General features: G+C 41.4%; 4 protein-coding genes across 9 annotated transcripts; 2 read left to right on the top strand and 2 right to left on the bottom strand.

The window, feature by feature from the left end:
• Positions 1-2,728: 2,728 nt before the first annotated feature.
• cygb2 (cytoglobin 2) lies at positions 2,729-13,974 on the bottom strand (the record flags this gene model as incomplete). The annotated part of the gene is made up of 4 exons (XM_080759006.1): positions 2,729-3,914; positions 5,026-5,257; positions 13,168-13,555; positions 13,854-13,974. 4 exons carry the CDS (start codon positions 13,972-13,974, stop codon positions 3,750-3,752), a joined length of 906 nt encoding a protein of 301 aa, XP_080615132.1. The 3' UTR covers positions 2,729-3,749.
• Positions 13,975-18,730: 4,756 nt separating this feature from the next.
• On the top strand, positions 18,731-24,336 carry LOC308312744 (uncharacterized protein). The gene is made up of 7 exons (XM_080759452.1): positions 18,731-18,868; positions 20,619-20,738; positions 20,862-21,003; positions 21,307-21,436; positions 21,574-21,673; positions 21,839-22,051; positions 22,650-24,336. The coding sequence occupies exons 1-7, from the start codon at positions 18,826-18,828 to the stop codon at positions 22,775-22,777; spliced, it is 876 nt and encodes a 291-aa protein (XP_080615578.1). The 5' UTR covers positions 18,731-18,825; the 3' UTR covers positions 22,778-24,336.
• Positions 24,337-24,803: 467 nt separating this feature from the next.
• On the top strand, positions 24,804-41,562 carry LOC308309697 (phosphoribosyl pyrophosphate synthase-associated protein 1-like). 6 transcript variants are annotated; one of them, XM_080755611.1, is made up of 12 exons: positions 24,804-25,099; positions 25,422-25,577; positions 29,098-29,150; positions 29,308-29,374; positions 30,330-30,422; positions 31,286-31,458; positions 32,912-33,027; positions 34,333-34,388; positions 35,423-35,571; positions 38,753-38,823; positions 39,163-39,309; positions 41,050-41,562. In XM_080755611.1, the coding sequence occupies exons 2-12, from the start codon at positions 25,495-25,497 to the stop codon at positions 41,206-41,208; spliced, it is 1,167 nt and encodes a 388-aa protein (XP_080611737.1). In that variant the 5' UTR covers positions 24,804-25,099; positions 25,422-25,494; the 3' UTR covers positions 41,209-41,562. The 6 variants fall into 6 exon arrangements, with proteins under 6 accessions (XP_080611737.1, XP_080611736.1, XP_080611738.1 ...); XM_080755610.1 differs by having other exon boundaries at positions 25,471-25,577; XM_080755612.1 differs by having other exon boundaries at positions 24,804-24,945; positions 25,471-25,577.
• A 2,503-nt stretch (positions 41,563-44,065) lies between these two features.
• On the bottom strand, positions 44,066-45,744 carry LOC308312599 (GTP-binding protein Rhes-like). Its single transcript, XM_080759263.1, has one exon. It carries the CDS (start codon positions 45,500-45,502, stop codon positions 44,876-44,878), a length of 627 nt encoding a protein of 208 aa, XP_080615389.1. The 5' UTR covers positions 45,503-45,744; the 3' UTR covers positions 44,066-44,875.
• Positions 45,745-72,089: the final 26,345 nt, after the last annotated feature.

Consider the following 72,089-nt stretch of genomic DNA (forward strand, 5'->3'; position numbering starts at 1 on the left):
TAATCAGTCTATTAGAAATACAGTATCAAATTACAGATACATTTATTGATATAATCATGTTTTGTTTTCACCAGATCTGCAAATGTACAAGTCTGTGGTAGGCTGTTAAATATGCTCAAAACACAAACCCACTTCTCCCTCCAATAAACTACTTGTATGCAATATTCAATTACATAATCATATACAGTACAGTATTCAATACATACACATAATCGTTATAGATTTGTAATATATAAAAATATAAGGTATTGACTTTCAAACGTAACAAAAAAACATTTCAAAACTAAAGCACGTTGTTCCACTTCCACATACCGGTACACTATGATGCCCTTATTTGTTGAATGTGATCATAAGCACACAAGGAGAGTCTCTAAAAGGTTCAGTTTAAAATTAATACAATTATATTGGGTAAATGCTCAGTGTGGCACACTTGTCATGCAAGAGCATGGCCTTCTCCCAAGCAAAATTAATGGAAGGGTGTGTGTGTGTGTGTGTGTGTGTGTGTGTGTGTGTGTGTGTGTGTGTGTGTGTGTGTGTGTGTGTGTGTGTGTGTGTGTGTGTGTGTGTGTGTGTGTGTGTGTGTGTGTGTGTGTGTGTGTGTGTGTGTGTGTGTGTGCATGCGTGCATGCGTCTGTGCGTGCGTGAGATAGACTAATTGACAGAAATTGCGACTTTGATTAGGTGTCTGCACATAGTTATGCATGTGTGCGTTTGTGTGTGTGTGTGCATTTATATTGTGTATTTTTGTGTCCGCAGGTCCTGTTGGAGGAAACATCTTTCAATGGAGTATTGTGCTGGCAGGCAGACGGTGACCTCACAACTGAGCAGATGCAGGACTTTGCGACTTAGGGGACAAAAAGGCCTATGATGTTTGTCAAAGCATTTGTTTGCCAAATGAGTGACTGATGAGTCGAGTCGACCAACAATAATATTGTTTGAGGTACTTCCTTTCCCTGCCTCCACAGCCACCTACAGTATTTGGAGTTTGTTTCAAGGTTTGACTTGTTCAGTATAGCCTTATTGTTGGGCTCATCACTAGTATAGGGACATGGTATTAGGACTCCATCTTATTTAGTCTCAAATTGAACTGAAACCTGGAGTGTACACCAATGAACTCATATAATGCATATTAACACAACTTTTTTAGACCAGATATACCTGCGGTTGTCCTTACTGAAAAATAATGATTGTTTACCACTAATTCTTTACATAATATTTTGCAAAACCTATTCCTTCAACTCCTTGAAATACTGTAGTGCAACATTTTTTTTTTTTTTTAAAGGTGACATATTTTACAGACACCAGTCTGTTTACCGCCATAATTGTTTTGGCTTTCAATGAAGCATTCTTATAAGAGACATTCTGGATGCTATGGGCTTATGGCTTATTTATAATGTATTTGATACAATGGGTCATCTGCTATTTTCTGTGACCGGTGAAGTATAAATATAGTATACTGTATGAATAACTAGAATAGATGAAGAGGAGATTTATACTGCCTCATTAGTGCCAGATGCCGTCGCTGAGGGGGACCAGAAGGGAGGTCCTGGACATCATCAGAGCAGACGCACAGAGCACATTGACTTAATGTCCATCCTAAACAGATTTGCGGTCTATCTTTGGGAGTTGAATGGAGAGTTACTTGGATCTGAGGACCTTACACAACAGCACACTCTGTCCCAAGTGACTATCAATAGCGGAATTTGTGGGAAGTCTGTAAGATAATTTTATAGCCAGCATGTGCAGGGGGCAATTTTAAGAGGGATGAATGGCAATGGCAATTTGCATCTCCCTTGTAAACAATTAGAATAATATAATAATAAATAGGGCAGTAATAAAGGAGTAAAGGAAAATAATATATATTCAGCTGTCTACAAAGACATTTTCCCTTCTTACATCCTAACATATTAACTACCCTAACTGTCTCAGAGCTGAGAGCTCACATGCTAGATTGTGTATTTCATATTACTTGGGGCAAATTCCTTGTCTTAAGATTCCAAAGTCTGAAGGACATACTGAAAGTTCAAAAGCTGCCATGTTTTTCCAGAGGCCTCTAGAGTGAGTTTCATAAACCCTTAATAGAGTGTTTAATGCATCATGTCTCTCTGATGGGGCTTTGGAATTGTAAACCAACTGGCAGTCCTGTAAATATTAACATAGGGGAGGTCTTAAGGCGTGTGTATGTGTGTATTGTATTCCAGGTATGTGCTCTCTCCAATTGCTGCATCCTATCACATTTGCACAATACATGTCATGATTGTTTATGGAGGGTTAGCAGTTGGCAAGAAATGTAAGCATCTCCTTTTGTGAGTTCGAGACCAGTGGAACTTTGGCCAAAGTGTGGTTTTGTAAGTGTTTCAACTGACCCTCTTCAACACATCAATGAGTCAAATTGTAAACAAAGGTAGACGAGTATGCACACTTGCTCAATGTACATCTATACAAACAACACCTCAGTAAGGATAAACAGGACTGCAAGAGCACAATGCATCAATCGAGAGAGAAGGGGTGAATAGAAGCTACAGAACACAAATATAATCTATTAACAGTCAACAGTCCCATATGGTCCTGTTATAGCTGAGGCTGTTGAATATTACTTCTTAATCTACAACATCAACCAGAAGACACCTCACCTCCTGGGACCATAAATAATTATGTATGAAGTGTGTACATATGAAAATGATCTCAAATCTGCAGAAAGATCTGTATGTATGAGAAGGAAACGATGTGCAAAGGTGGGTACCGCTCCACATAATCTATATATTCTGGTGGAAGGTGTCATGATGTGAGATTATGCAGTTGTTGGACTTAGTTGTTAGAACACAGACTTGTCAGTGCTGACAAGTCCAGTAAAGCTTCAGAGCAACTTTAACGTTTGTGTATTTTAAACTGGTGCCTTCTGCTCACGATCAGATAAGAATGCTTTATTGCCCATTCCGTATGTTTAGGCTACAGGAAATATATCTTCGGTTTAATGCACTTTCCCTCCTTCCGGAATGAATGGGATAATACATTTCTCAAAATAACAAAACAACATTTGGGCATCGCTGCCTGTCTCCCTAGGGCAGGCCCTAGATCAGGGGTGGGCAACTTTGATGATGGAGAGGGCCACTATATTTCCACACTCACTCCCGAGGGTCACATAGCATATTACTCGTAGCAAAGATCAGCTATTTTTGAATGGGAATCCTGAAAAGTTAAAATTTTATTTAATTTCAAATGCATGTAGTTATAGTTATGTTAACTTTATGAACTAAATACATTGGACATAAGAATATAATTTTATATAGTCATTAAGCTAAATATATAGACTGAAGTAATTAAAGCGGGGCATGTTTGGAATTTTAACAGTATTCTGATATTTAAGTGATGGTCTGTCTGTCGTATGAACAGCTGCAATACCGCTGGTTGACCTAAAGTGGCACTGTTCAGCAGCTATGCAAACTTTCATGCATATGGCCCCGGCCGGGTTACATTTATTTTCCTCTATAAAAATCTCAATTTTTTGGCATTTAGTTTAGTCTAAACTAAGCACGTGCCTTCTTTCACTGTTGTTTCTTTTCTTTTTTTCTTTTTTATACAGAAATGACCTAAGACACTCATTATTGTTAACACTTCTCAATTTCATAAAGTCCTCGTACAAATCTTTTTGACGTCTCTATTCTTTCGCACACATCATTCAGGAAAACCCCTTTTACTCGATCTATTCCCAATTCAGAAAGTCCACTAAAGCCACACCTTTCCTTCTCTCACACAGCTGAACTGTGGACCTGGGCCCAGCCTGCCTCAGTGTAAGCCCCTGTCACATGACAGTAGATTGCACCCATCAGCTTGCTCCAGATGATTTGGACGTCTGTTGTGAAGCATTCTGGGAAATCCTCCGCAAACACTTCCAGCATCACCCCGCTCAGGATCTGGGAGAGGGAGAAGGGAATCGTTAAGATGGGGACGGTGGTAAGTACAATTAACACGATGGGTAGCTAGTTGAAAGACCACAAAAATATAAATATACTGTATAATGTCATTGTCAACCAGTACTGCACACGTTATACTCATGTCAACACATACAGAAAGAAGCTTAAAGTGATATAGGCTGAGTAGCAGAGAGAAATAAATTCAAACATGGGAGCAAGTAAGGTAAAGTTTGCTGTTCAGTGTTATTGTATGGCTGCATCATTTTCATGTTATAGCTACAACCCACTGCGGCTACGGTACATCAAGCACTGGAGAAGTCACCTCGCCTCGGCCTCTGAGAATAATTTGTTTTATATAATTGAAATCACATAAAATATGAAAATTAAAAAGCTGGTTAACTCATATATCACATTATCAACTTGATTTCAATACAACACAAAGACAGCAATATAGCCGGGTAAAAATTCCCAATGCCCAACAGTATGGGACATTTTTACATCAAAGTCTTTTATTAACCTTGGCATTTATAATTTGTCAGGATTCCTTGTTCCTTCTTGGCTCATTCTGAAGGGGTCAACGTTTTTTTACGTTGAATGTCTGGCTATGAGTTATTTGTGTTTTGTTCACAGCACACACCTGACAAAAGACCATATCAAATATTGATTAGTTGATTGATTCATGAACTAATTAAATTACATACGTTTGCAAGGTAAATGCACAATTATGACAACACGAAAGTTTCCCCACTATGCAAGTAAATAGAAATACAGAATGTTGGACTCATATTTTGTACTTAAATAGAAGTATATGCGTTTCCCACCAAGAAGTATGCATCACGTTGTGAGCTTGTAGATCGGCTATTTTCAAATGGCCGAAATGTATATAGGGCTGAAGTGCTTAATGTATATTTTGTAATAATAATCGAAATCTATAACTTCTAAAGTTTTCAAATAATGTAGTGAAGTAAAAAGTACAATATTTGGATCGGAGATGTAGTGGAGTAGAAGTAAAAGTGTTGTAAATTGGAAATACTCAAGTACAAATCCCTCAAAATTGCACTAAGTACGCTACTTGAGTACATGATGTACTTAATTACTTTACACCACTGACCTTGAAGTATATGGGCTCCACCTTGTGCTTGAGAGCATGGACATTTCCCACCAAGGCCAACACAGAGGACACTTTCTCTTGGTCGTGGATGTTCTCCACCACGGTGTTGATGGCGCTCATCACCCTGCGGGCATGGTATCTCAGCTGGCTGTTCCGTTCCATCTTCTCTGGGTCCTCCATCTCCTGGAACTGGCTGAAGTACTGCTTGGCCGATGGAAAGTTCACAAAAAACCTGGGCGGTAAAGGAAGGGAATACAACATTTACAATTCATTGGATGATACAGCTTTACCAGTCAGTATGCGTCTCTTAGCGAACCTCTGGGCGACTGGACTGACTCTCTGAGGCGACTGGGCCGGGCCTTTGGTGGGGCTACCGCTCGGGTGGGCTTTTCAAACATTCCATGGCGACTGTGATTTGTGGCGACCGTACCTGTTAACGTCTCTTACAGCATGGAGGGAAGATGAGGAACGAAGGAGATGATATACTGTATATATTTTAAGATATATTTGGGGATTTTTATGCCTTTATTATGAATATAGGACAGTAGGATGCAGGAAATGGGGAGAGAGAGAGAGTGAGAGAGAGAGAGAGAGAGATGGGGAGTGACATGCAGCAAGGCCGTCGTCAGGCTACATTGTATAGTTGCTACAATGCTCGCCAGCGGTCTGTTAAGACATATGATGTTCATCTACTGAGAATAGCTAGATTAAAAAAATGTTGTATGCAAATGTGAATATAGTTAGGCTACTTATTTTATGGGCCATCTAATAAATCAATAAAAAAGTTCATTACAATATGTGACCTGCAGCATATTTACAAAACACAACCAACGGAATGGCATTAGATGCACAACTATGCCCTGAGCAGTGAGCACTACTCTCTTATTCTCTGAATCTGAGTTTTCCACTGAAGTGTTTACATTCTTTGTGAAAAAACATGGGTTTACGTAGGAGGTGAAACTTTGAGACTACCAAAAACAAAATCTATGCTGAGAAGACAGACTAATTACTTAAGTCTTAAATATAAATCTTAACCCTGCACATCCTGCAGTACTATTAGGGGTTCCATTTGACTGGATAACAACTTGTACATACTGTGTTGTGTCTTCCAGTATTAATGGGGATATTGCTTCCTCGCATGTTGACAAGGATGTGATGATTCATGATTCTCTGCCAATTGGTATGGATACAGGAACGCTTGCCTCAAAACACAGTCACCCCGGGCATACAGATGGCGGAACCACTCAGCCTGGTATTCGTAAAGTAAACTGCTTAAATGGTTAAAACCTAAGCTTATTCCTAACCTTAACCACAGTAAAACGGTGCCACAACCTAACCCTATTCCTAAACTTAACCCCAGGAAAACTATGCCTAACCCTAAACTTATTATATTCTCAGTAAAACAAATACAAGGATAAAAGAACCGCCCCAACGAGCGTTCAGCGTCAGGTCAGTGGAAATAAATGAGGGCGAGTGTGTTTTAAATCGAGCATTCTGGTTACTATTGGTATCCGACTATCTGTTTCCACAGCGAGCAGCCAACGAAAGTGGCACTTTGTGCCCTCCTGTGAGCTTGTGGATCTGCTATTAAAAGAAAATAATACTCAAAACTTTTCTTCTCAATATAACCCATGGTAACCCATCTCAATATTTTGAGATGGGTTACCATGGGTTATATTACCACGGTCAAATAATGTTTTGGGAGTCCTTGACATTATTAGTATCAACAAGTTTGAACAACATTAGCATTTAGAAGACATTTTGGAGCGGTGCCTAATCACTCCATTACGTAGCAATGTGTTATATGTATGTATATGTATAGTATGTCTGTCCCTGGGTCTGGATGTTCCGGGGACCCCCCGGGGACCCCCACACTGTAACGCTGTCATTTCTCGACGGTTTCAGACGCGGGGCGGCTCGCTGGAATTGGGGATCTGGATGTTGCGGGGACCCCCACACGGTACAGTTGCACCTCTCACTTCACACAGGTGTGATTTTAGAATGGGCCTCAGGTCTTAATAGGTTAATGAAGACAATGACGGATAGTCGAATACCCGTGTTTCCGGACCCTGAGTGAACTCAAAGCTGTTTTTGAGCCCCTCCAACTTCTGGCTTTCACTCGTGACGTCATGTGGCAGCCAAGTCCATGGACCTTTAATGTTTGTTTTGAGTAGCGTGTCTGTCAAGGCCACAACAATGTTTCAACATGCTCAACAAGGCTCACAGAGCTCACCAATGAAGAAATGGATGCCATGCATGGCAAGCATTTTTTCTATAAATTCTAGGTATGTACAGGTAGCCTACTGTATGTCCTTCACATACTGGCCATACTGTATGTCGAGAACAGGTCATCCAATCAACATCAAACTTAGAAGGTGTATTGCTGAGGTAGCGCACTGGTGTTGAGTGAGAAAGATGATAGGATGAGCAGTTCTCGAAAAAGAAAGCTGAGGCCCGAAACGGGCACAGCACTAGTCTTCTCAATGATGATACAATATCTATTTACAAAAGACATATTTAGGCATGATCCCAAACATACAGAGTGTGTGTGTGTCCACGTGCACCAACATTCACCTAATTTTCATGACCCAAATTCACTCGTTAGTCCTCTTGCCCTAGTGCACCCAGCTGACTGGCTATGCCAGTCTAGTTCCTCCCCTGTGTGAGTTTGCCCTGGGCAGGCCTACACTGTGTACGTCCCCAGATCCTGTGACATGCAGGCAGCCTAACAGAAGCCCTATTTCGCCTGCAGTGCTCTTTGCTCAGCATCCCCAGCTGTCGTTATTCAGTCATTTCTTTTGTGACAGGAATTATAAACCAGATAATAGTTGTCCCATGCAGATAAGACACTTAATCGTAAAACCACAGAAGCTCACGGCGTAGCTCTGCTTGTGCTATAGTTATAGTTCCCAAGGATCGTTTGTAAAATAATTGATTATATAACTGGAGCAAAAGCAATATTAACAGGCTATTTAATAGGCTGTAGGTCCACTTGACACACACTGCTAAGTGCATCTTTGTTTTGCAATGTTTGGCACGGCGACTCTAGCCTGGAAACCAGACGAATCTGGCACTGCTCAGTTTGAAATTGAATTACATTTCGCTCACCCCAGAGTTGTGGGTGTCCAATCAGAGCCCACTATTCAAAGTGAGACTTTTATGCTCTGATGTTGGTAACCGCCCCTCGGAAATATCTTCCAGACCAAAGTTCCAGACTAATATCTACGCAGTGATATTAGTGATATTGTATTTGTACATTTTGGATAATTAGTAGAACTTGGTTCGTCTCAACTGCTCTTTTGTCTAAGACATTTTTACTTTTCTGGTAACTTACAATATAAGTACGTGATAAATATAGATGACACTCAGAGGTGATAGAAACAGTTGGGAAGACGCCCAGCATTGTGTACTCTAGGGGTACGGGCTGCTATTCGCATATAGGCAGGGGGAAAACAATGTTTTGGTTATTACAGCTTCACAGGTCCCTGATTAGTGATAATGTAGAAAGCGGCAGTTTGTTCTACATACTACATGCATGTTAACTGCCATGAATCGACATGCTGGGAGACATTTGATTCCTGTGCGAGATGTGACCGCGTTTGGCATCTCAGACTTTGCTGAGCACACTTCTGCACCTGTCTTTGCATTTAAATTGACTCATCAAAGCCAGAGCAGTGCTGTTTAGTGGGGTTTATTAATCAGATTTTAATTAGACTTGAAGGACCTTTTATAGGGAGGTGGATTCTACTCCACTGAATTCTGAAGGTTACATTTTTCCATTAGGCACAGGGATATGAGCAAGTATGCCTGAACATGGCTCATCTCTTTTCAGGACTCTTGAATGCACACTTTAAATAAATACCCACCACATGTCACCAAAGATGGTGTCTTCTTTTAATCCTACCCTAATTCTATTACAATTGATTGCTCATACAAAGTTGACAGTGTCACTGTACTGTTAAATGCCGGGGCCAGAGGGACAGGGGGGTGGGGGTGCAATTGCATTAGTATGCATTGGGGAGAACGTCAGAGCTTTGAGGCTTTTGTCACTGTATATTCTCTCCATGTATCCAAGCAGACGGACAGAGACATGCAAATCTGTACACACAAGAACCCCAGTCATGGAAGGATTATCATCTTCTTAGACACAGTTAGGTCATTTAGTTATAGTTTTAATAGCGGCAATTACCTGCAACTCTGTTCCATCACACTGTATCACGTATCATCTTTCCGTATGTAGTAAGTAGCCTATTACAATTACATGATTGTTGACACTTAATGACACAACTGGTCGTATGTTGTGCATGACAGGTAATTGTTCAAGAAGTACATAATCCACGATAAACTGTATATGCACTTTAAATATTTGGACAGACAGGCGGCAGATCGGGCAGGCCATGTTGCTTTTCATTGAGGGAGACGGTAGAAACAAATTAGAGCGGGGGGTGGGAGAGATGTGCAAGAAACCAAAAAGAGAAGAAGGGCCAGCCAGTGGGGGAGAGAGAGACACACTGAACTGCCAAAGCTTGTTGCTGTCATTCACGCAAGCACACAAGAACACAAACTCATGTACGCACTACGCACACACATGCATGCACACAAACACAAAGAGAAGAATGCTCTTTGCACCTTACAGTATATATCCTCCCTTACTCATTTTCATCACCCTGAAATGTTAGTCACGTAGTTTCAGTCACTTCAGTCGCCATGGCTACAAAAACTGTCAATTTTAAACGGGCCCTTCAGGGCATTTTCTTGTGGAATAGAGTGAATTTTTATGTGGACAGTGAAGAGATCAGAGGTTTTACACTCTCTCCTCTCTGATCTAGGTATTTAAGAACATGAAATGAAAAAGCCAAAAGTGTCATCTGTAATTGGGCTGCAACAGACCATGGCTTCATGCATGGAGGCTGTCTCTCTGCTTGAGGAAATAGTTTACAGTATGAGATATATGGGCAAAAGTGAAAGCGCTTTTGGAGGTGCACTCTAGAGGCCGGTGAATATTCAATTACAATCTGGGGCTAATTTGGAGGCTCTACTTGTATTTTTTGTAAGAAAAATGTATTAATCGCAGGAAAACAGTACAGTATGAAAACCCTGTTTAAGGTCATTGTCACATAATGGAAAAACAACGCATTTCTGGTGCCCTCCTTTTGTGAAAGTGAAATTGCTTTTGGCTCTGCTTTAGAAGCCCCTCAATGTGTTATTAACCCATTTAGGCCTAAGGCCGATTCTAAAAACGCCTCTAAATCCTGACCTAAGGTTTCTGAAAAATTTCAAATATTTATATAGCGGCATCAAAAAAATTACATTTTTGAATACTGTACATACTGTACAGAACCCAAATGTGGGTGCCCGGCCTGAGGGGGTAAGATACCAATAGGGGTTCCCGCCCAAATGAGTGCACGTAGGTTCGAGTGATTTGTGGCATTAATAGGAAAATGGGACTCTGATTGTAGCCAATCAGAGTGGAATATGAGAATATTATATTTGTGTGAGTTTTGGATAAATCGAGAAGTAGTAGCAGTGTGTGTTTTGAAGAAAACACAAAATGGTGGAAATGGATGTGGCCTATATGGGAAGTTAATAATGCAGTTTAAAAGTTATAGGCCAAAACGTGAATCGGGCCGGGTTATAGCGCCACCATAAGGCCAATTTTGAACCTGGTGTTGGTTCACTATGTTGTCGCCAAGAACGAGCTCAATATTTACAAAAACATACCACCGTCACTCTATTCTGAGTGATGTGGGCTAGAGTTTAAAGCCCACAAGAATGGCGCCGCTAGCTTTTCAGACGCCGCCCCCCTCTTGGTGATGTACACGTTTTTTACACCCTAAGGCAAGATAGATTTCTAGATTTCCTTTTGCTTTAAGTAGCATGTGACATATCAAACTAGAGAGTTTTCATGATTCTGGATCCATTCCAAGCATTAGTTTTGCATAAAAACACTCATTGGGCTAAAAATGTCCATCACAAAAGTGGCTATGGCCAAATTTAGCCCAATGAGTGTTTTTATGCAAAACTAATGATTCAGATATGTCATATGATATGTCACATGCTACTTAAAGAAAAAGGAAATCTAGAAAATATTTGCCTTATATAGGATGTCTATGGTGGCCATACTGTACAGGCCATTTTCTAAACTTCCCCTCAGACAATTACAGGCAACTTTCTTTTTCTGTTATTCAGGATATATTGAACATACAAAATCAGCTGAGTTTATTTTTTTCAATTACATTATTACTGGACTAAACATTTATATAAACACAACTGACAAACTGACATACATTTCAGATACATTTTTGTCTTCAGCACAATATATTTCTGTTGTTGTTTCTTGTCCTGGTATACAAGTTGTTTCTGGTTATACTTTCTGTTCCTCTAACCATTTCAAATTTGGGATCTTTAGTATCTTTATAAAGGTGCCCACTGCTTTTATATTGTGAATTAGTATTTAATACCAAAGATGAAAATGTATGAGGGCATATAAATGTCTTCTATATGGATAAAAGAAAATTAAGAATAAGAAATGTATGAAGCGATTAAAATGTGACAATCTGGACATTGTGACATTTTCAGTCCAAGTAGAGATGGACCTTGAAATGTTCCAGCATCTTAATGATGTTGAATGTTCCTTGCCTGCTGTGTGTGTGTGCGTGCGTACGTGCGTGCGTGCGAGCGAGAGAGAGAGCGTGTGTGCGTGCGTGCGTGCGAGCGAGAGAGAGGTCTGTCCACTTGCCAACCAAGAACCTGAAAAATGAAATGATCACAAAATTACATCCATTGTTTGATGTGATATTATCAAAGAGAATGTTACCCAGACACCCTCCATTATAATGAACAAACACAAGCAGAGCCAACTGGCAGAAAACCTACGACTAAACCAAATGATAAGACAACAAAAATAAAGTCTGACACACTGGAAAGTATAAACCCAAAAGCTGAGCGAACTACAAAAGTGTGTTCCTCGGATCACAAGTCTCCACCAGGCCGGGTTGCCTGCACAGGGCCAGCACAGGGCCAACTCATACATCGTTGATCACATGACCCCTCACCCCAGAGATAATGTGCACCGATTTGTGTGAGTTTTGGACAAACTCTGTAGGAGTTGTAGCAAAAAAGTGTTTTGAAGAAAATGCTAAATGACTGAAAATGTAATATGGCAGAGTGAGGATTTAACAATCCAGGGGAGAAATATTTTCATTGTACAACCTACGGTTGAAGACTTATTGGCCAGAGGGTTGTTGTAGTGCTACCATGAGAGAGAGAGAGAGAGAGAGAGAGAGAGAGACTAATAACTTTTGAGGGGGATGACTATTTCACCCATGCAATAGCCCAGTCAATGCTGTGGCCCTGAACACACTTTGTCAGTACAGTAACACCAGTCAAACTGATAACGTGTTACATGCTCATGTGTATATTCACACATAGTACACACTCGCGCACGTGCATATACAGTATATTTCACTGAATATGCACTGCTGTAAAGCACTTTGCAACCCTGTTTGAAATAAATTAATTGTGAAATTCATTATAATTAATAGTACTAGTGTATATAGGCCATATGGCATAAATAATAGTAGCAAACAGACTTTCGCTTCTCGCCCTCAGGCGTCTTACTGGTAATAGTCTGACTTTATTTAGAGGAACCACAAATTAAGGTTTGTTATTCATCATTCCGCCCCCTGTGATGTCATGTATGGGTCAATACATCATCATCATACTGTACTTACCTACTCAAGCTACTCGAGACCACACTGTTTCTTCTTCAGGTGCAACCACACTTGAAATTTCCCCAAATAGCGAATGTTTGAATCATGCCCCCCCCCCCCCCCCCCCCAAAAAGTTATTCAGGAGTAACGAACACCGTATCCCGTTCCCACTAGGGCAGATCCTGCTATTTCTGTATCCGAGTCAATCAATGTTGACGTCCACGAAAGGAGAATGCATTTGATTATCGCGGTCACTTCGTTTTTGGATAAAAAAAAGAATGATGACGTCAGCTTTATAAAACCGTAAAAAAGACGCCCGTATCCGAAGGAAAAAAGGGGGACACACGACATTTAACGTGCACGTGTGCTTGTCCCCTGCCAGCCTTTAGCTGGATTTACGTGCCAGGTTCGAGTTGATTGTGCGACTCACCTTATGAGCACGGTCACGCCCACACCTTCGCCCTCGCAGTTCTCATAGACACGCCCCCATGTGTCCTGGATGATGTAGCGCTCACTGTCTGACAGAGGCTCGGCGCACACCGGCTGCTCGTCCGCAACATCCTCGCAGTTCTCGCAGATGTGCCCCCAGGTGTCCTGGAGGACGCCCTGCTCACCGTCCGACAGTTGCTCCCCCTTCTCCGGCCGCTCTTCCCCCATCTCCCCGCACACTCCTTGCACTTCCATTGGCGGTGAAGGAGACTCCCTGCGAGACATCCTCCGTCGCCGCAGCAGCTCGGAGGCTCCCAGCAGGGTGCGAGGGAGGTAGGGAGTGAGGGAGGGGGGGAGCGAGACGGAGAGTTGAGACCCCACGGCGAGAGCTGGAGAGCAAGGGATGGTGAGAAGAAGAAGTGGAAGAAGAGAGAGGACAGGAGCGGACCACAGTGCTGACGGCCAGTGCGATTGACCGTGACTCCCCTTGAAAAGAAAAAAAAGTCCCCAGTCCCCCCAAACCCGTCACACGACAACCCCTGTCTGTCTCCCCCTCTCACTCTCTCAAACTCCCTCTCTCTCTTACATGCTCTTTTGTTCCCCTGCTCAGACTATCTTTGTCCATGCATCCAAAACTTGTTCTCCGTTGTTCTTTTCCGTCTCTCTCTATCTCTTGCGCTCTCTCACCCTCTGGTTCTCTGGAGGAGGTGATGCTCAGTGGTCGCAGTTTTATTTTCTCACTACTTCCATCACTTCTGCTGTCGCTCTGTTCCTCTCTGGTGTAGAAGATGCTCTGTGGCTCTGTCATATAAGGACCTAATGGAATGAAAAGGAGAGAGGGGTGGGGAGAAAAAGAGAGAGGGGTGGAGAAATATACAGAGGGGGGAGAGAGAGAATCAGGGGACGAAGGGTCTCAACTCTCTACCCTACCTCCCCCACTAATAGTCTCTCTTCAGTGTGCATGTGCCCATAACTACGTAAACCTCTCTCTCTCATTCTCTCTCTCTCCATTGTATTGAGTGGATACAGCTGTCGCAGTCAGAGGGCATGGGCATAGACAGAGAGTGGAGAGGTGGTGCTGATTGTGTGCGTGCGTGCGTGCGTGCGTGTGTGCACATCTTTCATTGTGTTTGTATGTGTGCAAGGCACCTGCTCTGTATTTTGTCTCAGAAGAGAGGCTGCATGCAACGTGACAGAAAACCAAGAAACATTTTCAAAGGAAAGTTAGTCTGTTACTAATAATATCCAGGGAACTAAACAGTCGACGTCATTTCCCCATGTGTCCTCTTAAATACCAGCACCCAGAAAGAGTCACCAGGAAGTCAACTCACTATGGAAACAAAACAGAGTAATGCCTACATTTTGTTGCACGTTGTTACTCATTGAAAAAAAAAGCTAAAAAAAAGGTCAACACAAAGAAGCTTTCTAAAAAACAAAATACAAAAATTTAATCCAAGCAAATGTCAAGAGAATACTTCAAACAAAGCCTCAACAGATATAGGTCAAACAGGCATAATCTGTTCAATCAAGGATATTCTAAAAGCCACATTTGACATTCCCTGTCGGTATGCGCATAAAGACTGGAGTGTGATAAACTACCGTATAGCAAATTTATGCTCAAGGTATGAATTGGGCTTTAGCTTTATAGAGAAAGTACTGGTGGATGATGCTGATGACAGCTCTATTATACCACAGAAGCAATTAAGGGAGACAACAATTGAGAGGCATAGGGCTGTCACAGCAGTTTGTAAAATGGCAGACTTCAGCACAACACCAAGGGCTGTCGCTCTGTCACTTGTCGTCAAGACAAAATGAAATGAAATGAACTGGCCCCGGCATTTTGCAGCTGTCACTCAAGCAAATGCCCGTCCTAAGTAGGCTATAATGCATGTCATGAAAAAATATATTTTATCTTTTAGTTTGTGAATGACATACTGTCAACCATCTGTCAGTGGTTGAAATGTAGGCCCAAGAACATTCAGGCAAATGTGTAATGTATATTGAGACAAAACTTAACAGGCTGCATTTAAGGGACAATACAAATTTAAACTTAAAATCTCTCACAAATGAGATGAATGTCTGTGTGTAGTGTGTAGGCCTACCTTATAAAGTTGAACGACACAGTGGACACAGTTACACAATGCCGGATAGCATGAAGCTTTACATGTGCTTACTCCACTGTCTCTCAGCTGACCAAACAGGATTATTTTACTGCAGCTCTGTAGTGGACACAACATATTGTGATGTGTTACTGTATGTATGTCACAGATTTAGTGCATTAGTGAAAGTAGGTTAGATGTTTATTTTTTCATCTGATTTCACTCATCATTTCAACTAATTGTGTTGGAAAAAACTAAAAGGTCAGGAATGACTATAAAAAAGTTTAACATCTTTGTTACCACTCTATTCCTTTACTCTCTCAACAACATAACTTCCTTTCTCATCAACTCACCTGATAACAATTCCTCCCCTTACTATGGTAACTATTGAGAACTCCTCGATTGCTCATCAACTTACTTGTTTTAACAACTCCTCTCCTTGCTTAACTTAACTGTCTGATGGCAACTTCTCCCTTGCTCACCTGTTCACTTCTAATAACAACTCCTTTCTATAATCTCTTCAGTGATGTGTATTTATACCTATATGTCATTCGTGCATTGTAATTTGTGTCCCTTCTTCCTCCACCTCGTTCTTCCCCTTTCTTTACTGTCATTTACTGATCAGATTCCAGAATATTCATGGTTCTCTGCCCCCCTGTTGGAACGGTCTCACAGTTATCTCCGCCCATCGTCATCATCTTCACTTCCCCTCACCCCCCTCAGCCTTCACCCCTCCTCCCTACTCCTAACCCCTCCAATCTCATCCCTCCGTCTCTACACTTCCTTCATCCTGCTTCTTCCCCTCTCCTCTTACCACCTCTTCATCCGTCATTCCTTTTATTCCCTAAAGGTTCATGTTCTCACTGTAACAGTCACTATTCTAACACTGCCATTTTGGAATAACAACATACAATTCCCTTAATTATAATGCATGCAGTTCTTGGCTATAATTAAAGTCCACACAGCAAAACAACATGGTAATGGTATGCATTTGTTCGCTAACATGTCCAACTTCAACATCCACTTCAACAGACTGGTCAAATAGGTCAGACAGTTAATGGAGCACATATCTGGTTGTGGCCACTCATCCAGGTGGCCAGTTGTCCAGGTGTCCAGGTGGCCACTCATCCAGGTGGCCACTCATCCAGGTTGGCCACTCATCCAGGTGGCCAGTTGTCCTGGTGGCCACTCATCCAGGTGACCACTCATCCAGGTGGCCAGTTGTCCAGGTGTCCAGGTGGCCACTCATCCAGGTGGCCACTCATCCAGATGGCCACTCATCCAGGTGGCCAGTTGTCCAGGTGGCCACTCATCCAGGTGGCCAGTTGTCCAGGTGGCCACTCATCCAGGTGACCAGTTGTCCAGGTGGCCACTCATCCAGGTGACCAGTTGTCCAGGTGGCCACTCATCCAGGTGACCAGTTGTCCAAGGTGCCCACTTGTTCAGGCAGACTATTTGTGTGCGGTACTGTACTGTATACTGTATCGTACTGTACCGTGCCATTCAGTACTGTACTGTACTGTACTGTACTGTACTGTACTATATTGTAGCATACTGTACCGTACTGTGCTGTACTGTACTGTGCTGTGCTGTACAATACTGTACCATACCGTACTGTAGCATATACTGTACTGTAGCATACTTTACTGTACCATACTGTACTGTACTGTGCTATATAATACTGTTCCGTACTGTACCATACTGTGCCATACTGTATTGTAGCGTACTGTACAGTACTGGATGTTACCATACTGTACAGTACTGTACCACACTGTAGACTGTACGGTACGGTACGGTACTGTACTGTACCATACTGTACTGTACCATACTGTACTGTAGCATACTGCTGCACCCTGTGTGCGTGTGTGTGTGCGCACGTGTGTGTGTGTGTGTGTGTGTGTGCAGTGAAAAGGGGAGGTGTCAGTGAATGGGGAATTTGTGATAACAGTGTGTCAGACAAAAGTTATATTTGTACAGTAAATATGACAGTTGTGAGTGAGGAAGCAATGTAGTGCATATTATGGATTCGGGTGGCATGCAGGATTTTTTGTGCATGGAGAGATATGTGTGCTAACGGAGTGGTTTGTTAGGAGAAGGCGGATGGAAAAACGGCCATGTGCTTGTGTACCCCCTTTCCATTAGGGTAGAAGGATTATTATATGGTGTGTGTGTGTGTGTGTGTGTGTGTGTGTGTGTGTGTGTGTGTGTGTGTGTGTGTGTGACTGTGACGGTGTGTGACTGTGTACGTGCATACTGTGTGTGTATGCGTACGTGTACCTGTGTGTGTGTGTGTGTGTGTGTGTGTGTGTGTGTGTGTGTGTGTGTGTGTGTGTGTGTGTGTGTGTGTGTCTGATTATTAAGGTTTGCCCATAAGACATTGGGCAGGAAATGTATTATTTTCTTTACGTAAAATCCTATAAGTGTTATCCACAGCAGGCAGGTCTGAATACTCATTAGGAACTGGAATAATTCCTTTAGACTTAAACATGTTGTGGACAACCCTTCCCTAAAAATGCTTTATAGAAGATATTATTAAAAGTTGTTGCAAATAATGAAAAGTATAGAGTACATTCAGAGTACTGTAAAACTCTGAATGTGGTCTTTTTGACTAGCCAATGGCAGGGGCGGAAACTGGAGGTCCGTTTCAACACCAAATATGAGGCACTCATATACCTAGGACATAATTATTCTGTTAAATAGTTTTGACTGTTCGATATTGCGCACAGCCATTACTCTCGACAATTACGCAGCATAAAATGGGGCATTATAGCACCTTTATCCAAAGGACAAAACTGTTTATTTATTTTACATGTATTATGCAAGAACAAGGCATGGCTTCTATTTCAGCATGCTAATTGCTTTCCAGGAAGACAAGTTTTATTTATTTTTAATTAAAAAATCTTTATAACAGTCACATAATTCCAGGAAGACAAGTATATTAACTTACTTGGAAACCCATCAATGATGTCATCATTGGAAGGCAGCTGAACTGTCCATGCCAACCAATGAGACAGACATTGTGCCATCTTATAATGAGTAGGCCTATGCCTATGGACCAGTTATATGACGATAAGTTTGAAAATGTTGATTGATTGATTGATTGATTGATTGATTGATTGATTGATTTATTAACAGTTTGCAGAATTACAGTACATTTCAAGTACAACTCAATACAACAACTGTTAACTGTGAGTGGACGACACCATAAAGCATTACACTTGTTTACAATAGGGCCCACCATTTTCAATTAATCAAAGTGCCCCTTTAAGAGGTTGAAATGCCTAGTTGTGGCCATGTCTTTTATTTGGACAATTATCCTTGAAAGTGCCCTGACATCACATCCCTAGTTATGTATTATGTTCAATTCCACACGTTTCTATAGCTCCATCTTGTGGACATATATAGTAACTGTAGTGAAAAATCAGTGACTCCATTTTTCCCCGTCGGATTTCCCGACAAGTTGAGTTACACGTCAGAAGAATACATGTACTGGTGAGTGGACGTGTACAGTGACCTCAACCTTTTTTCGTCAGAAGCTGATCCTAGATGTACACAGAAACATGGAACGTCAAGTGGTGGTGGTCAAGATGCCGATGAACGGTGGTGAGAGCTTCTCAACTGCTACTTCTGACATGCCTTCTGGCTTACAAAAAAATCCCACACCCCATATTTATTTGAGCTTCTGTTGTGTTCTGGCATCTCCGCATGTTTAGAAATCACCCTGCGCCGTGGTGCGATGTTTTGACGCGTTTCCAATTCAACATTTCATGTTAGTTAAAATGTGTAACTTGTGTAGTCAGGCAAACAGGGAGGTATAGAGGTAGACGTAGACTACAGTTACAGACAGTACAGTGCTTGCACTTGTGTGTGCTTGCTTGGCAGTTGGCTTGCAGAATATGGAAAAGCGCACGACAGTACGTGTGTGTGTTCCTTCCTTGTCGACAAGAACAGATTTTTAAGACTTGTTTTTTGTCGGCAAGCATAGTAGGCTACAATACAATCTTGCTGGCTTGTGAGCTTAATGTTGATCGCCTATATTTTCGGTGCAGTAGGCTAGGCACTGTTGTTGTATGACGATGGGCTGCTACGTCATCTGGCGACTATGAGCTGCTGTGTTGCTCTGGTCACGCAGCCCTGGCCGCGAATATTGTGCCCTGCAAGGCCAGGCTGCATCCTCCTCTTCCACACTTCAAATAAATACATGCCATATACAGTATATTGAATCTGAACTGTATTGGTAAAATAACAGGGTCTGAAGACAAACTGCAACACCCTGGCCTCACCCTCCCAGTCCCAGCTCATCTCCAAAATATTTGAGCTTAGCCCCTAAAAGGTCCTCCACATCCTATCCTCATCCGGCCCAGGATGGACCTAAAGTAGACCCATGGGAAACACTGTATTTATTTAAATAATAAAAATAATAATAATAAAAATAACAACAATACAGTATATAAGGGGGATCAGAGTGGATATCTTAAAATGTAAAATGTATGATTGTTAAAGGGATATTTCACTTTCATGGTCATGTTATCGTCTACTGCAAGCTTATGTGAAAACCCCAGACAGTTTATAAGTTGCTCGATTCAATATTTAGATATTTGATATTCATTTTAGCAGCCCCCACCCCCCTTCCTATAAAAACCTTCAAACTTCAACTTCAAGCTCCATTTTAACCATGGTGACTGATACGTGAGAGGCCGTGTTTTTTCATTTACTGTTTTCATTTATTTTTAATAATTATTTTTGGAAAAGAATAAGGAGAGGGAGAAGCCAGCAGAGACTTGAAAAAATATATATATATATAAAAAAGAAGAAACAAACAGTAAATGAAAAAGCACTGCCCCCTCGCATATTAGGAAGACAATATCAGTCACCAAAAAAAAGGATGGGTGTTTGAAGTTACAGTGGGTTTGTATAGGAAGGGGGCGAGGCAGCTAAAATTAATATCAAACATCTAAATACTGAAAAACTGTCTAGGGTGTTCATATAAGCCCACGATTTTGCAACCCATTTTTTGGGGTATCTAATGTAATCCTGGTCACTAATCCTGGTCACTTCCTGGTCACTTCCTTTGCCATCCTGGGGGGGCAGCGGACTGACCTCATGTACCTTCTATGCATGAGGAGTCCAAGCTGCTTCTTTTCACCTGACAGGGGGGAGTGTCCCGCCGGACATAGTGCGTTATTCCGTCCAGTTCCTTTCCCCTCCATCAGGGGTGGGATCAGGTTTTTGTGGAGTTTTTGTGGAGTTGGCATAATATTATCTGGCCTTCATTTCCATTCTATTCTATATTGGTCCTAAATGTCTTATATTCTGTTCTACCTACACTCACTGTTCTCTTACTGTCGCTCAGGGTTCTCCTTGGGTGGGTCTCCTACCCCACGGAAGAAACAGGTGCGTTTCTCAGCCCGGCATGACATCCTCCTCCTCAAAGAGGTTATCGCCCAGAACCCTTTTGCCTCCAAGGAGTCAGGTTGAAAGTGTCTCCTTTATTTTTGACTAAATTTGACATAAATAGGCCATAGAGTGAAAATAAATAATCCCTAATTTAACGCAATGCATTTTTTTTGTGTAACAATCACTGTAACATCTTAAGGACGGATTTGGGCCCGTGTGGGAGAGATCATTACAGCAGCCCTTGAGCATGAAAACTTTGAAGTGGATGGCAGACGATGTAGGGAGAGAACCATGTTGCTGTTGGACTATTACAAGAAACAAGACTATGCCAGCTTGCGCAGGTTAGTCAGTAGGCCAATCGGATAAATGTCTGGAGACAAAAAAAAGCAAATCTGCTTTACACACACACACACACACACACACACAGACGTACACACATCTCTGTGTGTGTACATCTGTAATCCAGGTATCTCGAGGCATGCATTTCCAACTTGCATCGTTCCAAGTAGGCCAGTGCCCAACGTGCACCGCTCTAGTTCTATAAATAATAGTAATGGCATCCTTTTGTGCATGCCTGTTTGAGCTTGTTTGATGTTTGCCTTTGACCCTACGAGCATGTGTGCATGTATGTTGGTGGATTTCAGGTTTGGAACAGAGAGGTTGTATGCACAGAAGGAGGACCTGTTACATGATGTGTTGGAATTGGAGGTCGAGAAAGGTGTCCTGGCGGGCAACAAGCAACATGTGAGCATCAGTGCCGTCAGAGTAGATGAGGTAATTCCGACGGTGCATTGGTCTGACAAAGTCACTTTGAGTGCTGTTAGGCCGGGTAACAGTTGGGGACAGGGTTAGTAATAGGGCGAGTCGGACCAACGAGCCGTCAATTACTATTATAATTATATTATCACCAGGATGAGGAACTGAGGAAACGAGCAATGGAAGAACTGCATTTACCTGAGGAGGACAAGCCCATCATCACTGTGACACACTGTGAAACAACAGATTCCACAGGTAGAGAGAGAGAGTGCATTACTTAATTAAGATGCCAAAAGTCATAAAAGTATATAAAAAGAAAGAAGGACATTTCTAAAAATCTAATTGATCAATCAACTATCCATAGATCGCTCCTCTAATAATTGACACCTTACCTTCCTCACATTACCGTCCTCACCTTAGATCACCATATGGTCCCCACTCCTTCAGAGGTAGAGGAGGAGCACCGAGGCTGTGGTGAGCTGTCCACCTCGCCTATGGCCAAGCGGCCGTGCCAGTGCTGCTGCCAGACCTACTCGGAGATCCTCAGTTTCCTGGAGAAACGCTCCGAGGCGGAGCAGAGGCTGCGGGAGGAGGAGCTCGCTCTGAGGAGAGAGGAGCTGGAGATCGAGAGGAGTACGATTTTCATTTGTCCAGTTCAAATACATGGTGTAATACTACTACTACTACTACTACACTACTGAAATAATGATGATAATGATCATCAACATTATGTTATTTGTAACTTGCTTTCCACAGAAAGGTAAAATAGTTAGGCATTTTCATTGTAGGTTGATATTGTCTTTCACATGGTATTCGTCACACGGCTGGGAAACATTGTATGATTAGCCTTCCTCCAAATCAGATGTCTTGAACACCAATAGCAGCAAACAAATATGTGCACAAATAGCAGCAAACAAATGTGTGCACAAATGTGTGCACTGGTAGTCAGTATTAGTAAAGAAAATTAGGGGTCACACTGAATTTAGATTCTGCCTTTGCTCTGACAATACTTTTCAATGGGAACGGAGCAGTTTGTTGCCATTAGTGGATTTTTGCAAAAACAAAAAAAGGCATTGAAAGGTAGAATCTGCCGCATAGGCAGAATCAAAGTACGGTGTGACTGCACCCTTGGAAGACTTTCCATTTGCACCAGATTTTTTTTTCCCCCCCGAAATGATATGGTGTCATTATTCTTGAACTACAGGTTTGTTTTGGATTCTTTTAATCTTAGGTAAGATTGCCATGGAAAGGGAGCGTCTTGGAGCTGAGAGACACGAGAGAGCGAGAAGATTTGAGTTGGAGAGCCAGGAGAGGCAGGTCATCCTGGACCTGCTGAAGGAGAAGGTGTTGAAAAGCTGAGAAATGAATTGCTGGGGAGATAATTTAAAAAGGTCAGGGGCGCTGGGTGGCAAACGGGTAAAGTTCATGCCCACCATGAAAGACTAGGGGTTTGAATCCTCACTGGTGCCTCCAGCTTGGCCGGGCAACAGTGTCCATAGGAACACAACTAGCTGTGTTTAGGAGAAGGTGCAAATATCTGTCGCTGCACTAGCGACTGGTACAGATTGATGTGACCAATCTTCAAGCCTGTTCAGCCTGCGCTATAGTAGTAATAGCCGGTGAAACTTATCTCTCAGGAGAAAATAATCGGTCTTGATGTCATATTTCTGAGAAGACATGACTGTTCTCTCTGTGCTCTCCCTATAGGGCTGTTGCATTTGGTAATTGGCATTTACTTTTTTAATTGTATTATTATGTTTATGTTACTGCAAAAATGTGTCAAAAAGTGTGAAATGTGTACAACAAACAAGGCATGGGTCACATGATCCAAATGTCATTGTGTCATCATACATCAGTGGGAGAAACACTGTCCGCTAATACCCACTATACCAGTATACCCACACACACTAGAACATCAGACAGTGTGTCAACTGTCAAACACAAGTGGCCAATGTGTGAGGTGTGCTTGTGTCTCCACACAGGAATCGCACTTTAAGTCTGCCTCAGGATACATTTCAGCCATCCTGGAGCTCTATGTAATACTTCATTTGAATTAGACTGAGACGTATACATGAGGTGGTTGAGTTCACTATATTATGGGTGCGTTCGGAAATGCGCACGGGGAATGTGGTCAGTTTGTTGAGTGTGGTGAGCGGTGACGTCACAGTGTGCCTTATTTACGAACGATCACAGCTGTGACGCATTCAGACCGCCGACACCGGACAACCCCAGCTTCAGGGTAGGGTCGCTCAGTGCGGGCACTGGATTTTCGAACGACAACGCACCGAGTGCACTGAATAAACGAACGACAAGAGAGCACACCAGTGCGTTCAGGGCGCATTTCCGAACGCACCCAAAGTGTCTGCCCAGTGCCCACCACTCATCTGTCAAATCCGCCCTCAATCCTCTTTCCAATTTATGTTTTACTTGCTGCATATAACTATTAACATCAGTGAGAGATGAGATAAATGTATAACTGTATGAAACAAACCCATTCTCAGTTGGTAGCACATTGGCACAATAATCATACTAATATGGGGGGGAGAACACAACGGAGACAGCTCACCTGACCATTATATCGGCGGCGGTGGCTCAGGGTTAGAGTGCCTGGATGGGAACCGCAAGGTTGCCAGTTCGAACCCGGGCTCCCCCAGAGTTACTGTCGAAGTGTCCTTGAGCAAGACACAGAACCCCTAATTGCTCCCGATGTGCTAGTTGGTGCCTTGCATGGTTTCCGCTGCCATCGGTGTATGAATGGGTGAATGTAATGCACAATCTATGTAAAGCGCCTTGGATAAAGGCGCTATATAAATGCACCATTTACCATTTACCATTTATATCACTATGTTATTCATTCTTGTTTTTTGTTTTCCTTTTTAAAGAATCAGTACTTTTCTGTTAGTGTATAGAGTCGACTATAGAGAAGGTTATACAATGTATAATATACAGAAAATGTTAAATTGTATTTTAATAAAATTAAAAACAATATTGTGCACGTTATTATTATTTTGCAACGGTACATTCACTTTGAAAGCTAAAATTATCAATATTGACCACTGGCACTGACCAGAGTCAAGTAACCTCAGTAACCTTATTTAGTCCACTTCCATCATAGGGAGTGGGGAGTCTGGGGACTTCCATCCATACATCAAAACCACTAAAGGCTAAAGGGTTTTAGTAGTTGTCTTGTCGTCCAATGAGCACCCAGTATCCTCCTGATGTCATACGCTAAAAGATTATGACATGGGGCGGATGCTGCGTGCTCTTTGGACGATAACCCCACCATTGCTGTATTGACAACGCCACTGATTGGCTCACCCAAACGTCACTCCCACTTCTCCACCGGCGTCCAATGTGCTCGTGGCGTCTTTTCCTGGTGCGAGATGTGACCACTGACCGCATTGCTGCTGCAAACAAAGTTATCATCGCAGGAGACACATTTGAGGAGAAACACGCGGAGGTTTGCTAATGTGTTTCGCCTGAGCCGACGTTCCGCGACACTAGATGTCGTCTTGTTGAATTTTGAAGTAATTATATTATATTTGTGGGTTTCGGAGATATGCAACAACACTGAAAGCTTCCCTGTGTCCAGTCAGAATGGAGACAGAGAGCTGAGCTTCATAACTGCTTCTCCCCCAGGTTTTTTTGTGTGGAGTCAGTGGAGCTCTCATCGACACAGAGGTGGTTATTTAGACTGTGTGTGTGTGTGTGTAATGTTACCATCACGATTCACAAAATATTCGCTTAGCTCAGTTTGACAAACTCATTATTATAAAGCCGTTGTTTCGCCGAGAGTGAGTGCTATGTTTGTTTAGTTTGCATGTTTACCAAGAATACACACGACATATTCTATAATGCATGTCGGATGCAACCGAGTTAAGCTAAATCGATCCACCATTCTGTTTAGTTAGGGATTGTTATAGTATATAGTGATATATTTTGACAGTGGGTTAAAATATATAACCCAAAACCACAAGTTGATACAAGCTAATATGCCCATTAGGCGTTTTGGGGCTCACGGGTCTATTGTCTCTCGCTCTCAAACTCCAAAGCTGTCGTTTGGTTATTACGCCAACATGAATGTTTCAAAAAGTGGCTACCGTGTCTTCTCTGCCAATTCCACCACCTCCTGCATCGAACTGGCGAAGAAGATTACTGAGTAAGTGATGTTTTAATTTTCATGGTATATATTGTAGTTTTGAGCTTCGCTTGTATTTGAAACTTCAGGCAGATTTGGAAGACAGTCTTCCGAATATGATAGTCTTGACCAAGGCTATTAACTTCCCTTACGGTGTGTGTGCAATTAGCCAGTTGACCCGAAGTGATCGGTTGTGTACTGTCCCATGCATGCGTTTGCTGATCGTGTGACAGCCACGGGGCCGAGTAGTCTATAGTACTACCCTACCCAAGTCTGGTGACGCGAGGTTAACCCTGAATAGTCTGGATAGACTGTTGTTTACACACACACACACACACACACACACACACACACCAATGCACTATTTTATATTAAAGATGTCTATGCAAGTATGCATTGCATTGTTCAAACGACCACTTAGTTCTTATTCCTGCAAATTATTAGGGTAGTAGGGTTCATTTTCCACATCTTCCTAATAATCAGAAATGGGAGAAACTGCCCCTATGTTACCAACTGAGAATGGCTTTGTTTATGTTTATACAGGTAGTTTACAGTTATACTAACATCTCATCTCTTACTGATGTTAATAGTTCTTCACAGCGATTAAAACTGGAAAGGATTGTGGACGGAGTTGACAGATGAGGGGTGGGCACTGGGGAGACACTTTATATAGAGTGAACTCTTACTCAACCACCTCATGTGCATGTCTCAGTCTAATTCAACTGAAAGTATTACATAGAGCTAATCTTGAAATGTATCCTGTGGCAGACTCCAAGTACGATTGCTGTGCCCAGACACAAGCTCACACATGTATTGGTCTTGTCCACAGAACTGTTTTGGCCACTTGTGTTTGGCAGTTGACACATTGATGTTCTAATCTAGTGTGTGTACTAGTGGGTACTAGCGGACAGTCTGTTATCATGTTGTTTCTGTTTTGTTGTGCTGTTTACTTGTCGTTTCTTTGGAGGAGGAGTGCGGGCGAGAGGACTGTACGTTGTTTTCTGTTTTGTGAAGTGTGAAAAAGTGACATTATTTGCAATTACCTTTGCCATGTGCTATTGTCCCCAATAAAGTGTGTGTGTGTGTTGCGTAGAAGAGCATTACCGCTTACAGGAGATTGATTCACCCCTTTATAAATCTGAAAGTAATAACTTTATTTAAAAGTAGCACCATAAGGTAGCCTCATGCAACTTCCATGCCATGAATGCTATCTGCATTTAAGTGCCAATACCCTTCATTGACAGCCTTTTGTAAATACATCAAAATATGCGATGAATCAATTTGTAATGAATGAAGCCTTGGCCTGGACTATCAGGTGGTCTCCATTGTCAGAAAATTTCAGTAGCACCGAAGAGCCGACTAGGACGGTACCCGCCCCCCCCCCCCCCCGAACCTCCAAATGGCATCACATTTTAAGCTCTACCGCACCGAACCGACTTTTATTCGGCTCTAAAATAAGAGTATGAATCGGCCCTTAGAGTGTTTAAATCCTCAACCACTACACTCCATTTGGCGGCTCGAGCATTGATTGGCCAAATCACTGCCTCTCTCATCCAGACTTCCAGTTATAGACTAATCCACAGAAGGTCGCAGCCATCACGAGGCGCATCCAGCACCAGTTATACTATAGCATCAGTCACACCCGTCCAACAGGACACCGCATCCATGGAGCAGTGCCCTGCTGGCCAGGAGCAGCCTGGTTGAGCAGGCGCTCTCTGCCTTCCCATTCATGAAACAAATGTTCTATCTTGTTTTAAACTAATTTAAACTCTAATATTGCACCGTATGGATAGCATGCGTTATCCTGTCTGTCAAGTTCTTGTTTCATACAAATCCACCGTTGTCATGTTAAGGAGACAAGGAGTGGACTACTTTCTCTCAATACATTCTGTGGATTTTTAGGAAACAAAAGACTTGACATCAAATTGATAGTTTATCGATGTTTAATACAATCATTTTCAGTTTCATGTCAAGGGAGAGTATTGCAAGTTAGATGTAGATGGCATAATGGCATATAGCATCTAAGTTGCTTGTGGCTAACCATAAGGTACTTTAGTTGAAGGGGAGCAGGCCTCAACACTGAGTCTAAGTGAACATTAATAACTCATAATCTTTCATATTGGTCAGATTCAGAGGTTTGCAAGGTGAACAATATCATCCATTTACTCTTGCTCTGCAGCCTTACTTGTAAGTCAGCCACGCAGCAGTTGTATAAGGGAAATATAAGTGCTTGCTCCCCATCATACTGTTTGGAAACAGTGGTGCAGAACATTAGGGTATTCAGACAGAACTCAGATTTATTACTGCAAAGGTGAAGTCTGCTGATTAATGTGTATGTATAGTTGCGACCGTAGGTGACTCAGTCACTCCACCATTATATGGCCATCAGTCTGTCACGCCTTGTGAAATGTCACGCCACCATATTTGGTCGTCAGTCTGTCGCACCTCGTGACATGCTCCATATATGGCCGTCTCCATATATGAAGATCACGACATTGACCTCATCAAACCCTGAATAGCAATACATGGAGAAGACGGGATCATCACCTAGATCTGCATATATGGAGCCGGCCAGCAACTCTACATCTGACCTCAAACACTTAGGTCTCATATATGGAGCTGACCTATTCTGACAATCCATATGTTGATCCTACCCCACCTGTCATTCCTCTTTGTCTCCCTTTTGACCGATACCTGTCCATTCAAACTCTAGACGGGCCTGCCCCAAAGTTATTAGTGCAGTCGTGCTTGACAGCCGGCGAAAACTAGAGTTCTCAACAGGCCCGGAAATTATGGCCAGGCCCTACCTGGGTCCTCATTAAAGCCTGTACGACATTGCTCCCGCTGCCACCCTTGGATCTCGATATATGGAGCTGACCTGTTCTGACAGTCCATACATGTTGTTCTGAACTTCTGACCTCATCAAACCCTGTACACTCAAGACACTGCCCCTGCTTAGATCTCCAATTCTCCATATTATATGGAGCTGACCTGTTCTGACATTCCTTATGCTGTGATAATACACTTGTTTGTGTATTATCACAGGACTATACAAAACTATCAGTTTTAAGTGTTGTGATGTTAAGTCTGTTATTTAATATATATATATGTAAATATTTTTGTGACGCATTATCCAGGAACATTTATTCACAGCAGCTATTTTGACAGGTATACACAGCTGAAGGCTAATTAACAGACCACTTTGGCTTGAATGTTATTCTACCGTTTATGGATGGTGGTCTTCTTTCTTTGTTATTACTCTTGTTGACCACACCCAGTGACTCTGGAAAGCCGTGTTAGTGGGAGACTCATACATTGAGTGCTTGCACAACAGCCGATAAGAAGTTGCCATGTGATAAATTGCTGCTAGACATGATATAGGCTAGGCTAGACTAATTGTTTGTTGATAACCCCAGTGTCTCCAGGAAAGAATGTCTGAAATGGACTGGTTAATATTTTACAGCGAGTTATGCATTTTTAGTTTGAGCCAGCAGTGTGTGCATGTGCTTTGTCTGTTGACACACTCTTTGCTGTTTTTCAGACGTTTGGGTGTGGAATTGGGAAAGTCAGTCGTTTTTCAAGAGTCAAATAGAGGTACAGTATGGTTAGGCATTATGGTGAAAGCCCCCTCCCATTTCAGATTGAATATCTATTTCAATTTAGGAATTATGCTTGCATGCAATTAATAATTATTATAACCTCAATCATTATTTGCATTGCTCCTAATTTATCTGTCTTTTGCCCTTACCAGAGACGAGAGTGGATGTGAAAGAATCTGTACGTGGTCAAGACATCTTTATCATTCAGACCATTCCAAGGTTGTTATCTTTTCTTTTCTATCACTTTACAGATTTGTGTAACCAAAATGTGCCTGTATAACATTTCTGTATCAATGAGAATTGTGGCAAAATTGCTTGGGATTAGTGTTGAAATTCCAGGCAGGAGTTTAACTTACCTTAACCATCTGCATCTGTTTCAGTTGGCAGGCATACAAACAAGTTGCTTCTAAATCATTGATAAAATAATATTTTGTGGTAAAAATCATGTTCAGTTGTCAGACTAAAGGCCTATTCATAGTCTGGATTTTGAAATAACGTTGAGTAGTGTTGAGTAAAAACAAAAAACAGAGAAGGGCTCGAGCGGTGGCGGTGGTTTGCTCTTCACCGCGGCTCGTGACGTCATATTGTAGTTCGGTGGTCACCTAACCACCGAAAATCCAGACTATGTATGAGCCTTGACCCATACTGACAGTGCTATCGACTGGCAGTACCATGTAAAGTGAGACAGAGTATGATCCTGCTGGCAAGTGACCCCTGGCTTTGTTGGCGGTCTTGTTTCACTAACCACTCAAGTGCAAAAGGGATGCATGTGCTATGTGTATAAGTAAACAGTCAAGATTATATTTGATTATATTTGATTATATATGATATTTGATGCTATAATCTATTGATTGAAGTATTTATTAACATTTTGCAGAATTACAGTACATTTCAAGCACAACTCAATACAAAAACTGTTAACTGTGGACGACACCATAAAGCATTGCACTTTTTACAATAGGGTCCACCATTTTCAATTCAACAGAACATTTAGAGACGTACAAATTAGGGGTGTGCTGTAATGTCGATATTGCCATATATATCGATACGTCCGCCCGCGATAAATAATCTATATCGATTATTAAAATATTGATGTATTTAAAAAACATATTTAGAAAAGGATTCCACAGCAACCAGAAGTACTGAATTACTCAATGGTGATTTGTCCAAACAGCTTTGTGGGAATACAAAATGCAGAATGCATTTCCCCAGCAGTGGACAAGTCCACTGACACCAGTGATAATGGTCAGTTGGTGGCGTTTGTGAGGTATTATGAAATATGATGATACCAGTGATAATGGTCAGTTGGTGGTGTTTGAGGCATGATGATACCAGTGATAATGGTCAGTTGGTGGTGTTTGTGAGGTATTATGATGAGGCAAAGGGGGAGTTTATTGAGTATTCATTTAGTGTTTTTTTTCAGTTCCAAGTATTTTGTAGTTGCAGATATCGTGATATAACGTTGATGAAATTTCATGCAATATATCGATTATCGTGATATTATCGTTATCGAGGGCCTAATATCGCAATATATATATCGTATCGTGAGGTACCCATATCGTCCCACCCCTAGTACAAATATACCTTGAAAACATTGAAACCTACTGTTTAACTATAAAGTATCACAGATTGCAATTGCTAGCTAATAGACTACTAGCAGTTGGGTTTAATTATGGATCCCTCTTTGGTGATAAGTTTAGGATGGGGATTTTCAGCAAGTTAGGGCCGATTCATACTCCTGTTTTACCGCTGTTTCGGCGCTGTAGTGTCGAAATGATTTCGGCTTGTCAGAAATTTTCAGTAGCACCGAAGAGACGACTTTAGGACGGTACCCCCCCCCCCCCCCCCCGAACCTCAAATGACGTCACATTGTAGGCTCTACAGCGCCGAACCGACTTTTATTCGGCTCTAAAATAGGAGTATGAATCGGCCCTTAGTCTTATTAGGCAATTGACCTCAGTAGAACCACATGGCTCCATACACGAAGCCCAATAATTTGTCACATAACAGCTAGCCAAGTAGAAAAACCTAATTTTATTGGAACCGGTTTTCTTTTGAGGGGACCAGCCGTGTAGATCCGTGTAGCCGATGTGATGTGTTACAGTGTGTGTGTTCCTATTTCGCTTTCAGAGATGTGAACACGGCTATCATGGAGCTGCTTGTTATGGCGTATGCCCTCAAGACCAACTGTGCAAAGAACATCATTGGGGTCATCCCATACTTCCCTTACAGCAAGCAGTGCAAGATGAGAAAGAGGGGCTCTGTTGTTTGCAAGCTGCTAGCATCAATGTTGGCCAAAGCTGGTACTATTACTCTTCTACTGAATATATTGTATGTTCTAAGTGCATTGTTACTCCAAGCAGAATGGCCATGTTATGAGCAAAATCATGTGTAAAGTAAAATACTCAACTTTGATTTCTTAGCATACAGTTTTCAATTTAGTAATTTAGCAGACGCTCTTAATCCAGAGTGAAGGGTAACGCATGGTAATACATCAAATTCATAGAAATAGTCATCAGTAGAATGTCTGTACAAATAAACGGAGTATACAGGGGTAGGCAACCTCAGGCATGGGTGCTAACATTGGCGCAGGGGAGGGTGATCACTGGCACACTGACATAAGTGTGAGAGAACACATTTATTTTATAATATTAAAGTCTCCTCACATCAGTGTGCAAATCACATCCTGCACATAATTCTACATTCATTCAAACTCTGACTTGAGAGGGAGATAAGTGGGTACTTATTCCTCTATTAGTTCTACTCATCAGTAGGCCTAAAGTGGCCTAATGTTAAGACAATATTTCAAAAAGAAGAACAAATAAGGTTGTCGTGAATATGGGAATCAAAATCTGTTTGAAATATTTGTATCGATGTGGTGTCATAATAAAATGTAATGTTGATATGGCACACTGACTATCAAGAAAAAATAAAAGCATGGCACTTCATGTGAAAAACGTTGCTGACCCCTGCACTATAGAGTGCTATGTTTACATAATGCTATCTAAAATAGCCTTTGCAATACGCCTGTAAGGTCGTCAAGACTAGTGCAAGTGCTGCGGGCTAAAATGAGTATGTGGAAGATTGGGAGTGAGTACAGTTCTGATTGCAATGGGCATACAAAACAAAACACAGATTGACTAAGCAATATTCCCTGAACCCAATTGTTAGAATTCCTCCTCAGTTAATATGTTAATATGTATGGGATTTGCCATGTGTAATTGTGTATACTTGGACTCGGGTGTCCGGTTTACTAGTACATTTCTGTCATGATTTATAACTGAGTCATTTGGAATGTTGTTCGGGAGGGTACTGGTGATACAGTTAAGGCATTAATTTTTGTGTGGTCCCTTGTGAATCTAACCAAGGGGTGGTGGGTGAGAATTCAGCTGAGACGCACACATGGAGAACATGACAACACCATGCAGCATTGCACGACACATTCTAGTTTATTACAAACAACAGAGGAATATACAGTATATACAGTAAATGGACAATGGATGGATACATGGTGTGCCTACAAGCTATGTTCAGACAGGAACAGGGCATACATCTCATGTATTTGTGCACAGACATTCAGTCTGATAAAGTAGTTGATGGTCATTGTATCATGTATATCAATATGTTTTTGCAGAGGATTGTTTCACACTGGGTCAAGCAGATAAGGTCTTAAATCATGACAACTTCTACCAGTGTACATGGAATGCTGTGTTTTCTGTATTGGTAACAATCTTTTTCTTGTATTCCTTGTACCAGGGTTAACTCACCTCATCACCATGGATCTCCACCAAAAAGAGATCCAGGGTTTCTTCAGCTTCCCTGTCGACAATTTGAGGGCCTCCCCCTTCCTCATTCAGTACATCCAAGAAGAGGTAAGACTCTAGATTGCATTACATACACAGCTGTTTCAGAAAGACTTCCATGAACCATTGAAAAGGTACAGAAATGTGGGTTAATACCTTTTTTCTTATGCAGCCACAGAAAACTGCAGTGTGGTATGTTGTGTGTGTGTGTATATATCACACCAGGGCAGGAATTTCAAGGCGTCTATGGCCGTCGTTACCCCTCTCTTTTGCCGTGTGCCCCTCAAAGTTATATGCCCAGACGGCCACAGTGGCCTTTGTGCCTTGACCGGTGCCCACAGCAGTTCATTTAACCGTTTTCCTCTGCACCATTTCCCAGTCATTACGGTAACCAATGTTCCCCAAACATCCCGTGCAGAACAAATCTGTGTAGCGCACATGAACACCAGAGATATATTTGTGTATTGTAGTTGTGTTACCCTCGCTGGTCGTCATGACGCACACACACGTCACAGTGGCCAGCCACGCTGCTATTCTGCTGTTATTCCATAACAAACATGAAGGGAGATGATGGCTGACGAGATTCAGAGCGGGGTAATACTAAAGTAACGGGCCCTTCACTGTTATAAACGCAGGTTTCATGTTGTTTTACACGGTTGAACAATTGAGCTTGTCGGGTGCAAACGTATAGTCTTCTACCTCTTTGTGATCATGTTAAAAAAAAGAGACTGGGTCCCCAATACATGTTACATACATTTACAATATTTTACAACTGTAGCTACTTATATTTTGTTATTTAAAGCTGTGATTATTTATTTAAGCAGCACTGTTCTGAACTAATGTTCGCCTTGAAATAAAAATATAAAATTGTAATCATCCTTAACCTTTCATTTTAATTATGCCCTCAAAAAGTTGACCACACTAAAGGCCAACTGGCCTTGCCCCTAAAAGGATGAAATTCCTCACACAGATACTTAATACATTTATTTGGACGGGACATTACTACACAACACTACACTACACATAACAATGCAATGTAAATATGTCGGATTTAGCAAGGATGCTAATTTCCATATGTAGTCCCCAAACAGCAAACGGGCAACAAAACAAAACGAGCAGAAACATCACCAAGAGGGTACAAACCAGAGAGAAAAAACAACAGTAAAAAGACCAAGTAATGACCTCAAATACAATATAGAAAATGCAAGACACTCAAGAAAACCTATATTTTAGCCTAGCTACAAATAATATCAATAATAACAGGTTGTTCTTGTAATGATTATATGTAGTAAAACTACATATAACCAAAAAAACCAAGTCTGGCTCAAAGTTGAAAAATGATTTCAAATGATTTTCTTTTCCCTCATCTCCCAGATCCCAGACTACAGGAATGCCATAATTGTTGCAAAATCCCCGGCAGCTGCCAAGAGGTAACAGCAAAACTGGGACATGCAGGAACTGCAAGTATTGACGTCAAGTTTTCTAGTCCTACATTATGTGTCACAGTAGTGGATCTCATACTGTATGTCAGGGATGGGCAACTTTGAAGATGGAGAGGGCCACTATAGTTCCACACTCACTCCAGAGGGCCACATTGCATATACGTATACTGTGGTGGAAAAAATACCAGATCTACAAGCTCAAAACGTGTATGTAGCATTGCGACGTGTTTGAGCTTGTAGATCTGCAACTTTTGATATTTGAATTGAAATCCAGAATTATAATTGTTTTGCTATTTTTGAATTGGAATCCTGAAAAGTAAAATTTTTATTTAATATCAGATGGATTTAGTTATACCGGTACTTATGTTAACTTTATGAACGTAAATGCAATTTACGGGCTGCATTAAGTGAAGGTGAGGCCGCATGTGGCCCCTGGGGGCCCCTGTCGTCCTGGGGAGGCCAGTTGCCCATGCATGCCCATGTATGTTATTGTTAATGTGATCATGAAGGACATTATGTGTCTGAATTGTGGTCATTGTCATGTTTGTTATTTCTATGTGTGTACTATGCAAGTACTACCCTTACCGGTAATTGGCAGATATTCTGCATAAATATGATATTGGGAATGCTGATAATGGTTATAATACTTGTTGCTGATTGCAAAAAATAAGATGCTGATATACTGTAATTTTTATCAATTAAAAAAATAGGTGTCTCACTAAACCACGTTGTGCTATCTAGAGTGCAGTAGTACACACACATAATGGTTGTTGATCCGGTTGATGATTTGGCGATCCATATCAGTGGATAATAAACAAACATTATCAGGGTGTCCCTACTAGTAAATACTCATTTAAGTTTGTGTTACAGCAAACTGTGTTCAGTTTTTACAACTAAGCTTTGCTTGTGTGTTTTTGTGCTCAATGTGTCAACATAATATATTATGTATATTGTATTTTAATATGGTATTTATCTGTTGGATTCTTTGGCAACTTGTGTGTTTGCGTGCCTGTGTGTTTCAGAGCACAGTCTTTTGCTGAGAGGCTGAGACTAGGGCTGGCTGTGATGCATGGTGAAGCCCAGTGTTCCGAGTCAGACATGGCAGACGGTAGACATTCACCCCCTGCAGCTCGGACCAGCTCTTCAGGACACCCTGGGCTAGAGCTGCCATGTAAGATAAGCTCGCTCACTCACTCACAGTCTCACACACACGCACGCACGCACACACACACAGGCAGTATGTTGCTCACTTCTCCATTTTCACAATATTCTCTTTTCCATTTTGTGCTTGTATACAGGAATACCCTGCTTGGGTGTTTTTATTTTTATTTTCATGACCCATGGGTGTTGCTATATCCTAACCCATTTTAGTTTTCCCCCCACCAAACCTGTTCTTCCACACTGTCTTTGTTCTGTCTTAATTCATTCTTTGAGAAAGAAGAACTTTGTGTTCTTACTGTCTTACTGTACTAAGACTAAGTGCTCTTATCCTGCCTCTAAATATAATCAGTTATGATTTCCCTGCTTGTGATGACTCATATTGTCATTGTGCTAATGAATCGAAGATCATGTTTTTGTTATTTCATTTAAAATGTCAAATGTTACAAATTACCTTCGGTTTCTTAGCGCAAGTTCACATAACGGCCTCAGCCCGTTGACCTTGTTCCTGATGGTCAGCCAGCAAATTACCCATTCGGTAAAAAATAGTTTGACCGAATGGGTACTTTTTTGCACACACACAAACATGCATGCATCATTTCTGTATCCTCTCTAGACTCAGACTGGATCAGAAACCTCCAAAGCGATTTCATCCCACTAGAATGAATTAATATATTAAGAAAATTTGTTTAATTTTTTTTATTCTAATTATAAATTGGATTCCTGTTCTCTCCATCTCCAAGCTGAATATCCAAATTCTTCTACTTGCTACTGCTTCCCCCGTACTGAGTTGGGAGGTTGTTTGTTGATCTCTGAATGTACTGCTTCTCTAAAATGAAATTCCTGAATTATAACTTCATCCTCCCTGCATCTGTCTGCCTTGACAAATTCATAACTTGCATGTTCTTTATTTAAATCCCCTGTGACTTTTAGATGTGACTCTAGCTGTCTAAAAGAGGGTCTGTGTGTATGGAACTAATCTCGCAAGCTGATCAGTGTCAAATTTTTGTGCACATTGACAGTAGGCCACAGAAGAACCTCCACTAACCTTTTCCACACTGCTAAATACCTTTTGAATACATTTTATTTATATGGAATTCAATAGGGCTCTGATCAGGCTGAAACCTTGCCCAATCTTTTCTGACGTCACAGACTGGCCACACGAAGTCTGAGTTACACATTTGAGCCACACAGTTCCCATGTGGAATTTGTTTTATTATTGCATTTGTTTTGCAATCAGTATCTCTACATACTGTATGGTTAGTTTAATTTGACTAACACTGTGATCCATACAAATTGACCCATAGTTGAGTTATATTTTATGCTGTCAATATTATTCAAATTATTATCTGTTAAAAGTAAAACCCAGTGATCCTGCTTTGTGTGATTCTTTCCTGGGTAATTATCTAAACGCTCTACTAATTAATTCTATCTACTGTTAATGCAGGCAGCAGGCATCAGGTTGCCTTCCCTGGCATAGAACTCCCAAGTATGACCGTAACGCTGCCTCTCTTCCCTTTTTGTGTGATATTTTATGATTAACGGCATGCAATGATTCAGCCACTGAGGGCTTCTAGGTCATTTCAACTATGGACACAGAGGAAGGAAAGTTCTTAAACCAAACTAATCATAAGGAAAATGCTATGATTTGGATTATGTATTATTTCAGGTCATGTTAATGTAGACTTCTGTGATGTGTGTGTGTGTGTGTGTGTGTGTGTGTATACTGTATATATTTGAAAACAACATACCGGTAGACAAAATACATGGCAGGTTTGGTTAGTGACACAGGAAATGCATATTATTTATTTGCTCAAGAAATTAAGCTTAGCTGTGTGATTAAGCGATTTAATGTATACCTACCGTAACCCCCCCCCCCCCCTTAATTTCCAATGCTAGGAATTGTTCAAGAGTGTATGGCCAAAGGTTGTGCCAACTTGCTGGCAAGGCTAATTGAAAAGGCAAACATCTTTTTTCCTAGACCAATCAGTTTTTAATCACTTTTGAATCATGAGATTGAAATGGGCTTCATGCTGTGTATCCATGTGAATCACTGGAAGCTCTCAGTATCCAATGCTCTTATTTGAACTGATTGGAACATACTCTTTGGAGTTACTCAATACTGATCTGAATAATGTACATTCGAATGTATTATCAAATTGTGGTTCACATTTAGTGATCAAAGGGCTGGATGTCCCAAAGTATGTGAAGGAAAGATGTAATTTGGTACATTTACTAATTGTGAACTACAGGTTACAACTACAAGTCACAAATTGCAGAATGTCTGCAAAATCTGGATGTTCTGCAAGTGACATGGACATTGTTTCCTTTTTTTATTTATTTGTGTTGCATTGAAATGAATATGAGCTGATCTGCGTGACACGGTTTTACTTTTGTTCTGTCATTTGCACCCTGTTGCTTGATCGTTGAGTTCTGGGCTGAAAGCTCGGGCTCGGCACCACACCAATATGATTCTTGTTCATTTTAAATATCTGTTGGCTTATGCGAGATGCGAGTTCCCATATCTCTTTGAATCCTGACCCCTGCTGCTTTTTGCAACCAGAGACCGGAATTCACCCCACCAATGGCCTTAAAAGAGTTACATGTGCAGGGCTGTGATTTGTGTGTGTGTGTGTGTGTGTGTGTGTGTATTGCACTTGGGAACAGATCCTGAAACTGACTTGGAAGAGGGTTTTACAGCATGACATGTGTGTGATGTGATGTGTTGCGGTCTCTGCAATGGAAATACGGTGGTTTGTAGATAAGGGTTTGCAGTGCACGTGCTACAGCAGATCTTAAATGATGCTGGGTTGAAAAAAAGTAAGTAACTGGGAAACTACACACTTTATGGTTCAGAGCAGGCCACATCACAGAAGACCTGACGAATGCCCCACTGGCACAATACATAATTATTACTATGTTGCCATGTAATTAAGTGTGTGGGTTCCCTGCTTCTTACTTTGAATGGATTTTAAACCATATCCTCTTCAGTAGCCTCACATTTTTCTTTTTAAACCTGAAAAGTGTGTGGTTTAATTGGATGCCTGTTGACTTGAAGTGGTACTGTTTTTGCATGATTATGGTAGGCTTTTAATACCAATCTCTTCTCAACTAATCTACTTCCTCCTTTTTGTTTAGTCTGCATATATTTTATACTGACTGTTGGTTGAAAGTAATGGTCCTTTGTCTTGCAGTGATGATGGCCAAAGAGAAACCACCTATTACTGTGGTGGGGGATGTTGGAGGAAGGATTGCCATCATTGTTGTAAGACCTCTTCTACACTATATTTAGCTACTGTATAGTGTAGATTTTTGTCCTAAGACAAACATTAATAATTTACTTTATTTATTTACTTTATGTGTCTGAGCAAACCAGTATTTTGGTCCTACACAAAGATTACCTTTTTTTTACAATTTACAAAAAATACATGGGTACAGAGGAGAACGCAAAAAGCCCTGAGAGCTTGTTTCCATTGTGGTCCTGTGTATTCGATTTATCAAGACATAAAGACGATATGACATACAATAAGTTATGGCATGGCTTTGATTATTGGGACATCCTTAAAGTCATAACTAACCCTTGTCTTTGTTGCTGCTCTTTTAGGATGACATCATTGACGACGTGCAGGACTTTGTTGCAACAGCAGAGATCCTGAAGGAGAGAGGAGCCTATAAGATCTACGTCATGGCCACACATGGCCTGCTGTCTGGAGAGGCGCCACGACTTATAGAGGAGTCTGCTATTGATGAGGTAAACCATTCAAATCACTTATAGAGGAGTCTGCTATTGATGAGGTAAACCATTCAGATCACTTATAGAGGAGTCTGCTATTGATGAGGTAAACCATTCAGATCAGGGCTCAGGGCAGAGGTGACTTAAGCCCATCACACACCGTCTGCGACCGCCGCGCATCAAAACAGCCGCCTCCATTATTTTCAATGAACCTATTGCACAGCGCGTCCGACACGCGCTGGACCAGTTCTATTTTCCAGGCGGCGCCGCGCGGCAACGCGTCGGACGGAGCCGGTGTGTGTTGGGCTTTATAGAGGACTTATAGAGGAGTCTGCTATTGATGAGGTAAACCATTCAGATCACTTATAGAGGAGTCTGCTATTGATGAGGTAAACCATTCAGATCAGGGCTCAGGGCAGAGGTGCTGTCAGGAGTTTTTGGGTAAAATTAACTGTTTATCGTGTAGCTTCGAACAAAATGGATGAGTTCTCAGAATTTAATTAACCATCTATAAGCACTAAGTAGCTCTGGTAGACCAGATTGTAAAAAAGTAATTTTCAGACTTTCTATTTAAGGAACTCGTGAAGGATAGAAGAACTACATGAAACATTGGATTGCATAAACATCTAGTAATAATGTAGCCTGGGAGGCATACCATTTTGGTAAAGCCTGATGACCGAGGTTAGTAATAAGGAAGTCTGAATAAATAATGAACATATTAGATAATATACTTTATATATACATAGAGCTCTTCACAGGTTCAAAATGACGGACCCAAACCCTAATGGACCCTAGAAATTGGCTATGAAATCTGAGTGGAGCCGATATTAAAAAACAGATCAACCTTGGCACCCATTATTTAATGGAATGGCATTAGATCGTATGTTCATCTCGATGAATAAGTAAAGTTTTCCATGATCACACCATTGATTCCACCGAGGCTTGATGCGCTTTGTGCGTGCTCTCTCAGCTGTCACTTTAACTGACGGGAAATAACTTTGTTCCCCATATCTGGTCATGATTTGTCATGTATTAGTTTGTCTGACACCTTGATGGAGTTGAGAGGGGAACTGCACATAGTCTATAGAATGAATGGGCTTTGCGGCAGCCAATACACTACAACAATTTACTTTACTTTATTTGTTTATTTTGACAGGACAGAGCATATTCATGAACATTACAAATATATGCATATAAATACACCGGAATTAGCAAAGATGCAAAATTTCATCCGCAGTCAAAACGAAAATGCTCAAAAAATGGGAATGTTGCTAGACCAGAGCCAGTCGGGGAAAATAAATATATAAATAGACCAGTCATCCCCAAATAGTGCGGGGACATTCATACTCTTCTGACCGCTATGCTCAGGGTATGAAAACGATAGAGTATTTAGAACCAAATGTCAGCGTAAAGGATTCTTTGCGGTGTGGCACCAAAGGGGTTACATGTTAAGAACAGTGTTTGTCTCCATGCACTAAGTCCCCAACCCACCCCTCCCAAAAAAGGGCATTAGACCCCATCTTGTTTTGAGTGTTATGGTTTTCGATTTGCTTCAAACGATCCACAGAATGGGAGACACAGCGCGACATTGTATTATTATTATTTTAAATACCCGCCATGATTTAACTCGACAACAATTTGTATCTATAGTGTATTAATCGATTTAAGCTCATAAAAGTCATAATTGGGGAAAGACATTTTAGGGGAAACTAAACAAATCTGGTTCCAAATCAGTCACCAGTCCTATTGCGCCCCCAGGTGGTGGTGACCAACACTGTTCCTCATGAGGTGCAGAAATTGCAGTGTCCAAAGATCAAGACTGTGGACGTCAGTATGATCCTGGCCGAGGCAATCCGTCGCATCCACAATGGAGAATCTATGGCCTACCTGTTCCGCAACATCACCACAGATGACTGATACTCACACATTCCTGTATACACTAAACGTAAAAAGCACATTCTAAAGGACCAAGAATCCACAGCATAACAGTTATTTCTTCTTCATGTTGTTTTAGTGCGTTTCATTGTACAACACAGTGACAGAAATGGCATTTACTTTCTGCTAACACGTTAGAGTTGTCAGTGAGAATGTTGCGTTCTTATGCTATGAAGGAAGATGATAACATGAGGACAATAATGTTATAATAATAATTATTGGTCATGATGATGGTACAAACTCTCCCACTTCATTGATATGTCCATCTCATCTGCCACGTGATGTATTGTCAGAATTAATCAATCCGCCTAATAAAACTGCATCTTGGATGAATAAGGTTCTGTCTTAATTTGAACATTATGCATTTTAACTATGGCTCTCTGACCTACAAATGTAGTTTGTAGATGCAGTGCAAGTGTGAAGTCTAAGCTTAACCTGTAGTGTGGGTGGATTAATAGCACAAGTTTGAAGTCAAAGCTTAACCTGTAGTGTGGGTGGATTAATGGCACAGTCCTGAAACTTTAACAACTTTCAGTACCAGTTTCAGTAACTGATTAGGCCTCTTGTTTGAAAGGCATGGGAGAGCATGCCGTCTCTAAACTGTTACCGTACTTGCATAGCCACCTGCGTTGTGCAGGTCCATTCTGTATAGTGACCATTATGGCTGTGCCAGGTTATAACATCTCTGCTTCAATCAATGTAAGCCATGAATCTGATTATAAGCAAAAGGTTGTAAAACCCCAAACCCCAAATGTCATATATTGTATATATAACTGTAAACATGATTTAGAAAAGGAAATATGTAAGGAATAATGTCTGCCTAGGTGGTCATTGTCGGGAGATAATTCACTGAGGTTTTTCAGGAGCACAGAGGTGGTTAATCACCCTGAAGGTGAATTATATCCAGACAATGACCACCTAGGCAGACATCCCGCTTATTACATGGTTACTTAATACATAAATTAATAAAATTGACCAACAACAAAACGAGATATTTATTTGCTTGCGGTAATTCCATAAAGGCTCATTCATAGTCTGGATTTTCGGTGGTGAGGTGACCACCGCTCCGGTGGTGAGATGACCACCGGAGCTGAAATAACGTTGAGCGGTGGCGAGTAAAAACAGAGAAGGGCTGGAGCAGTGGCGATGGTTTGCTCTTCACCGCGGCTCGTGACATGATGTAGTTCGGTGGTCACTTCACCGAAAATCCAGACTATGTATGAGCCTTAAGTGTTGCACTGGCCGGTGTCTGCCCAGCTGCAGCACTGTCGGAAAACAAAGGAGTTGATCAAATAGAATCCTGTTCTCATGCGCTGTGTATTATTTAGCCTGTGCTCTGCTGTTTCATAAAGGAGGAACAAGACCATGTGAGGTTTGTAATATCACGCTTGTCTCAGCATTGTTGTCTTTTAGTTAAGTTTATTGAATAATTCTCCCACAACAAATCTATTTGAACATAACCGGCTGTTCCACTGCAGTGAAAAATAGAGCAGGACTGTCTGTGTCCAGAACCGTGAACTTGTTCTAAACGCCTCAGGATTCAATTCGTCTGCTGAGGAGCTTTGACCAAGTCCAGGGGCAAAGACGTTTGGGCATCACTCATTAAGTGAATGAATTGGCACACTGATAAAACACAGCAGCAAAGCCTTTTTAAAAACAATGGTTAAATGATGTAAACTGCAAGAGTGTAAACAAGGAAAATGTGGACAAAAAATCTCTTAACCTTTTTTAAAGAAACACAAAGTTGACTGTTCTGACTGCAGCCTCTAATAAATAATTGAATGATAATAACTGATCAATAGGCTACTCATGGAAAATAACAGTGAGATGTAAAATGTATACCTGTCAATATATCATACATTGCAGCATTAGTAATAAGTTGACAAGTCCACACACCTGCATGGCTGTGGCCGAAGCTGTTAGGCCTCCTCCATTGTAGCGTGTGAATGAACACAGGCAGTGTGCAAAAAGCTGTTAAAACTGGACCGAAAGAGGAACTAGAGACCCAACGTTTACTAGGCCACTTCCTCAAAATGAAACAGGAAATGTAGTTCAGTCCTTCCTATCTGATTCTGATGGAGAGAGGGGGATGTGCAATTGTGCATGGACCTCAGTGCAGAGAGGGGGATATTGTGCATGGACCTCAGTGCAGCACACAAATGTCTGTGCTTTGCACATTTATGGACCAACTTGTCATCTGTTTGAAAGATACGTATCTGACATTTAGTATTTAAACCTTTTATTTCTCATGGTGTTTGTCTCATGCTAGAGGTGTAGCATGAAATATTTGTTATGCTAAAACTCACTAAGGCCAGCCGGGTATTATTGAATGAACTGTGTTTTCAGTATGGAGGCAGCATACCCTATTTAAAAGAGAATGTAGTATTTATTTTCTAGCCAGCAGAGGGCGATATACACCTACAAGAACCATGCTTCCTAACATCAATGTAAAACACAGATTTATTTCAGGTCACCAGACTCTTTAAAACCACAATTGTGATTTATTCAGTAACAACCTTTTTTCGAATTTAAAGTGAGCATGAAAACTCAAATCAATGGAAGGGAGATGCATTGTTGAATAGTGACATGTAATACTTTATGTGACCCTAGTACTATGTCAGACTTAGCGGATTAGGTGGGTGTGTTTTGTGTACCAAGTGGATGTAGGCCAGTATGACAAGCACAGTAGATTTGCATTAGTTAATTATAATTATACTGCACTGTGTGCACCAGAAAATATTATTCAGCAACATAAATGTTCATGAGATTTCAGATTTTTCCACGACCTTTGCATACAATTGAAGCGTGAATGAACTTGTGAGACTTGCATAGATTTACAATTGTTGTCTTTATTTCATTTATTAAGCCTTTATATCCACTTAAATTTGTTAAATTCACAGCAAAACCATTTAAGAAATAAATAATATATAAAAGTTAATTTAAAAAGAAAAGTGCATTGACATGAACTATCTGCATTTCACCACATTTTTATGTATTTTAATATTTTTATTTTAACAAACACTATCATACCTGATGACAAATTAATTGCAGATATTGGATTAAAAAATGTAAACAAATTATGCTACGTTTTTTCTTTACATTAAACCGCAGGACTTTAAATATCGATTTCCACATTTTGTTTGCAACAGTCCAAATGCATATACAAAAGTCCAACATTTTGTTGTACATTCCAAATCCCTTGTTGTTATAGATCAACATTAAATGCAAATAGAAAAGCCATACATTGATCTAAACACCAGCAGCATGTCACCAAATAAGCAGCAACATTGTATACTTTAAGTAAACATGAGTGGTATAAATGCCTTTCTAATTTTTCCCCTCTTCACTCCCTTGTACCGTGTGCAATCAGAGTACATTTTTACTATCTGCCTCGGTTTCAGATTGTATTGCAAAGCAACACATTGCACCTGCATATGTAGGAAACAAACTACAGCATTTGCAGCATTATTTCACAATATATTTTCTGCCTCCTAACAGTCACACCCACTACGATCAAGCATCTCTCCTCAGATCCTCCTGTCCAGCACTTTCTTTTGGCTGATACACACAACACATCTTTGTTTAGACCATGATCTCTCGTCTTCCGTTCCGAATCTGTCCATCACATCTCGTCTTACAGTGTCTCAGTTTATGATAAAATACAGCTGTTGGTCTTGTTCATGGGCGGCCGGAAGCTGCTGTCTTTGGGGAAGGTCTCCCTACGTCTGCGCAGCGCAGGGCTCAGGCGGCTGGGCAGGTTGACCTGCTGAAGGAGCTCCTTGAACACCTCCACCACGTTGGAGTTGTCTTTGGCCGAGGCCTCCAAGTAACTGTTGTTCCATTCCAGCTCTACGGTCGACAACGTGTCCTCGCTGGACACCTGGCGCTCCACTTCCCGGTCCGCCTTGTTCCCCACCACTACAATTGGCGCAAACTTGTCTTCCTTGACCTCCAGGATCTCATCTCGGAGGCTCTTGACCGCCTCCAGTGACTCTGGGTCGTCCACGGCGTACACCAAAGCGAAGGCGTCGCTGTTTTGGATTGAGAGTTTACGCATGGCCGGGAATGAGTAGCTGCCACTCGTGTCCAGGATCTCGACCGTCACCTTGACCCCGCCAATGTCGTACACCTTGCTGTGCAGCTCCTCCACCGTGCGGCGGTGTTTAGTTTCAAAAGTGTCCTGGAGGAACCTCCGGATCAGGGCAGTCTTGCCCACTCCTGCTGCACCCAGAAACACCACTCGAACCTGGGTCTTCTCTTTCACTGCCAGAGACATGCTGAAGCTCTCTTTCTACTGTTGATGCTCCTTGCTTAGATGAGCCTGAATTAAATTCACTTTAAAGATGTTCTAACTCCTACAAAATGTATGCATATAATTTTTTTGGTTAAAAGTGAAAGATTTGGCCTGGAATTCTTTCAGCAGCAAAGTATTTTAAATTATTTTTTATTTCTAAAGCCTTTCTTTCTTCATATGCCAGTGTTATGCCAGTGTTGAAAGCAGGGTTTTGATAAAGCCTTGCAAACATGACTAGTGTGCAGCCTCCGTCGTACGCTGCCTTTTATGCTTGTTGGTGGTGGGGGATTCCATGCCCTCTTCTGGTTTGAACCAATCCGCACCTGGCAACCTGATGAAGTATCCAGGCAGCCAATAACAGGACAGCATGCAAATTCGGTTAGGGGACCATGCAGTTCAGGAGGAGGAATAAGGAAGTGAATAGGACAAAAGGAGTGCAGGAAATGTTTCTATTCATTTTTATGTCATTACAGCTTGATTCTACAGCATTGAGGGAAATTACTTTGGGGGACATACGATATTCTCCATGATGAGGATAGTTTTGACCAGTGGTTTTCAAACGGGGGTCTTTGGGTTTCCCCAACAAAAGCTTAACCCGATCAGCCTTTAGATAATAACCTCATTCAGAAGTTCACAACTCATGACATCTTGCATTTCCTTTTAATGTTTGAATATTTCTGAAACATTTTAAGCACAACTCTTGTATCATGTAGGGCTCTAGCACAATACATTTCCCACTGAGCAATAGTCTGCTTTTAGATTGCCGTCTAAAAATTGGGTAAAAATACAACAACAAAAAAACGCTGTTTCAATGTGTATTTATAGACTGTCTAAAAATAGACCCGGCTAATCAAGATCTAAATATAAACAATCTAAGCCTAGACTGCTAAAAAACGTATACAAATATTTAGACTTTTACGCCACTTTTTTAGACGGCCATTTAGAGGGTTTAATTTATGTGTCCTTGACTTGACTGTCTTTTCTTGACTGTATGGTCTACTGTTTTGATTTAGTCTCAGCTCATTATTAAATAGTACTTTGATAAACCATCTGTTACATGTCATGCTCTGACACTACTTTGTATGAATAATGTAAATGAAGCAGCCAAGAGTGAAAGGAATGCTAATACGCTTATCAGAGACATGATAAATCATTTACCTCAGTGGTTAATTCAATGTTGGACTTGTGAGGTAGCGTGCAGAAAAAATATTGCCTTCAAAGCAAGATTATTGGACATTTGCATATTGTAATATTGTTCATGTTGGTAGAAATGAAAGATGGGGTTTCTATTAAATTGAATATAGATCAAGTGCTGAAATTACTCTGAAGGTCATTTCCTTTTATTATTTTAATGTATTAAGGCTTTATAATATGGCTTTGTAGGTTTTGTATTAATGAAGTGACCAACAAGTAAATGCATACTACTAGGAAGAAGAATTGCTTATGGCATTTTTGTTGTGCTTTTACTTCAGTGGAAAAATGTATAGATTGACAGCTGCAGAAGCAGAGTGGAAAATCATTGGATTGCTCTCCTTCGGTGTTAGTTTCTTAACAAGTCTCAGAACTGATGCGGCGATGTAGGCCTACTAGAGGATTCTTACTTGCAGTGCATGATGTAATTTAGTCTAGTCCATTAGTCTGCGTGACTCACCTTCATTATAAGCCATCCGTCTTCAGCATCCAATTAGAGGTGATGCATTGCCTCTAACCGTTTCGGACCAAATTGTCCCTGTCCTTCCCTATTATATCACAGTTTATGTATAGGGGAAAGGCATTTATCCTGAGACCACAGTTGTCTCACTGACCATGACCATCTCGTCCATTTATGCACCAGGGAATGAACCTTAGTGGGCCCCAGGGAACACTGTGCAGCTCCCTAGCATGCACCATACAGACAAAGATGTACACATGCCTTGAGAGAGTACCGGTTTGACAGGCAGCCGACCGCTCTGGGATACAATACAGCATAGGAGGTGATTTAGTCGACCCGTCCTCCCTCTGACCCACAGTGGGGGGAAGGATGTTCACCGAGTTGGAATTTCAATCAGAACTCCAGAAAGTATAGAATGTTCTGACCTTGATCAGAATGCCCTGACCGGCTCTAATAAACTCATCGTCATGAAAGGCCAAACCAAACATCTACCGGTATCTACATTTATAAATGCACCAAGTCTGTATGTGTCTGTGTAGTGTTTGTAAGTGTGCTTTGCCCAGTGTCGAGTCAGTCGGACCCACGGTGGTCCAGAACTGCCACAAAAGGCCTCTACCCGGGCTCTGGATCCCCAACTTCCATCGTTACCGACTCTGTGCTCTACAGCCGGGCACTGGTCTAGTATTTTACAATGTATTATTATTAGTGTGGTTGCTGTAGGAAACACACTATTGTTCTAAGTCCGAGAACTTTTGTCACCTAAAGTAAACGTGTTTTTGTTGAGGGGTGCTAGTCCCTCCTATGCCCATCTTTGTGTGTTTTCTGAATCATAGCGATGATTTGATTGGCTGAGCAAAGTACATATTAAGGATAAAAAGTGAGGAGTACAGAAATGTGAAGACGGAAAAGTGAGGACGCAAATTGCGATTGGCCGGAATGTGATGTATGATGACAAGAGAGCCCCTCACTTCACACGGGTGGGATTTTTTTTTGTTCATTGAGTTCAATGGACTTTCTGTATAACCTTTTCTGTAATCCCAAAAGTCCCTTTGATTGGAGAATATGTTGTCCAATCAGACGGGAGTGACATCACAATAAGTAATGCAAATGCATTCCCACACGAACTATATATATTTCTACTATAGGCTATAGAGGGTATGCACGTGACATCATCAAACCAGGAAGTTATGCAGGAATGCCTACTGAGTGGCAAAAAACTTTACTTTCCTGGCCTTGACAGCCCATACATGCAAACAGAAAAGTCATATCTGATTGCATTAAACAATGTTAAACTCACTTTGCATGTTGCTTTGCCACTCGATGTGCCATTCACTTTAAGCATGTTTAGAGCAACTGTGAGCAAGAGTGTAATTCTTTATGAATGCCCTATTTTATACTTTTCCGTATGACATTGTACAAGAGTAGTAAAAAAATCACACCCGTGTGAAGTGAGGGGCGCTCTTATCATCATATCATCGTACATCATCATCTCATACTGGCCAATCAGAATGCCTGTTGCCACAAATGTAGTCATATTTGGCAGGCGTATATCTATTCTACGTCCGAGCATAGACATGGTACCGCCCCACCTGCCTCTGATTGGTCTACCTACACTGCCTGTCTTGACTGTCCCAATCTGAGAATCCCATCGTCAAATATTCGGGAAAACAGCGCCTCCCCTGTTGTTCCTCGAAATTTGACGTGAGGCAACAGTCTGTCTTGAGAGACTATGACTGTCCTAACCTTAGAGTATATATGATCTAATATATATACTCATATATATATTCATATATACTCTAAGGTCCTAACTACGAAATAATTCAAGTACAAGAGAATGACAGCTTGGCACTTGCGACAGTAATTTGTAACTAAAGAGGGAAACTAATATTGTTTATGCTGTTTGCTTTGATTGATTGAACACGTATTTGTATGATTTGATTTGCGTGTTTTTGTTTGTTCTAAATGTAAGTGTTAGATTATCGTGTATTAATCTAATTATAGTAAACTAATAATGTTTAAAGTTTACACTGTACACATATAAAAGAAACGGCATAAACAATATATTAATTTAACAGAAAAGTTATTGTCGCGCGTGCCAAGCGGTCATTCTCTTGTATTATATGGTAGGCGGGGGGGGAGGGAGGATGCCCCTTCACTGACCTGCCAGCTGATATTAGCTGCTGTAGCCGAAGGTCAGAGCATTGGTGTGACTGTATAGTCACTGCATGATACCACAGTACAATATGAGCTTTTGCAATATTGCTTTTGACATGTGTCTTTTTGCAAACCAGTTGCACACCCACATACTTGGCATGTAGCGATTCATTTCCTCATCAACATGCATGAGTGGATCTGTTATTCATTTCCTTTCTGTTTGTGTTTCCCCATGTTTTAGTATCTTACAATTATTTAGTTTTGTTTTGCTGATAGTCTTTTATGATGCAGAATAAATGTTAAGTCCCACTCGGGCATTGTGCTGTTGTTTAATGATCATTTTTTATTCTAATTTAAGTTAGGCCTACTCCTCTTTCTATTTCCTCATCATCATAAGATTTATTTAAACTCTGAGACTGAGTAAATTTTAGGGCCAGGCCCTCATTTTCAATGTAGCAGAGATACAGAAAACAATACTCAACAGGTAGAGTCAATTACCACTTATAATAAAATGAATAAATAAATGAGTAAATGAATGGTATACATTCATATGCTATACAGCAATAAAATACAGAAGACAGAAACTACTCAAAGTAAAATAATCTAAAGAAATAAAGCAGATGTCCCTTTCCCCCCCTTTTGTCAATTTGATCTTTTATTTTGGTTTAAAGATAATGCTGTGCAAACACAATTCTTCAAAGCCATGCAGGTCTCACGTTAATTTAACAGCATTAAGAGTTGAAAGTTTCAATAGCCTATATATGCCTTTGGCGCAACACAGGCACTAAAACTAAAGAAAATCCTGTTAAACCATTTCTAGCATTCAACGAATGAGGATATTTTAATTATCACATGTCAAATCTTACTTGCATGCCATTGCAGTTCTCTGGAGTTAAACATCCTTGTAATTGTATCCTATTTCACGTACTGTATTTCCCCATACTTCAAAATAGAAGTGTACAGCAATCAACAGATCAATAGATAAGAATGCAAGCCTAAACTACATGAACTCTGGACAAGGAGAATGATTTCAGGACACTGTACGGTGTTGGCCTTTCACACATTATAATAATAAACTATTTGTATAGCACATACATGACATCAAATTAAATCAAACGATGATGAGGATGATGATTATGGTAATTAATTTATAGGGATCCTGGTGGATCTCTATGGTGACACGGGGGTGGGTGGGGTATGATTTTGGTTCTCGTAAATTGGTTGTGAATCTTCTTGACGATGGTATTAAATTGTTTGGATTGTTTATTGTAACCACTTTGAGGATTTTTTATTTTGTTGTTCGTAGGATAGGCATTTTTAAGCTTTCATCTTCAGCCTATTCCTTTTGATCACCTCCAGTTCCTTTTTTATTATTGTAACCGTGTGTTAACAAATAAGTTGAATTGTTACTGTGAAGATGATCAAATAAACTAAACTAAACATTAAAAGCGATAAGATCAAAAACATGACTAAGAACAAATTAAAACAAGGCAGGGTCAAATTTTAAACAATACAAGAAAAAAAGCAAGAACCAAACATCACTACATCACTTTACGGATTACAAACTCTAGATCTATTCAAAATTGTGTTGGGCCTATCTACATTTTCAGGGAACCACAAAGACTACCTGTCACCTATTTAGGGACACAATTGGACAAGGAACCATACAATTCAATTCAAAGGGCTTTATTGGCATGAGAAAACATACGTTTACATTGCCAGGTCAGGTCAAGGTCAGAATCTTCAATAGATCAAATTCTATGTACCAAGATCACTCGATGCAGGTATAGTGCAGGAATATACACAATGATTAGTCTTTAGGGTGGTTGTGTTCCATTTGATATTCTTCTATCACAGCAACTCACAAATCTTGCTGCTGTGTTTGCACATTGTTGTACTTCGCCCAGCAGATATGGGAGTTTTTTGTCATTGGTCATGTTTTCTAAATCTCTGTGTGTGGTTGTAATCTGTGGGAAGTATGTGTCTCTGATGTCTTGGTACAATGGACAGATGGTTAGGAAGTGTAGCCATACAGACTCTACCTATTGAAATATATACTAAATCTACATTTACATGTAGCACTGACACAACAGGAGATTGTCTGTTCTTACATGTAGAATGTAGATGGTCTGTTTGATTAGGTGCTCGGGAGGTGTCTCCCAGCTGGGACTGCGTTTTGGATTCATTTCCTTGACATGGCCCCACCAATATATATGAGTGAAAGAGGCTTAAAGGCATAGTTCTGAATTTTTGAACTTAAGCTGTAAATATAGTGGTTGCAACTGTATTCATTGATTGCCCGAGTCCCTTGGTGAGCGTTCTGCTCTGGTTTTGGTGAAATATTAATTAAACAAAACTAGCATAATTTGTATTGTTGACCTATTTCTAAAATATTAGTGCAACTTTCATTCATTTTTCACACAGAACTTTTTTGTGTCCATATCACCAGTGAACCGAACCAACAAAAGACAGTCGGAAACGAATGAAAACGGGAGCTACAAGAACTTGTTGCACCTGGCACCATGACAGTCATTCTTGTTTACCCCCTTTGTCTCCCCAATTTAGTTGTTATGACAATTAATTCCTTCCCACACACACTTCTGTGTTGTCACTGCTGTTGTATCCTACTGACTCACCTGCCAGTGAGTCAGTACATGTGCAAAACTACCGTTCTGCACATTCTCATAAAATCTGGTGGTTATATGCCAGTACTGCAAAAAGGGCCAGACCACCATAATAATAATAAAACAGAGTTCCTATGCACTTTGTGCTTCACCCCTAAAGAAAAGACATCTACAGGGAAACGATGTAATGTGAATGGAAGAGTAGACACATTATTTAGGTCATGCTTTGGTCTTTAAACCTGCCATTTATTTTTTACTTTGTTCCAAAGTAGGAACCACTTGTGTGTTTACGGTTTCCTCCTTTCCTGTAAGTTTATAATAGATCAAACATCCTTCCTACCATTTGAGCCAGACACGAAGCACTTATGCTGCTGTAATCGTTAACATATTGTAAATTACAATGTCATTCTTATATTGCTGGCCTCACAGGATGTGTGCCACGATCATTATTTCACCGATGATGATGATGCATATCACCGTACATTGCTGAACTCATTCTCCATGCACTGCTGTCTTTGCAAAGTCAGTGTTATCAGGTGCCTGTAGATAATACATTTAGTTACCAATGACTGAGACAAGGATTATGAATGGAGCCTTTGATTGTATTTTGTTTCGAAATATTATCAGACATTTTTATACTTTATATTATATATTACAGTTGAAGCTCAACTATGCAAATGTTCTGGTCTGGTGGCTGTCTTATTAGAGAGAGCTCTAACAAGCACAAAGAGTTCTGCACTTTTATGGCCTAATCGATCAACTCGGCTCACAATTCCTTTGAATTTTAAAGGGATCAATTAACTGGATCAATTATCTTGAATAGTCCCCTGTTAATATTGGCTGTAAATGTGATTATGTGTAATCCAGTCTTGGGTGGTCAAACTTTGAAAGAGAAAAGAAAAGCAAACACTTTCTGCTTAAGTTACAGCATCTCATCATATTATGTGTGTCTGGATCATGGGGCATTTACTGTATGTGAAGTAAAGACAGGCTAATGACGGTACATACTGTAGTAAGCAGGAACTGGGGGTGGCAATGAAGGACCGGGAAGTCTGGCGTGGCATTGTGAAATCCATGATCTCGACCACGGTCGAAAAATGATGATGATGACGACATATTGTAGTCAATTCAACTCCCTGTAGGGAAAATTCATTGTTTAAACATTTCTAAAACAGTTGAGATATGGGGATCAGAGAAGTCATGTTGAGGGGCTTATAGATGACATTATAGACTGGCACCGGCACCACTATGTGTAAAAAGATGAGAGGAGACAAGCCACCACTTTATCAGAGTAAACAGGCATACTCCCCTCTGTCTTGATAATATATTCTCTGACCCAATGGATTGCAGGTGTCTCTCTGGGCATAATAACAAGCAACAATTAACAAGCAATGAACTCTCCCGCACCAGCAAATTTTAAACAAACCAGAGGAAATCCACAAAGCAGAATTATGCATGTTGATGGGATGTAAACTGCAGGGGGAGAATAAAGAAATGGCTTGTAGGCATTATGTTAATGTGGGATCTTGTGAATGTGGATGCATTGCCACGTGCTTATGTGATAAGCAGATGCAGATTGTGTTGAAGGATTGAGTTCAGAGGACTGGTGGAGGAGTCCGTGATTGTGTCTTTTTATGGAGTGGTTCTGCAGGAGTATAACCATCTATAGAAGGGTCTGTCTGTGTCTGGACTCTGGAGGTAATCTCGCGAACCACTGAATTGATTTGCACCACATTGTGCTCACGTACAATGTTCTATACTTACTTTTAAAATTGTAAATGGTTTCAATGGGGCTCTGGTCGGGTGGTACAAGTTTGAGTCATGTCATATTGTATTTCATAGACTGACGTCACAGACTGGCCACATGAAGAGCGAGAGCCATGCCATGCCTCTCGCTTGTGAACTTCTGACAAAATCACCTCTAAATTAACAGGCCACTATAGTGCAAGTGCAAAGATGTAATGATAATGTAGTGATATAATGAGATGTAATTATAGATAAAGATAAGTGTAATAATGTGCATGCTTTATCTAACAAGGTCTATTAATTTGTGTGTATGACAGCTTTTGTGACTGAGTAGAAAGTATTACCGCACTTAATTCTAAGCTTAAGAGGGAGATTGCGAGAGAGAGCTTGCACACGTGTGACTGAGTCAGCAGCATTCATATGGCCTGTCATTCTGCATTCAGCCTTGTATATGAACCTTTATTGAGAAAGGATATCCCCTTGAGATGCATCATCTCGTTTTCGAGGGGGTCCAGCAACATACAGTAAATACAAGACAATACAACAAGTACAATCATACATACATAATCGAGGACAAAACAAACAACAAAGCTCTCCTAAAACTAGCTGCTCCCATCCCACCTATTCACCCACAACATGGTATCAATAAGTCAATATAGTATAGTATACAAGATGATGAACATACATCGGAAGAACATCAGGCCGAGCATCATGACAGACGTGTATGATGTATTGTCAATACATCATAACAGAGTACAAACATGCACTTGAAAATAGTAAATAGTAAATAGTAAATAGTAAATAGTAAATAGCAAATAGTAAATAGTAAATAGTAAATAATAAATAGTAAGTAGAACATTTGCCACATGATGTAAGGAGAGAGAGAACAATCCGAACAATAGGAGGCATTTAGAAGCAGGAGCATGGTATTTGGAGATGGGTAAAGATAGACACTTTAAAAATATTGAAGGAGTTAATGGATCTGAGGGAACTGGGGAGATTGTTCCAGTCGACAGGAGCTTTAAATTTAAAAGCACGCCGACCAACTACTTTTCTGATGTTGGTGGGGACTGTAAGGTAAAGATGGTCAGTGTGCCTCAGGTTGTAAGGTGAGCTGAAGGGACGTAGATATTGTTTTAAGTATTCCGGGTAATTGAAGTGTATGCAATTAAAGATAAATAGAAGCCAGTGAGAGTGTCTTCAAGCTTTTGGTGTTAGCCAGTTGAGGGACTCGTACAGGGTACAGTGGTGGGTCATATAGGGACACCTCAGTATAAATCTACAGAGATTGTTGTATGTTACGTTGAGGGGATAGAGGTGTGTATCGGAGGTATTTTGGTAAACAATGTCAGCATAGTCTAAGATAGGGAGAATTAGTTGAGAGATGATTATTTTCCTGACCTGAAGGGTGAAACAGTTAATTGATCGATATAGAATTTTCAGGCTGAAATTAACTTTCTGGATAACAGAGGTGATGTGAGGCTCGAATGTCAGTTGAGGGTCGAGCCAAAGGCCGAGATATTTAAATTTGTCAACCATTTCGAGCTGTGTGCCGTCAGCAAATGTAATTGCTAGAGGCAAAGAAGTTGGTCTTGTGGAAAAGAGCATGCCAACAGATTTCTTTTTGTTTAATATCAGCTTGTTAAGATGGAACCATCTTTGAACTGCATCAAAGTAAGCCTGTAATGTACACTGGATTTGGGCAATGTCGGAATTTGATGCGTGGATGCGTCGTCGGCCTTCTCCCTCAGGTATTCGTTCTCTTTCTCCAGCTTTTTCACCCGATCTACAAGTTCTATTATGTTATCCTGGTTAGCGCTGACTCTTTGCTCAAGCTGTTCGACCTGGTCACCCATCGTGGATAGCTTTCCATCAATAGCTGTTAGGCTGGTATGGATGTTGTCCATTTTTGTGTCGAAATGGGAAATCATTTCAGTCTTCATTTGCTGTAGGGCAGCCCAGATGGCTTGGTTGGTGATGGGTTCAACCATGATCAGCTGATGGTAATGCAGTCAGTCAGAGTAGTTAGGTTAAGTACACTGAGTTAACTGAGTTAACTTGAGCTACTAGAGTCAGATTTTTAAAGCTGGGTTATCAAAGTAAGGCTGTGTATAGTCAGGATAACAATAGGAGCAGCAAAAAGGTCTAATAGTAATGTTATAGTACAGACTGAGGCTTCAGCAAACGCTCATGCTCACACCACGGTGGCCATCTTGTGATCAGTTGATGTGTCCCATTAGTCAAAGCTCTGTTCCCACATGTGCTAGAGGACATGATTGACAAGGTGGTAACGGTGTAGGTTCCCAGTTCTATCCCAGGCTCCCCCACAGTTCATGGTGCCTAGGTGTCCTTGAGCAAGACACTGAACCCCTAATTTCTCCGGGTGAGAAGGGTTTGTGCCAGAAGGGTTTCCTGAATGTAATGCACATTGTAAAGCACTTTAGATAAAGGCACTATAAGTGCACCATTTACACAGAGATGAAGCCAGAATCTTCTCAAAAGCAGGTATGTGATTTAATGCGTGCATGCTGAGAAGATGTGTGAAGTGATCAAATGACGCAGTGGACACATTGGCCTATTATAGCGCCACCAGGAGGCCACAACCTGACCTGCCCTGGGGGAGACCTGTGCCGATGGGCACTTTATCTAGTTAACTATGTTATTAACTCTCAAATGCTTAACAAGTTATTAATAACTAATAAACTAACAGTTTATGAATTATCTATTAACTAGTTATAACGGATAGTTATTCTAAGTGTTACCCATAATACATACTGTATGTATATGTCCCATAGCGTTTGTCACAGAGCAAGGATGAACAGCTGTTAATCTGTTGTTTTTGTTTCCAGGCTCTGATGAATATGGTGTTTTGGTTATTATGGGTAGCAGCGGTGTTAACGTTAACCTGGTCTGACAGAGGACACACAGCTGGTGTCAAAGCAGAATAATTCTGTTCCAGATTTCTCACAAGAGTTGTCAAGCAGCGAGTAATGGTCATGAAGTCATGAACACAAACTCCTGATGTTGTTTTTCTATAGTAGTAGCATAGAACCACGAGAGAATATCCGGTCCCTTTGTCTTCCGAAAGCTTTTAAAAGCCTTTACCAATGATCAAATTAACAGTCTTCTCTTCTAAACTACAACCTTTTTCTCTCTAACCGCTATTATTCTTTATCGTATGCTGAGTAGCAAAAGTAGGCATTTTCAGGTTGAAAGGGGTTTATAGAAGAACGGTACACGTGAGGTTTCCTGTGTCATCACACAGATATAATATATACACACTTTTCTTTGACCCATTTATTTCCCCAGTCTGCCCAATCATACTACGCATGATTGACCCAGAAACACCAAACATGCATCATTTAAGAGTCTGCATCATGCTGCGTTGCATGTTCCATATCAATACTTCTTGACAGAGGATGAGTCACTGGACATTCACTAGACTACACAGAATGATGGTAATTATCTGTTATTGTGTCTCCGTGCTAATTATTGCAGTAATGGAGGCAGACAGACACAACAGTGTATCCTAAAGCCCATAATGGTAATCTATACCACTGTCACCACCTGGCTCAAAGGCCATACCAAATCAGAGGCGAAGAATTAGGAAGGCTCTAATTAATTTATAAACATAACATAAATGGACTGATCAAAATCAGTAATGTACGTAAGATGCGACAAGTGAAGGGCAGTGTGGAGATATTGAATGCTGAATAACAATGCAATAATAATAATGCTGAATAACAACACAAACCAAACATAAATCAAACATAAATATCTATTAAATATCTGAAACCCTTTACTTGTGGCAAGCCCTCAAACTTTCTTCTTTCCTGACTTGACCCCCACTCTCTTCTTCCCTTTCTTTGTACTTTTCTTAGAAAAATGACACGATGGGAACTATGCACACAACAAATTTCATCCAGTTTTTGAGTGGTGCAGCCACTCTAATGAACAGCAATGTGATTCTCTTTGTCTGTCTGTCTAGGGTCCCTATGTCTGTCTGTTTGGACTAGTACCAACAGGTGACACTGTGCAGCTTCACACTGTGAATGACGGGAAGCTGAGTTTTTAGCAGCCATTATGTGATTTTGTGTGTGACAGTACAGTACAGGAGTAGAGGGACCCCCACACGGTAACTGTCATTTCCCAGGGAGGAGAGCTTGTACAGTACAGCACCACTCAGTTCAGACGGGTCTGTAAAAAACATTTTTACTTGTAAAACTGATGTGGCATTAAAGCTGATTCTGAACATGCTGATGCAGTATACTGTATTTATGGGGACACTTATTTGTGCATTTGCAAGTGGCATATTGTACCGGTCCAAAATATAATGTCCCTTTGTGGCACCAGGTCTTGTATTGCATATTCACTGTATGCATGCATTGTGTATTAATAGACTATAAATGAACATGTACTGTATATAGACAGTTTTATCTATGGATACCCAAAGCGATTGATGTTTGACGATTTATTTATTTATTTGCATAGTGCTGCATATTTGTATGTCATTAAACGTTCTGATGAATTGAAAATGGAAGACCCCAATGAAAACAAGCCTTAGTGCTTTCTTGGGTTAGCAGACCTTATTCTACAAACTTAATAAAGTTTTCAATCAATCTATCAATTGGTGGTGAAGGGGGAGAACTCACCAACAATGTATTTGGCCTACCTGGGTGATGCACGACAACCATTTTATCATTTTATCAGCTTGTGGGGGAGGGAATCATTGAACCAATTACAATGGGGGATGATTAGGTGGCCAGATGGAGAGCCAGACTGGGATCTTTTTGCCAGGACACCGGGGAACAACCTACTGTACTCTTTCATTGTAATTAGTGGCACGGGATCGCTGTTTGTTTTCTTTTTTTGTTTTTCTGTGGGTTGCGTGCATTCATCTGTACATTCTTCTAAGCTTTTGTTTTTGTGTGTACTTGGCTGCAACAACGCTTGCCTGGTTTCCAGCCTGATTCGCTGCGTTCCATGAATTTGTTTTGTCACTTTGAAATCCCCACAACGGATAATAAACCTGAATCTTGCCATTAGAATTGGGTCTGTGGTGTGCAGTGAACAGAGCTTCTGTAAGTCAGAGCAGCGAACCACGTCTGCAAAGCTTTAATGATTATATTGTGCACCCGAGTGAACGAGGCAAACACTATTATCCAGGTACATAGTGTATTCCTCAAAAAGGCCACGATGTGCCAAGCACAACATGGACTTCCCCAAAATATATGTCAAGCCTTAGTTAAAGGCAACAACAGTACTAAATACTGTACGGTGCATTTATATAGCGCCTTTGTCCAAGGTGCTTTAGATTGGGCATTATAGGTGAATGTTCTACCATCCATACACAGATGGCAGAGGAAACCATGCAAAGCATCCAACCTGCACATCGGGAGCAATGTGTAGCAAAAACATCGTTACTGCATATTGGCTTTGTATAGGGCAGTACTACAAGAAGACTAGAAAGACTCAGCAGAGTGCATATCTTCACCCAAAGCTATTCAATTGTCAAGTCAACTCTTCGGGAAAGCACAATGATCATTCTGACAAAGTGTCATAACGATCCACCCATTCGAAATCTTGTCCCTGACTTTCACTGTAACCTTGGCCTTTGAGCCTTTCGTTACATAGTTTGTCATCTCTTCAGGGCAGGTTGTTATCCTGTTATCCGTCTATCGGTTTTGACCCTGAATGTGAGCTTTGACTAATTGTTCAAATGTTTCACGGCATCGTTGACTGGTCAGGCGGTCCTCTAGTGGTTACAAAATTGGGTCATTCATGAAATCAAAAGTTCTTAAAGCAGAAGACAGGCCGACACTGTATGTTGATGTGTTTGACCTGCGTCCTCCCACACTGCTGAGGGTTGTTGACGGGTAAGTGGTCAGTGGATGTGATCAAAGGCTGCTCGTTGCCCACGTGCTATAAGTCACATTTGGTAGTGCCGTGCTCCCTTCAAGAGCAATTCTTCTCTACAATTTGTCTCTCTTTGTTCACCCACACATAAAGATAGGTTGAGCTGAATAAGAGCAATTCTTGCAATTCGTGGTGGTGGAGTGATGCACTTTAGTGTGCGTGGGTGTGTGTGTGTGCTGTCTGTCTGTGCAGAAGATTATGGATAAGTGCAGATTCAGATATTTTTTTAGAATCGAGAAAACACGGCTGGTATTCTAGCCTGGCTCCAGACCCTGAATCACTAGCCACAGCAATATGTTCGGGAATAATGAAGTGAAACGAAATGAATATTTATGCCGAGTGTCAGGTTAGTAGTATTCTGTTATATATATAAAAAACTATAAATCTAAAGCATGGAAATATGCACACAATTCTTTTGGGATACAAACATACTCTGCAGTTGTGACATTTAGTAATGCATTTGAATGATCAACCTCAGTGATAGATGTGTCTGAATTGTATTGTAAGGTGGATTTTTGCTGTAGTACATTTGGAACAATTCTGTAAAGTCACTAAATATGACATTTCTCCCAAAATAGTGGAGAGAGACATCCATGGAGGTATATGAAGTCAAGTTATCCACTGAAGATTCACAGTACAGTCGAACACTGTGCATACCAAGAGTTTAGAAAAGACACAGTGAATAAGCTATAGCCAGAGGCAATGTCACTAATAGTCTCAGTGGAACTGGAAGCATGCCTGCCCGTGCCCTGCACTAAATCACCAACATTATTGCATTATTGACTAATGTAATAGTCAATAATGCCCATGCTCAATAATGGTCAATATCCACACAAGCCAAGGATTAAGATATATGGAGCTGATCAAGTCCAGGCTGAGTCTACTGCCTCTACTGGCAGTGCTGCAGTGGTTTCCAAACTTTTTAGCCTGTTTGCCGGGGACCCAGACTAGTAAAAAATTGCTTCATGCTGCGTTGTGAGCTTGTAGATCGGTTATTTTTTGGAATGTCTTATTCATGAAATTATTTAGATTTTTTTTAATTTTTAAAAACAAAATGTAGGAAACAAAAAATAAAGGGACCCATAATAACGTCTGTGACCCACAAATGGGTCAAGACTCTATAGCAGTGGTTCCCAAACCTTTTCATGTCAAGGACCCCCAAATTGACACTAATTTGGGAACCACTGCTCTATACATATATAATCACTCACTTTGAGTGATTTATGGCATTATCTTTATGTTAAAATCCAAATATGTTAACTTAAGAACTCTGGACATAAGGACATTGTTTATAAATTGTGCACATGTGTAGCCTATTGTATGTCAGACTGTCTGTATGTCTGACCCCACTGTCACAGACCCAATTTAGTTATTCTCACACAGTGATTATAACCAGTTTAACTAATATTTTGGTGGTTTCCAAGTGTATAGCCCAGGGAGGTAGAGGGTCCACATTTTGCACCTGGGGGAGGGGGGGCCTGGGGTCAACCAGAAGATACTGTAGTTGTGAGTAGGGCAACAAAAACGTCAGCTACAGCCCTGGCAGCAGCCCAGTCACAGATACTTTTGCTTTGTGCGATGCAACTAAACAGCTGAGCTGTTGCTGTTGCTTTTTATTTAAAATTAAACTGCAGTTTGTGGGTAGCTGTACATAAAAGCCCAGTGATCCTTTGTATGGCCACAGGTTGGAGCTAGTCTTCCATCTTATTTGTCGTTTGTTGTGAAATAATAATTAAAAAGTCTGTGTATTACAGCCTGTATATGTATAAATATATACATGACACACACACACACACACACACACGCACGCACGCACGCACGCACGCACACACACACACACACACACACACACACACACACACACACACACACACACACACACACACACACACACACACACACACACACACACACACACACACACACACACACACACACACACACACACACTTACACTTTAGTGTGCGTGGGTGTGTGTGTGTGTGTCTGCTGTCTGTCTGTGCAGAAGATTATGGATAAGTGCAGATTCAGATATTTTTTTAGAATCGAGAAAACACGGCTGGTATTCTAGCCTGGCTCCAGCCCCTGAATCACTAGCCACAGCAATATGTTCGGGAATAATGAAGTGAAACGAAATGAATATTTATGCCGAGTGTCAGGTTAGTAGTATTCTGTTATATAAATCTAAAGCATGGAAATATGCACACAATTCTTTTGGGATACAAACATACTCTGCAGTTGTGACATTTAGTAATACATTTGAATGATCAACCTCAGTGATAGATGTGTCTGAATTGTATTGTATTTGTAAGGTGGATTTTTGCTGTAGTACATTTGGAACAATTCTGTAAAGTCACTAAATATGACATTTCTCCCAACATAGTTTAGAGAGACATCCATGGAGGTATATGAAGTCAAGTTATCCACTGAAGATTCACAGTACAGTCGAACACTGTGCATACCAAGAGTTTAGAAAAGACACAGTGAATAAGCTATAGCCAGAGGCAATGTCACTAATAGTCTCAGTGGAACTGGAAGCATGCCTGCCCGTGCCCTGCACTAAATCACCAACATTATTGCATTATTGACTAATGCAATAGTCAATAATGCCTATGCTCAATAATGGTCAATATCCACACAAGGATTAAGATATATGGAGCTGATCAAGTCCAGGCTGAGTCTACTGCCTCTACTGGCAGTGCTGCAGTGGTTTCCAAACTTTTTAGCCCGTGACCCAAAAGTGAAATTAGATGTTTGACACACACACACACACACACACACACACACACACACACACACACACACACACACACACACACACACACACACACACACACACACACACACACATAGTTATAGCAGTGACTGAGACAGCTGGTACTTGTGGCCCACATCAAGTGACCTTTTGACCAATATGGCCTTCACCCCAAGTTGAGTTCGACAGGCCTGCTCTATAGGGTCTGTCCTTCCCTGCTACAGTGTTATTAGTATTTCTTAATGGAAGAAATGGAAAGGAAAATATGCTGCTCTTTCATCCTGATTCCCATGAGCCATCTCTCTTTTTGTCTTTCAATGTATAATAAAACATTGGATATGAAAAAAAGGTATGTATAGTATTAGTACATCGAAGTATATCTAATCCCCAGCCATGTGTCTGGACTTTTATTCAATCACGGACAAAGCTCACAAGAGCCTCGTCCAAATCCACTGTGTGCAATTTATGCACATGTTTTATTCATACAGTATAAGAGTTCTATTCATTCAAGAGTCATCCAAACAAACTACCCATGATAATCTGCGACCAGCTCTTGGTTTGCCCTCAGACATATGTTTCTCTAACTCATCTGAATAGATTTCAGTATAAGCTTATTGCTCAATAAACAAATGTCTGACTAATGCTGGATCAGACTGTTAGTCTCCATGGATGTCTCTGGATCAGACTGTTAGTGCGACGCATGCACCTGGCTTCTCTTTTTATATATATATATATATATAACTTTTATCCCACGATTTTGCAACCCAGTTTTTCACCCAGTGTCAATTATCTAATGTAATCCTGGGCACTACACTTCCTGCCAACCCGGGGGCGGCAGCGGACTGACCTCATGCTTCCTTCTATGCATGAGGAGTCCAAGCTGCTTCTTTTCACCTGACAGGGGGGAGTTTCCCCAGCTGGATGTAGCGTGTGGAAGGAACACGTTATTCTGACCAGTTCCTTTACCCTCCATCAGGCGCCCTGGCTGGCCAGAGGGAGGCAGTTTAGAGACCAGGATTACTGCATGTTTTTTGTGAGGGTACCTACCCTAGGGGACACAGGGAGAACATGCTAACCCCACACAGAAAGGCCCTTTTGCCAACCACCCTCGGGTATGGGCACATACATACGTCGATACGCCAACTAAGTACCACACTTCAGGAAACTATTAGGATTCAGAAGACATTAGTAGAATCGGCCCGAGGTCTTAATGGGTTAAGTCAGACCGTGATGAAAACTTCTCCATTGGTGTCTCTGTGATTGAATAAAAGCCCAAACACATCACTGTTCAAACACGATGCCTTTTCCTTGATTCGACTGAAAGGCAAAATAGAGGCAATCAAGCCCATGTGACAGTTTACAGGATACGGACTGGACTCAAGATGAATGGCTGCTCTACTTCTTGTGACGCTGGCCGTGGAATTGCCTTTTCAGATCCCTACTTAGAGTGGAAATGGAGGTCAATCGCACAAAGGGATGGGGACTAATATACACACTTGATGCCTGGGTTGTATTGATTCTTATTGTATTTATTTATTTTCTACATACTTGCAATTTAATAAAGGCTGAACTAGAAATGTGCGCTCCACGAAGTGTATATCTCTGGCGGTCTGGGTTGCCTAGCCAGGGTTGTGCACCGTAAGTAGTGGGTCGCAACCACCAGAACCCAAGGAAGCTGTGGGGGAATTAGCCCTGTTTGGAACCTCACCCTATACGCTCTTAGCTCCGAGAAGAGGTTCTGTAGAGGTATTTCTTCATCGGTAGAAAGGGGGTTGAGCTGTTGCCGTCCAAAAACAGTGGCGAAAACCCTTTTCGCAGTATCATTTCCAAAAAGTAAAGTCAGCCCTACAGATGAAAAACCTATACGACAGGCAAGTACATTTTTTAGACCGGGGTGAAACAACCGCTTACATAGCTTATAGAATAGAATAGAATAGAACTTTATTTGTCATTGTACAGGTACAACGAAATTTCAAACAAGCAATCCTTAAAAGTGCATAAACAACAAAGATCTACAACAACAAAAAACAAAAAAGACATGGCAAGAATAAAAACACAAGGTGAGCACGACACATCCTATACTAAAAATACATTATTGCACATCCCCATATTGCACATAGTCTATTTTTCCTGGCTACATTTAATGCAGCTATGGCTCTGGGGTACAGGCTGTTCTTCAGTCTATTTGTGCGGGTTCTCAATAGTCTATAGCGCCTGCCAGAAGGCATTAAGTCAAAGTGCGTGTGACCAGGGTGGGAAGTGTCTTTGAGGATGGTCTGTGCCTTCCTGAGGCAGCGGGTGTTGTATAGGTCGTCGAGAGGGGGGAGGGGGCAGCCGATGATTTTTTGGGCTGTGTTGACGACCCTCTGGAGCGCCTTCCTCTCTGCGGCGGTGCAGCTGGAGAACCACACAACCATGCAGTAGGTGAGGATGCTCTCTATGGAGCAACGGTAAAATGTAATTAGCAGTTCCTGTTGGAGATGGTTATTTTTGAGAGTTCTTAGGAAGTACAGTCTCTGGTGTGCTTTTTTTATTGTGGCTGTGGTGTTGGTGCTCCAGGACAGGTCCTCATCCAGGTGGACGCCGAGGAACTTGAAGCTGGAAACTCTCTCCACACAGTCCCCGTTTACCAACAGAGGCTGGATGGCAGTCTTCTTCCTCCTGTAGTCCACTATGATCTCTCTGGTCTTATTAGAGTTCAGGGACAGGTTGTTTTCCGTGCTCTGCACCGACAGACGCTCCACCTCATCCCGGCATGCGGACTCATCTCCGCCTGAGATGAGCCCCACCACGGTGGTGTCGTCCGCAAACTTTATTATGGAGTTGCTGACGTGGGTGGGGGAGAAGTCATGGGTGTAGAGGGTGTAGAGGAGGGGACTCAGCACACAGCCCTGGGGGGAACCAGTACTGAGGCTGAGGCTTATGAAGTTAGCCAGTAAGTAACAGTACATTTTTGTCGGAGGTTGCAGCCAGAGAGGCAGCATTAGCGCCTAGCGTTGAATGTCGAATTAGATTTTCCAACTGACTTCAGTTAATTTGAAATTCAACCAGGGGAGGCGCTAATGCTTCAGAAATACCTTCACTTTTTGGAAACGATATCGATAGCTATACTACAGAGAACACCTATTTCTTGGAATCACATGGTGGCCTCTATACGACTATAAAGTCTATAGGCCTCTCACAATGTGATTCCAAGAAATAGATTTGGACAGAATTAATCTGTTAATAGCAACAAGCGATTTTAAGAAAATGCTAAATGCCACGAAGTGTAAGACTGTTCAAGAGTTATAGGCCAAAATGTAAAGTGGCCTGGTATAGCGCCACCATCAGGGAGTTTGAAAAGTGTCTTCCATGGCCTACTGGCACAACTGTGCATGAAACATTTATTGGTCTGATTTGACCCCGATGTGTCTGTGCTGAAACCCGTGCTGGAACCGGGTGGTTTTAATATCTGGATCTACCTCCAATGCGCTGTGGGAAATTTGTTACAGCACAGGTATTGGCATTTCTTAACTTGCGACAGCTGTGTTTGTGTTTATGCATGATCACTCAGAGTGATTACAGAAGTAATTGTAGGACATCCTAGAGGTTGGCTCGTGAGACTAATACTTGAGACAACCTCTCTTCAAAAATCACTGCTTTCAAAATTAGTGCTTTCACTGCTGGCAGAATGAACCCTGGGGCAGAATGCCCTGAGAGGCATTTTATATTTATTGCCAACACTGAGGATCAGCATCTCCAAATCTGTGCCCATGGTTATCAGCTAGAAACAGATGAATTGTGCAGTCCCTATAGGGAATGAGACAACCCAGGTAAAGGAGTTTAAGTATATCAGAGTCTTGTTGACGAGTGAGGGGAGGAAGGAGAAAGAGATCAGCCGGAGAATCGGAGCAGGGGTGGTATTGCAGTCGCTGTACCGCGAGAGAGCTGAGCTAGGTGTGGGAAAGAATAAGGTCGCGAATACAAGTGGCCGAAATGAGTTCTCTCCGACGGGTGGCTGGCATCTCCCTTAGAGTCTTCTTCGCTTGGAATGGAGCAAGCTTATGTGGTTCGGGCATCTGGTTAGGATGCCTCCCGAGCGTCTCCCTCGGGATGTCTTTAAATATTTTATGAAGCCTTATTCTTTCCCTGATGCTTTTCATTTTCCAAAAAGATTATTATAAATCACACCCGTAGTGAGGGGCGCTCTTATCATACATATCATCACAATTTGCGTCCTCACTTTTCCGTCTTCAATTTTATGCCCTCACTTTTATCTTCAATATGTACTTTGCTCAGCCAATCAAATCATCACTATGGGGTGATCATCAAATCACAAGCCAATGTTTGTGCACAAACCCAGAAAGCTGGGCATAAAAAATAATGAAAAACAAAATACAGGCACCTCACCTCAGAAAAAGTACGTGTTTTTGATTAATCTAAAATGGTTACCCCGTTCTCGTTCTGCTGGTCATTGCAGCTGGGTAGCTATCATTTTAATAATGTTGATGATTGATTGACAAATCAAAAGACAGTGATTTGGAGATTGACAACAAGCTGACAAAAAAATAAACAAAACTTTCCCTGACCGTCCCAGTGAGCAGAGTGCAGAGACCTAGTGACCTAGTTCAGATTCTCACGACTCCAGCCCACACAGAGGCTTTATTTAGAGACACCACGCTAGGCAACACATAGCCCTGGTCCAATGCTTACAGCGAGTGTCTCTCTCTGACGCCTTGTGGAAGTACCTTCCACAGCCCACTGGTCATATTTCCACTCCCGTGCGCTGTATTTTTAATACCAGCAAATAAACAAAACGACGTAACCACTTACCGAAATAAAGCCTGCTAGACCTTGGTAAAAGTATTCTCGAACCTGGGAAGCGTCTCAGGTCCCCAGTTTCTCTCTAAAATGCACTATTTTAATCATTAAATCAAATTAATCCAGCCAGATCGGCGCGGGTAAAACCCGGAAATGGCATAGTAGAAGAAATGACTCTGCCCGGTAAATTCAGGGTACATTGCGTTATACAAATGACACAAAGTGCATTTTAGAGAGAAACTGGGGACCTGAGACGCTTCCCAGGTTCGAGAATAGACTTTTACCAAGGTCTAGCAGGCTTTATTTCGGTAAGTGGTTACGTCGTTTTGTTTATTTGCTGGTATTAAAAATACAGCGCACGGGAGTGGAAATATGACCAGAGGGCTGTGGAAGGTACTTCCACAAGGCGTCAGAGAGAGACACTCGCTGTAAGCATTGGACCAGGGCTAGGCTTTGATTGATTGATTGAAATCTTTATTAACAGTTTGCAGAATTACAGTACATTTCAAGCACAAACTCAATACAAAGACTGTTAACTGTGAGTGGACGACCCAATTAAGCCTTACACTTGTTTACAACAGGGTCCACATTGTTCAATTCATCAAAACATTTAGAGACAAACAAATAGACACTTCTATGTAGTTAAAGAACAGAACAGGAATTCATCATATAGGAAGCGAAAAGGGAAAAAAATATATATACAGTGAGGGGAACAGGGGGATAAAAGAAAAGAAAACGAAAGACAGAGTGTAGGGCGCCTGCACACAACACCATGCGTTGATGCCATGTGTGCATATGTGCAGGCACCCAACACCACGTCCATACAAAAACATAGTACAATCCATAGTACAAAGACAGAGTGTAGGGCGCCTGCACACAACACCATGCGTTGATGCCATGTGTGCATATGTGCAGGCACCCAACACCACGTCCATACAAAAACATAGTACAATCCAGATAAAAATTCAGCTTTTACAGAGGCCAGTTTCGAATTGCAGCCATCCGTAGGTGCCCTTTGAGAGCAGTTTTGAAGGAGCCAAGGGATTCACATGTCTTAATGACTGTTGGTAGGGCGTTCCACATTTTGGTAGCATAGGAGCGAAAAGAATTTAGTCCCTTGTTTGTGCCGAATCTGGGTTGTACATGGTTTGTTGCACTCCCTCTGGTGTTGTGGGTGTGGACTTCGTTTACATTAAGGAAGTATTTAGACAGGTACATGGGTATCTTGGTGGTGTATCTAATCTTGTGGACCAGACCCATTGCAAGATGCTGTACTCTGTCGTCGACCCTAAGCCATCCCAGCCTGTCAAAGTGGGCAGGGGTGAGGTGGGTTCGGGGGGTGAGGCCAAGTAGGAGCCTGACCAGTTTGTTTTGGGAGGTCTGGAGCCTTGTTTTAAGGGCCTTTGAGGTGCTGTGGTACCAGGAGGTGGATGCATAGTCAAAGAAACCTTGTACGAGGGCTCCTGTTAAGGTCTTCAAGGTGTTTTTGTCGACCAGTGAGGAGATCCTGTAGAGGAATCTTGTTCTTTGATTGACTTTTTTGATTACGTTGGTGGCCATCTTATCACCGGAAAGATTGGCCTCCAGGATGGAACCTAGGTAGGTAATTTGATCCTTCCGTGTGATAATATCATCACCAACTCTAACCAAGAAGCCATCTGCCTTTTTGAGATTACTATTTGATCCGAAGAGAATGGATTCCGTTTTTCCCAGGTGTAAGGATAGTTTGTTATCAGCGAGCCAGGTGCAGATTCTACCGAGTTCAGAGCTGAGGGTCTTTTCAACCTGCAGTTTGTTCCTGTCCGAGACCAGCAGTGCTGAGTCGTCTGCGAACAGGAACAAGTTGCAGTCACAAGCTGAAGTCATGTCGTTTACATATATTAGGAACAGTAAAGGCCCTAGTATGCTTCCTTGTGGGACGCCACAGCTCACTGGGAGGGGGGGGGACAGTGTTCCGTCCACTTCCACCATCTGTTCTCTCCCCTCCAGGTAGGATTGCATCCAGCTCACTGATGTGCTATCAAAACCAATAGCTTTAAGCTTGTTAACCAGTATGGAGTGGTTCACGGTGTCAAAAGCCTTTTGGAGGTCCAGCATGACCATGCCGCAGTATTTTCCAGCATCCACCTCGTGTTTGATGTGGTCGCTCAAATAGAGAAGGCATGTGTCAGTGGAGTGGGATGTTCTGAAACCAGATTGGAACTCGTACAACAATTTATTAGTGGCAAGATACTTTTCAACCTGTTCATAGACTATTTTTTCCATCACTTTCGAGATGGAGCTTAGAATAGAAATAGGGCGGTAGTTGCCGGGTTCTAATTTACTCCCTTTTTTGTACAGGGGGGTTACTTTGGCCAGTTTAAAATCTCTGGGGACCTGTCCTTGTTTGATGGAGAGGTTAACTATGTGGGTGATGACTGGAGCTATGGAAATGGCTGAGTCTCTGAGAAATTTGGAGGGAATATTGTCATGGCCAGTGGCCTTGTGGGGTTGGAGGGCACTCAGTTTCTTAAGTACCTCCTCAGTTGTTACCATTGTCATTTTAAAATCATCTTTACAAACACCTAGGTTTTTGTAGAAGCCTTTGATGTGCTCTACACCAAAACGCCCAGAGTGGGAGGGCAGTTTGTTAACCAGCATTGTTGCAATGTTTGTAAAGAAGATGTTCAAGTGATTGGCTACATCAACCTTGTCAGTGATGAGGGTGTTATTTGATTTGATGTTTATGTTAGTAAACCTGGTTTTAAGTTTCTGACCACAGCCTAGTTGGTTGTTTAGTAGCTTCCAGAGCTCCCGAGGATTGTTTTTGATTTCCTCGGCTTTATCATTGATAAAAGGCAACACACACACAAAATATGCTCCTCATTGACTTACATTGTACACTGAAACAGCTCTCAAAGTCACTCTTTAATATGTAAACAAACACAAACAAAGTTGTTTCAGACAATATAGAGCAACACCAAAACTCACTCGTTTTATTTTTTCATAAAAATATTAACTTCCTGTTGATTTGTCCATTTTTATTCAGAAGAAAACCCGGACTGGATCCATGGATCCGGATCCAGATCTTCATATAGTAAAGTCCAGGCTTAATTCCCTGTCAGCTACTGATATTCAGAAACACTGCAACAGGAAATACACTTTAGAATGTTTACGTTGTATAAGTGTGAAAAGAGCCACTGAAGAAGCGTTCGATAATGACGTCTCAACAAATTTCAAATCATAAAAGAGCTTGTTCAAAGCTGTTTGAGGGACTAGTACTACACATGGGGATATTTGCTAAGCTTTGATTTTTTTTTGTGAAAGTAGCCTTTTTAGTGACTACTGATTAGCAGCTTCCCGATGGATGCTGCGATGCTCTTTCAGCCAATTTGACAAGGCTGTTGCATACTGAACATGCAGCCCTCACAAGAGAGACATGTTGAGGGAGGTGCAGGTGCACCAAAAGGAGGAGAGAGGTCGTGCACTCTGATGATGAATGGTAAAGTGTGTCAGCACACATACATTTCAATGCAAATGTCCTGCATTAGCATACATACTACATCCATCTATTCATGGGATGGAGGGAAGCTATTGAATTTAAACTATGGGGAAGATCCACAGAGAAGAACGATCCATCAGGGAGGTATTCTCCAGATGGCATAATCTATTAAACTTCTTGGTTGATCTCTTCACAGGATTAGACTGTCGAGGATGCAATTGTGATAATGATTGGGTAGTTGCAGCTTGAGTTATTCATGTCACGTTTGATTAATTTGAGCATATAATGGAAGCATGATGACTGATGAGTGCTTAACTTCATATAACATGTGAACACTGAAGAAGGCTTGCACTGAATGTGTACACTGTACAGTGTGTTGATTGTTTGCTGCCCATGCCTTTACAATAAAGGTAACTTAAGGACATTTCTGTGAGTGCCGGCAATTCCTGAATGTTATATCAACCTTAAGCTCTTTGAATAAATCTGGTTGTGTTAAAGAGCAATACTTGAGTCTATGATTGCTAACTCAAAGGCTGGACAATTCTGTTCTCAGATTTTGCCACAGTGTTTTCATTGTGTGTTTACATGCATGTGTATGTATGCATGAACACTCATCCTTATTCCTTACTGTAGATAAAAGAGAGGACGGGAAATGCCAAGGAAGAGCTGTATTATGGATGGCTTGTTTAAGATAGGTCACCGGTGTCCATGTGTTGGGCTCAGAGTTTTGGTACTGAGGGATGCTATCCTGCCAACACCTTTCCTTTTACCATCTCCTCTCACTTGCACTGAGTTGACCCTGTTTAGCAGTAACCATAGAAACTCTTTGGGAGCCTGTTTAATCATTGAGTGAATGGAGAAGAGACACAAAGTCCATGGTTACCGTAGCTGGATCCAAACTTCAGCTTCACCATGAATCAGATGCAGCCTGCATCGATATCCCACTTTACTGCATGGATCCTCCACTCCCTTTCATGTGTGACACATGAAAGGATTTCTGTAGGCTCTGGCTAATTGGGGTTTATGTTATATTTTGGAGATCTAAGGGTCAGATGTAGAGTTGTTGGCCGGCTCCATATTCAGTATGAGGTGATGATCCAGTCTTCTCCATGTATCCAGGGTTTGATGAGGTCAGTGTCGTGATCTTCATATGGAGACGGCCATATGGAGCGTGTCACAAAGCCAATATATGGTGGCGTGGTGGACGGACTGACTGACTGACAGGTTTGTCAGGTTTTCATAGTAATCTGTGACCGTGGTCGCAATAATGAACAGATCTTGTCCAAAACAATGAAAATAATCATGGCGGGCCGCAGATACATTAAGCAGGGGCCTCATGCGACCCACGGGTTGAGTACCGTACCACTGTTCGGCCATTTACTGTAGGTCTTCATCAGACAAATGTCACACACTTGCCTGATCGAAGACCTAAATGGTGGAAA

Source organism: Protomyctophum bolini (genome assembly GCF_963924005.1).
Source record: "Protomyctophum bolini genome assembly, chromosome: 3".
In the NCBI taxonomy this organism is placed as follows: Eukaryota; Metazoa; Chordata; class Actinopteri; order Myctophiformes; family Myctophidae; genus Protomyctophum; species Protomyctophum bolini.

Bases quoted from the DNA above. Each gene is read 5' to 3' on its own strand.
- LOC308312744 (XM_080759452.1), top strand. From the start codon at position 18,826: ATGGAACGTCAAGTGGTGGTGGTCAAGATGCCGATGAACGGTG. The intron at 18,869-20,618 runs GTGAGAGCTTCT...ACTGTCGCTCAG, and splicing joins CAAGATGCCGATGAACGGTG to GGTTCTCCTTGGGTGGGTCT. The intron at 22,052-22,649 runs GTACGATTTTCA...TTTTAATCTTAG, and splicing joins GGAGCTGGAGATCGAGAGGA to GTAAGATTGCCATGGAAAGG.
- LOC308309697 (XM_080755609.1), top strand. From the start codon at position 25,411: ATGCCCATTAGGCGTTTTGGGGCTCACGGGTCTATTGTCTCTCGCTCT. The intron at 25,578-29,097 runs GTAAGTGATGTT...GCTGTTTTTCAG, and splicing joins CTGGCGAAGAAGATTACTGA to ACGTTTGGGTGTGGAATTGG. The intron at 38,824-39,162 runs GTAAGACCTCTT...CTGCTCTTTTAG, and splicing joins GAAGGATTGCCATCATTGTT to GATGACATCATTGACGACGT.
- LOC308312599 (XM_080759263.1), bottom strand. From the start codon at position 45,502: ATGTCTCTGGCAGTGAAAGAGAAGACCCAGGTTCGAGTGGTGTTTCTG.